At 34.9% G+C, this 60698-nt stretch overlaps 6 protein-coding genes across 12 annotated transcripts; 3 read left to right on the top strand and 3 right to left on the bottom strand.

The window, feature by feature from the left end:
• Positions 1-315: 315 nt before the first annotated feature.
• On the top strand, positions 316-3881 carry LOC105802946 (ATP-dependent Clp protease proteolytic subunit 5, chloroplastic). 2 transcript variants are annotated; one of them, XM_012634861.2, is made up of 9 exons: positions 316-666; positions 949-1068; positions 1177-1291; positions 1385-1477; positions 1593-1638; positions 1736-1808; positions 3046-3080; positions 3185-3273; positions 3422-3569. In XM_012634861.2, the coding sequence occupies exons 1-9, from the start codon at positions 539-541 to the stop codon at positions 3461-3463; spliced, it is 741 nt and encodes a 246-aa protein (XP_012490315.1). In that variant the 5' UTR covers positions 316-538; the 3' UTR covers positions 3464-3569. The 2 variants fall into 2 exon arrangements, with proteins under 2 accessions (XP_012490315.1, XP_012490314.1); XM_012634860.2 differs by having other exon boundaries at positions 318-666; positions 3485-3881.
• A 1967-nt stretch (positions 3882-5848) lies between these two features.
• Positions 5849-7452, bottom strand: LOC105802947 (WRKY transcription factor 22). Of its 6 annotated transcripts, none has more exons than XM_012634863.2 (4): positions 7260-7452; positions 7078-7173; positions 6813-6990; positions 5849-6547 (listed from the first exon to the last, which is right to left on the bottom strand). In XM_012634863.2, exons 2-4 carry the CDS (start codon positions 7121-7123, stop codon positions 5962-5964), a joined length of 810 nt encoding a protein of 269 aa, XP_012490317.1. In that variant the 5' UTR covers positions 7124-7173; positions 7260-7452; the 3' UTR covers positions 5849-5961. The 6 variants fall into 6 exon arrangements, with proteins under 6 accessions (XP_012490317.1, XP_012490320.1, XP_012490323.1 ...); XM_012634866.2 differs by having other exon boundaries at positions 6813-6953; positions 7260-7451; XM_012634869.2 differs by having other exon boundaries at positions 6813-6950; positions 7260-7447.
• Positions 7453-22165: 14713 nt separating this feature from the next.
• LOC128034836 (uncharacterized) lies at positions 22166-22764 on the top strand. The gene is made up of 2 exons (XM_052623691.1): positions 22166-22228; positions 22378-22764. Exons 1-2 carry the CDS (start codon positions 22166-22168, stop codon positions 22762-22764), a joined length of 450 nt encoding a protein of 149 aa, XP_052479651.1.
• A 14210-nt stretch (positions 22765-36974) lies between these two features.
• Positions 36975-38237, top strand: LOC105802949 (uncharacterized). The gene has a single exon (XM_012634871.2). The coding sequence runs from the start codon at positions 37229-37231 to the stop codon at positions 38114-38116; it is 888 nt and encodes a 295-aa protein (XP_012490325.1). The 5' UTR covers positions 36975-37228; the 3' UTR covers positions 38117-38237.
• Positions 38238-40996: 2759 nt separating this feature from the next.
• On the bottom strand, positions 40997-42830 carry LOC105802951 (uncharacterized). Its single transcript, XM_012634873.2, has 2 exons — positions 42320-42830; positions 40997-41671 (listed from the first exon to the last, which is right to left on the bottom strand). Exons 1-2 carry the CDS (start codon positions 42753-42755, stop codon positions 41127-41129), a joined length of 981 nt encoding a protein of 326 aa, XP_012490327.1. The 5' UTR covers positions 42756-42830; the 3' UTR covers positions 40997-41126.
• A 1063-nt stretch (positions 42831-43893) lies between these two features.
• On the bottom strand, positions 43894-45682 carry LOC105802950 (uncharacterized). Its single transcript, XM_012634872.2, has 2 exons — positions 45119-45682; positions 43894-44525 (listed from the first exon to the last, which is right to left on the bottom strand). The coding sequence occupies exons 1-2, from the start codon at positions 45669-45671 to the stop codon at positions 43981-43983; spliced, it is 1098 nt and encodes a 365-aa protein (XP_012490326.1). The 5' UTR covers positions 45672-45682; the 3' UTR covers positions 43894-43980.
• Between the last annotated feature and the right edge of the window lie 15016 nt (positions 45683-60698).

Here is a 60698-nt window from a genome sequence, read left to right as displayed (position 1 = left end):
TATTATTATTTATTTTATGTGTGAATCTTATGGTTACACTATGTGCAATTTTCATATGTAGGTTTAACTTGGTTAATTCAGTTTGTTGAGTTTTATTTGGACTATACAAATTCTTAAACAACCGTATTAATTTAATTTTATTTTTGTGATTCCTTAAAAAATTAGTGTTATACTAATTTTATACTTATAATTATACACACATATATTTGTATTTTTCCTTTGATTCTATTTTGTCAAACTTAAAAAATAAAAACTAAATGGGTTGAAATCAGTACCCGTCCGTAATTAAAAATCGGGTCAAACAACAAGATTTGTTGCTGTCACTCGTCTCTGCCCGGGAAAAGATATTGAGGAAGTCGCTGTTCCAAGAAAAAACTAGTTCCTTGGTCTACTACACTTCCACGGAGAGCTACACACTACGCTACCCTTATCGTTCCCTCGCCATTGCCAAAAACCCAGAAGAACAGGCCTCCAAAATTGGCTGAAACAAGTTCTCCCATCTTGGTTGTTCTGACAGACAGGTTAGTTAAAGATAAGAATGGCGCACACGTGCATTTCGACATCGGCATCGTCTCTTCGGTTGACTAGCCTGCCCTTCTCTTCAAAATCAAGCACCAATCTTGACTCTCATAACTTATCTCTTCCTTTCCATCCCCTTCCTCCCAGGTATTTTCGTTTCTTTCTCTTTCTCTTATCCAAACTAGGAAAATGTAATGAAGTTTTAGATTTCAATTAAACGTTTGATTCGAGGTTCTAGAATCAAGGAGGTAGATTTTCTGTTCTTCCAACGTTAATTAAAACCCATGTCTTGAATTAATGTTTGTTTCTTTAGAAAGGGTGCAAGCCGGATTGTAATCCTGATGTGTGTTTTTTTTTCCTTTTTCCTTTTTACCTAATTGGCTAAAGTTTGAAAAGTACTCTTCTTTTTGTTGTTCTTTTTACTTTCAGGAAACTGAAGAAGCTATTTAGTAATCAAAAGAATGCGAGGGGTTCTCAGCCAAAGGCTGTCTACACAGGTGAGTTTTGGGCTCCAGAGAAAAGCTCTCGACATGGAATTTGGTCAATAAGGTACAAAAAGAACTGGAATGAAATTACAACCCTATGTTGTCTAACTTTTTTTTTTCTAATAAAAAAAATGTGATAAAACATCAGAGATGTTATTTTGTAAATATGCAGGGATGATTTGCAAATCCCGTCGTCACCTTATTTCCCTGCATATGCACAAGGGCAGGGGGCCCCTCCAATGGTGCAAGAGCGATTTCAGAGTGTTATTACCCAGCTATTCCAATATGTACAGATTTGTTTTGGTTGTGAATTTGGCTTCACTAGACTTAGTTTTCTCTCTTATTATTTTCTTGTATTGGTTGTTTCTTTGATTGTTAAGAGAATAATTCGCTGTGGTGGAGCTGTTGATGATGATATGGCAAACATTATTGTAGCTCAGCTTCTTTATCTTGATGCTGTTGATCCTGAGAAGGTCTGTTTGGTTCTGTGCTTACCGTCTCTTTGGTTTTCATTAACGAAATAAGGAAGCTTGAATTCCAGTGTGAAAGTTAATACTTGAGATTCTTCTTTTTTTATCTCGTCAACAGGACATTGTCATGTATGTGAATTCCCCTGGAGGGTCAGTTACAGCTGGTAATGTACCTATCAAATGTATTTGTGATCGTATTGGTTTGTTTCAAATAGCAAGCAATAGGCATTTTCTTTACCTGCCTGTTCTGAATTTTCTTAGGTATGGCCATATTTGACACTATGAGGCATATCCGGCCTGATGTCTCGACTGTGTGTGTCGGACTTGCTGCTAGGTATAAATTCTTTGATGCAACTGTTTCTATTTATGATGCAATTATTTTTACATCTCAGTATGGAACATTAGAAAGCAGTAGTTTTGCAACTATAGCTGCTTTTTCTATTATTTATGGACTATTTATTGGTCTTAACTTTGTAACTTAAACCACGTTGTTTGGTTCATTTTGACATTCTATTCTTGCTGAGAATATTTCTTAATGCGTGTAAAATATATTTTTGGCCAAATTGGTTGTAATACTCCAATTTGTTTGAGATAGAAGGGGCATGGTGATAGAGATTGTTTTATTTTTAATGTCTCCCCCACTTGATACCTGAGCTTTGCATTTCAAAGCCACATTTAGTTTACTCACTGCTTTTGGAAAAGGTTATATGCATTTGGTTGGTGTCCCAGGTGCCGGAATGTTATAGAGTAAGGCCTAATTCTGGCATTTATATCTTCATAGTAGCTTGTACGGCTGCATCTTGCCAGATGACTTGCACTCAGTTTCGATTGTACATCATTATGCATGATAACAGATTTTATGAGCACTAGGGGCTGGGTTGGAAACTGATTCTTTGGCACAAGATGGGTAAAGGGAAAAGCAGTAGCAATTGGTATGAGGGTGGTAAGGATGGGTGAAGGATTGGAGGATGGGCCGGTTCTTAACTGTGTGCTCTTTTTGCAGAAAAGAACCCTACCCTGCATGTTGTGGATTGACATTCCTCAAATAAGCTGATACTCAATTCTATGTGAATGAAATGCTTAAAGCATTTTTATTAATATTGAAATGACTTTCCTTTTTGTGATGGAATGCTCTAATTGTAATTATTGGTTACTTGCTGTCAATTTGAGATGGATGATATAAGGCAGTTTCAAGACTTTTATAAATCTCTTAGTTGCTTCTGTTAATCTAAATTCTGGCATAGGCACACAGACAACATTCTGACGAAATAGTCTTATATTTTTTATGTAATCCTTCCTAAATGCTTAGAAGTAAGGATCGGGATGTAGCTTGACTTCTGTTAGTTATATGAGAAAGTAATGTGTTTAGTGCAAGAGCCTAATGATGAATGTTAGAAATCGCAAATCCTTTGATATGAAATATATTTCTAGAGTAAGATGTCTGCGGATGTTCTTGGGAGCAATATTTTCTATGTGCATGTGGATGCAGTTGTTTGCTATGATTAATGAGATGTATTTTGTTGTTTGTTTGTTTTTTTGATAAAAGATGTATTTTGTTCTTAAATGAGCAGCATGGGAGCTTTTCTTCTTAGTGCTGGAACTAAAGGTATCTAACGTTGGTGATTTGTACATTCATAGCTCTGTTGTTTGGTATGGTTCCCTCCAGTCTACAAAGTGTAGTTTACCCTTTGTTTTTCTTGAAACCCCTAGGAAAACGATACAGTTTACCTAATTCGAGGATAATGATACATCAGCCTCTTGGTGGAGCTCAAGGAGGTCAAACTGATATTGATATCCAGGTACGCATTTGTCTTGGCAAACCTCATGTTTTTTATACTTTGTTTTTAAGGGGAGAAAAGAGTAGAAAAGATTAAAACAATGCAGCAGTGGTATGCTGTATGCCTTCATGGCTAGATATCAACAGTTTTGATTTGTTGAACTGTTTAGCATGTAGCTTCAATCTTGTTCAGTTGTTGTACAACACCCTGACTGTTACACACGAGTTGTCAGGCGAATGAAATGCTGCACCATAAGGCAAATTTAAACGGATATCTTGCTTACCACACTGGTCAAAGTTTGGAGAAGATTAACCAGGATACAGACCGTGATTTTTTCATGAGCGCAAAAGAAGCAAAGGAATATGGACTTATTGATGGTGTTATCATGAATCCTTTGAAAGCACTTCAGCCACTAGCTTCTACAGCTGATAGTAATGAATAGCCATTGCGTGTTTGGTATCAATGACATGGCCTTACTCTTTAGAGATAACTGGAAATAATTGTCCACATATCTGAGTGCCTCTTTCAGTGTTGAATAATGATGATATTATGGTAAAGAAATATGAATTTTGATGTTAATTATTATATAAACAATATTAAACAGTTAATATGAAGGGTTTTCTTTTTTTTTTTTTTTTCTTTTTTTGCTGCAAAAAGTACTGAAATTTCTCTACAGCTATAAAGCTCATGCAACATGGTACAGATTGCCACGCAGGCAGTGATGAACCGAAGTTGATGGGCCTTCCTTATACAGCCTTGACATGGCAACCATCCACCCATACTTTAGAGATATTTTTGGGTTCTCCACCATACCGGTGTGACAGGTTCATAGAAACAGTAGGACTGAAAACATCATCCAATAAAATTAACGTAAATGACTAAAATTTACTCAACACTAAAAGGTCTTCAAATTCTGTCACCACCAGGGCTGACGTGATATACTTTTAGTTTGGCATTTTGTACAAGGAATCTGTTAACTACTGACTAACTAAATTATCCGAATCTCTCAGCCCCTGAGGTTAGTAACAAGGATCGGCTTAGTAAAAAAAAATGACGTGGCATTTGGACTTTGTAGACCAATTTATATTCTTTCTTTGTTATTTTACTCGCTTTTTCCAATGGAATCCAACCTACTGATGTTACGAATAAGTGTTAAAAGTACCATGTTTTAATTTTATTTTTAATATGTTTTTGGTTGATTATTCAATGTTAATTGTGAATTTTATAATTCTAATTTTTTAAATTTGTGTTTTAATGCTTAACAGAACATTTGGGAACAAAAGGGACGAAAACCGGAGTGTCAGAGCAAGCTACATGAGTCACACGAACTATTCCACACAGCTGTGTGACCCACACAGGCATGTGATAGGCTGTGTTGATTTCACGAGATTTCATACTGAACAACGAAAATCTCGATTTTTAGGTTTTTTGAGCATTTTAACACGTATATATGAAAAAAACAAGAAGATCAAAGTTAGCCGTAAAAAAAAACTCAAGAAAACAACTCGAAAAACACTATTAAAGCAGACTTTGAAGTAAATTTCCATCAAGATTGAAGATTCTCATTTGATTGCTTAGGAAGTTATCATGATTTTTTTTATTTCTTTCGGTTATACGTGTCTTGGATTTTTTATTTTCAAGTATGAATTAATTTTTTAAATACCTAAAAGAGATTAACCCTATGATGGATTTTGTCGTTTGATTTTTATTTTCGGTTATATGTGTGCTTAATTCTTGATTTGATATTTCTAGATTATTGATTCATTTTTATGTGCTTAAATCGATGGTTAAATAGACCCTGTTCAAGATTAAATCTTGAGTAATTGACTGGAGTTGCATCTAATCCTAGAAATATGACAACATAAATTTACCAAATTAGAGTCAAATTTAATAGGGCTTTAATTAAAAAATTAATTAATCAACCTCGAAAGAGATATTAATATAATTTAGGAATTTTTACGAATCAATATGCTAAGTAAAGAAATTGCGTAATTTAGATGGGTAGTGACAGTTGAAATCTAGGCGGATTCTTTTCTAGTATTTGTTTCTTGGTTATTAATCGATTATTTTCCTATTTTGTTATTTGTGGTGTTCGTTAGTTAATTAATTTAATTAATTTTAATTTTTAATTAATCATTTAAATTATTTGATTAAAAAATAAAAAGACGATAATTATTAATATTTGTAATTTTTATGGGAATAATATTTTTATTCACCATAACTATATTATTAATTAATAAATACATTTAGTTTGATTAAATTTTTAGTTAATTTGACGAGGCATTATAAACCAAAGAAAAACAAAGATAAAAGAGGATCTTAAGCAAAGCATCCTCGCGTGAACCTCGTGCCTTCATTAATTCACACCTACTACCACCCAACAAAAGTAGCCACACCTTCTCTCTCTCTTGGGGCGTGCGTGTGTGGTTGTCTCTATCCATTAGACTTTATGGTTTTCCCTGTTTGCTAAAAAAGATTTGTTTTTTTTTTTTTTATAGCAACCACGGACCTTTTGGTTGCCAAAGTGATCCAACTTTCACTTTTTGTGTGAACCCTCAAACAAGAAAAAAAAAAGCAAAAAAAAAAAGAGAGAAGATAAAAATAGAAGATGCTAAACTAGAACCATTAGTAGTGGAAGGCATAATCACTTCATTATGAACATTTTAACTACTTTTATTTTTTTTTCCTGAGACCCATAAACACTACTGATCAAGAAGGGACAACAGGAATTCCTTCATCCCAAAACTTGCTTCTCATCATCAAACTTGTGAAAGCTGAAGATATGGGTAGTTCTTCAAGCTCATCAAAGAAATCATTTTCTTCTGATTTTGGTATTGAAGATGTTGTTATATGAAGGCAAGACAGTGGCTCTTCATCCAACAGAAACCCCAGTGTGTCATGGGTTTTCTCTAGATTCCCGTTGAAGGGATCTTCAGGGCTAATGATGTTATTCTGGGGAAAACTTAATGGGGATTGTAAATAGTGAAAATGCTGCTCTTCACTTGCATCTTCATCTGTACTGCTCGTTTTGTTTTGCTCCTTTTTTACTTCTTCTGGCTCTTTTTCTGAAACCTCCGGGAGCTGCTTCAGCGTAGTAGTTGGGGGCTTATCATCATCACTATGGGTGGTTTCGGGTTCTTTAGGGGACTGTTTTAGGTCGGCGCAGTGGAGATTAGGACCTGGATGGTTATGACTAGAGGTGTAAGTGATGATAAGCATCGAGGCATCTGTTTTGCATCTTTCCACTTGCTTTTTGGCTGAACAACCTTTTGATGTGCTACACCTGTAATAGCCTCTGCATGATGAAACATGAAACCTTGTGAGATTTCTTAATGGGGAAAGGAGGAATGGGACAAAGTGAAGGGGCGGAAAAAACCCTTATTGGCTAAATTTTAAGGTGTGGGAGGAAAAATGTAGTTCTAACTCAAACTTCAACAAAAACATGCACAGAACTGAAGAAACATGATGTAAGTTTTGGATGTATTGACAAAGTATAAAGTTTATGAGTTCATCTTAAGGACGATATAAAGCAAGAAATCGCGACGCAGAAGAAAGCACACCTGGGATAAGGAGATCCTTTGATAGGTTTCTGCCCATATTTTCTCCAGGACCATAAATCAGAAGGTGGCCCCTCGCTCTTTAGCTTTCCACCATTTTCTTCTACCTTCACTGTAACAACAATCTTCTCAACCACCTTCCTGCTAAATACAACATATCTAAGACTTAGAAATGTTATCCCTGAAATAAACCATTGCTAAAGATGTCAAAACAGCCATGTACTAGCCAAAGACTAGAAAATTTGAGTATATATTAAATACCACTAACCTTCTTTTGGATGCCTGAGTACCAGTTGGGTTGAGTTCGGAATCATCTGAAGCCAATTTTGGAGAGACAGAATCGTCCATCACCACTTCCTGTATCCTGTTGCAATGTTATTACTTACTGCCAAAATGATTAAAAGAGACAAGCGGAGCTGTTTGGAGAGTTAATGAACCTACAGTACTTACTAGTCATGGGAACAGATAAAAATCAAAAGGATTAAAGATCTCCAACCAATTGATTGTGAGAAAGATAAAAGGAGTTAGGCAACAAGACATAAACCCCCGCAACTTGCATCTTCCCTTTCTTGTCACTCATTTAATATTAAAGTTATTTTGCAACAATGCTATGCATAAATCACCAATCACTCGCCCTCCCTCCACATCCACCTTTGCAATAAAATAAAATAAAACCATCCAGACAGCTACAGCATATAAATGTGTTAGATATTTCGTGGGGCGGGGCCCATCCTCCACTCCATCGGCTTGAGCCAAGTTTTGTTCCCACACACAATCAATTTTCCACTTGCAAGCTGACAATCCTCAAATCTTATCTTAAACCAAAAATCCTGAACACGGACACGTTTTATGACTCTCCCCAAACAAAAGCAAACCAGTTTGCTGTTGGATTTGGTGGAAAGAACATGTGTTAGAATTTCGTAAATCTCAGCAGAATCTAACTCTACACATAGAGCTTATGAACATAGCTTCCCGGGAAATGCAACAGGCGCGTATTTCAAAAGGCGGCGGGTATATCCTCTTAACTGATTGATCAATCATTAACGCTGACAAATGAGGTTTAATCTTAAATGTTTGGGATGAAACTTGATAACTCCTTTTGATTTACAAAAACATTCAAGGCAGATACATACGATTATCTGATATTGTATAGTTTATTTATCGAAGGACTTGATTTTTTTTTTCTTGAAGCAGAACTGTAATACATAACCAACGTTGGTTACTTGTGGTAAAAACTCCATATCATCAATTTGGGTTTAAAATTAACTGATGCAGCTTTGAGTAAACTTCAGAAGACATTAACCAGAGTTGAGTAGGGATACAATGCGCTTTTCGTCTCAAAGTCAAAATGTAAGCAATTTTCAATCAAATACGATTCATGTACATGAATGATTTGAAGAATATTGTTTGGTGGACGTCATGGAACCGACTAATATATCAAATTAACAACTTTCTATATATATTCATATATTTCTAAGAAAAAAATGTCTGAATAGATAGATAAACCCCAGTGGAGCTTTTAAACTTTTTTTTAATATATAAGTAACTTGATATTTCTTAGCGTTGAAGAAGGGATAAATTTTGTTACTCAGCTTGTGCTAGTGTCACGGGGCTAGACCTTTCGTCTCACAATCCGTGCGGCCTTAGGCGATCCGTTTGCTCCAAACTCGCCTAAGTCAGCCGTTACACCCAAAAGTGAGGATTCTTTAGAACTCCTCCAAGGCACCCATTTGTAAAGCTGAAGCGATTGTGCCAAAAGAAGAACAACAGAAAGAATGCTCGCAAAGTGTTTGAGTAAATGCTCACAATTCTCTTATTCACAAAGAATAATGAAACAATGAATGGAGTGAGTACAACTGAGGGGGAAGATCTCTATTTATAGTTGAGCTCTCCCAAAATCGACGGTTAAGATACATTTACATCGACGGATGAGATTTAACCATATCCCTTAATTTTAGGGATTTACAAGATAAGCCTTATCAAATCTAATCTAATCTTTACAAGATATGATTCCCTCTATCTTCTAAGATTAGTTACCATATTAGCCCATTTCTTGCTTATCGGACCAACCAGGCTTCAATCTGACAGGCTTCTCCAATAGCTATTTGAATCGAGCCAGTTCTCGTAGGCCAAATGATCCCCATCTGAGCAATAGGCCTCCATTGGATGCATTTGGTGCGATGGTCACGGGCTTTAAACTGCGGCCCGTGACATTCTCCCCATCCATTCTCGCAACGTCCTCGTTGTGACTTCCGAATGGCACTGACTTGATTCGCCTTGGTCTTGTCTCGACTCTTTAGCTTTTCCCTTCCTTCGGGACTTTTGCTTCGGCTTACGTCGCTTCTTCACTCGAACCGTCCTACTCGTTTGTACATCTCGATGACAAGAAGTTATGTCACTCTCTTGTCCACATTCTAACTTTGCTCGAATAGAATCCTCGTGATTCACCACCCTTGGCTTCACTTTGCCCACAGTCTCTCGGCCTCTTTGCTCAAGAACTTCAAAAGGGCCCCTACGTTCTTGCCAAGTCAACGAGTTAGAATGCAAAACACTATCACAGTGTTCTGAATGTACCTTCGCATTTACTCTGGTCAACTGTCCCACATGCATCACTTCTTTTTCCTTGAAGTCTGATGCACCACCCACCTCTCCCATAGGTGGAAGCCTTGTCGATGACTCGGCCAACTCCGACACTTCACTCAACTTGAGCCTCATTGGTCCCAGCTTCACTGTTTTCATCGCAACTCTTTCCTCTAAGTCTAATGGCAAACTCACCTCTTCCTTGGGTGGAAGCCCCTCCGATGACTCACAAAGCTCAAACGTTGCCTTTCTTTTGACTCCGGCTTGCTTTGGACAGTTCCGCAACTCATGCGGACCACGGCACAAGAAGCACTTTACTCGCTTCTTTTTGCTCCTCTTCGTCATCTTGGCTTCGACTTTTCCCTTGCTCGAACCAAGCTTCTTAGGCTCCTTGTCTGCTCCATCGTTCCCTTCGATGACAGGCTTCCTCGGACATTTCCGCAACCTATGCGGACCATGACACAAGAAGCACTCCACTGGCTTCTTCTCGCTTTCGACCTTCTTGGCTTTGACACCCCTTGCGCTCGAACCAAGTACCAAGGCTAGAACAGCCTGATTTTGGGTCTAGATGGAACAGTGGTTTTTGGACGACAAATCCGACAAGGAAAAAAAATGTAATAGCCTGAATTTTCAGAGGTGTCGGAACGGTGATTCGAGATCACTAAATTCGACAAATGAGTAGAAGATATTATTAATTTAGTGAGTATCAGTTAAATGTGAAGTTAGGAAAATTTTTGAAATAGTGAATAGTGCACTAGAAATAAATATTAAAATAATTAGAACAAAAAAATAGGGTATCGAGACCTCAGAGATTTTAAATCGAGCCATAAATATTTTTATAAATATTTATGGAGTGTTAAAAATTTAGTATTAAATTTTCGTTAAGAAATTTTAAAGTTCCGATAATTAATTGAATAAAAATGACTAAATTGTAACAAATGCAAAATTATGAGAAATGATTAAATAGCTTAAATGATAAAAGGAAGAGGGATTCAAAGGTAAATAGACCCAAGGTCTATTTGGGTTGGACGGCAAAGGCATGAAATCAGCAACAAAGTAAGGAGAAATAAGGGCAAAATTGAAATATTGCAAAATTTACTTAATAAAGTTAGGACCAAAGTGGAATTATCTAGATTTCTCTTTATTTTTCTGCATTCTCATCAGCAAAGACACCATAGAAGGGTTTCCTTAAGCTGGTTCTTCCTATTTTTACTGTAGGTAAGTTCAATTCTTGATTATTTCTTGAAATTTTGGTGTTTTTGTGACTTTTACAACTAGGCCCACTTGTTGTATTCATTAGTTTTTGATTCTATAAAAGAAGTTGAAAGTTTCTATGAATATGTGCTGGAAGTATATGATGATTTAGAATGGAATTAGATCTTTAAATTGTTTATATGCTGATTTTATTGAAAGAATTGAATAGAAAGTGAATGTTTGGGACCTAATAGTAAAAGAGTTTGAAGATAGAGTTATATGTGGAAATTCTGAATTTCAATAGTTGTGAAACAACTTATAATGTCTAGATAAAGTATTAATTGAGAAAATTAGATTAATTGAGGGGTTAATTGAGAGAGAACCGAATTGTATAAACTGTAAAATTTAGGGCAAAATGGAAATCAACATTTTGCACTAAAGCAGTTTTGGACAGCAGCAATAGTATAACTTTGAAAAATCACCAAAAATTGTGGGAATTGAATTAGAGGGTGAATAAAATATGAAATTAAAGCTTATTGAGTCTAGTTTCTCATAGAAAAACTGATGTAAGAAATGAAATTGTAAATCATGAGATATAATAAATTTTGTGAGACAATTTCAGAATGATTTCGGGTTCCCCTGTTCTGACTTTGGAAAATCATAAAAATTTGAAGAAAAATAATTATGAGTTATAATTTATATGCTTAGAATACTTAATGAGTCTATTTTCAAAGGAAATAAATGGAAACATCATCCAAATTCTGTAAAATTATATAATTCATTTTTAGTGAAGAGTGGTCGGAACTGTCAGACAGCGTAACAAGGGAAACTTTAAAGAATAAACTATACTATTTGGCTGAACCAAAAATTCTAAAAATTTTATGGTAAGAAGGTATGTGAGTCTAGTTTCATGGAAAATTAATTGATCTTAATTTTGAGCTCTATAACTCCGGATAAAAATAATTTAGTGACTCTGACTCGGATAAACAGTTTTAAATATACATGTGAGTGAATAGTGAAATTATAGCTAATGTTGTTTAAGTGTGTTATACACATTAAGGATGTCGAATGGAGAGGAGGAGGAGGAAAATTGGGAAATATATGAATGATTTGTGTATAATTGGTCATATGCTTGATTTTAATTGATAAACGATGAAATAGAAATGATGCTTATATTTGTGCATTATTGGTCATGGTTTAAGCTCATGTGTGAAAATAAAGTTTCATAGTATGTGTGTATGGTATATTCGGTATATGATTTGGCATGAAACAATGTCATGAATGGTTTATGAATTAACACATGTTGGTAAGCCTGATACATGAATAAATGTTGTGCTCATCCATGCTTATAATGCTTATGCTATATGTGTATTTGGCTAACATATTTGGTGTATATGCTTAGGCTTTGGCCAAGTAGTGGCTAGATTATGCCACGTTAAATTTATAAGTTATGCATTGAAATGGTTTATCGTGTGGTTAGTTCCAAAAAGAGTTATGTTTAAATACACTAGCTTGCAACTATGGTTGAATGATATGCTTATATCTTGTGTGATGTGCATAGAAACAAGTGTGGAAAGATAATGAAATAGTAAGTTCATATGGCTGAAATTTAATGGCTAAATGTTAATTTCATGAATTATATAATATATGATGAAATGTATTTAGTGTTGAAATGAGAGTAAAATTAAAATGCGAAAATCGAACAAATGATCAAATTAAGCGGAACGCCGGATTTGAGTACTTCTGATCAAGAGATAAAGTGATAAGTGCTACACTTATCTGATCAAGTGACAAAGTGATAAGTGTTAGCTTTAGCTACACTTATCTGATCAAGTGACAAAGTGATAAGTGTTAGCTTTAGCTACACTTATCTGATCAAGTGACAAAGTGATAAGTGGTAGCCTTATCTACATTTATGTAACACCCCTTACCCATATCCGACACTGGAATAGGGTATGAGGCAGTACTAGAACACATACACTTGCAAACGTATTTAACCGAGTTATAAAATTTCATCTAAATTAAAACTTTCAAAATTATTAACATGCTTTTATAACTCTTCACAATATATCCTCAAAACATTATAATCATAATAAAATTGGGCCTACGAGACCCGATACATACTCATGCAATTCAATGCTTCGTTTCCATTTCATTCAATTCGCAATTTCTCATGCTCACAATTTAAATCATATCACTAGCAATTTCCATTTAATTCACATACAATTCAATGTCACTAAGTTTAACACTAATACGTATTTACCATTTAACTCAACGTTTATCGATTATACCATTCATTAACACATTTATGAAATTCTCAATTTTGCAATGAAAAGATCACTTTAGCTTAAATAACAACATCATCCTGGTATAAATACACAACCACTTATCCATTTGCTTTAATTCTTTTGGGCCCATTTGTCACTTACCATCCTTGATCAAAATTAAGGAACAGTTACGGAAAATTGAGTACTTCACTTTCACTTTGCCATAGTATAACTATGGTCTTACGTATGATCACTTATCACTTGTCCTTGATCAGATAAGTGTAGCTAGGCTACCACTTATCACTTTTCACTTGATCGGATAAGTGTAGCTAAGGCTACCACTTATCACTTTTCACTTGATCGATAAGTGTAGTGAGGCTACCACTTATCACTTTTCACTTGATCGATAAGTGTAGTGAGGCTACCACTTATCACTTTTCACTTGATCGGATAAGTGTAGTGAGGCTACCACTTATCACTTTGTCACTTGATCAGATAAGTGTAGCTAAAGCTACCACTTATCACTTTGTCACTTGATCAGATAAGTATAGCACTTATCACTTTTTCACTTGATCAGATAAGTGTAGCTAAAGCTACCACTTATCACTTTATCTCTTGATCAGAAGTACTCAAATTCGCCGTTCCGCTTAATTTGATCATTTATTCGATTTTCGCATTTTTATTTTACTCTCATTTCAACACTAAATACATTTCATCATACATTATATATTTCATGAAATTAACACTTAATCATTAAATTTCAGCCATATGAACTTATTATTTCATCATCTTTCCACACTCGTTTTCTATGCACATCACATAAGATATAAACATATCATTCAACCATAGTCGCAAGCTAGTGTATTTAAATATAACTCTTTTTGGGGCTAACCACATGATAAACCATTTCAATGCATAACTTATAAATTTAACATAGCATAATCTAGCCACTACTTGGCCAAAGCCTAAGTATATACACCAAATATGTCAGCCAAATACACATATAGCATAAGCATTATAAGCATGGATGAGCACAACACTTATTCATGTATCAGGCTTACCAACATGTGTTAATTCATAAACCATTCATGACATTATTTCATGCCAATCATATACCGAATATACCATACACACATACTATGAAACTTTATTTTCACACATGAGCTTAAACCATGACCAATAATGCACAAATATAAGCATCATTTCTATTTCATCGTTTATCAATTATAATCAAGCATATGACCAATTATACACAAATCATTCATATATTTCTCAATTTTCCTCCTCCTCCTCTCCATTCCACATCCTTAATGTGTATAACACACTTAAACAACATTATTCATACTTTCACTATTTTCTTGTATGTAAAATTCAAGCTGTCTGTCTGAGTCAGATTTACTAAATTATTTTTATCTAGAGTTACAGAGCTCCAAATTAAGATCCGTAAATTTTCCCTGAAACTAGACTCACATATCTTCTTACCATAAAATTTTCAGAATTTTTGTTTAGCAAAATAGTACAGTTTATTCTTTAAATTTCCCTATTTCATTGTCTGACAGTTTCAACCACTCTTCACTAAAATTAATCATCTCATTTTACAAAACTTGGATGATGTTTTCATTTGCTTCTTATGAAAATAGACTCATTAAGGATTCTAAACATATAAGTTATAACTCATAATCATTTTTGTACAATTTTTAATGATTTTACAAAATCAAAACAGGGGAACCTGAATTCATTCTGACCTTGTCTCACAAAATCTATTATATCTCATGATTTATAATTCTATTGCTTACACCGTTTCTTTTATAAGAAACTAGACTCAATAAGCTTTAATTTCATATTTTATTCACCCTCTAATTCAATTCCCACAATTTTTGGTGATTTTTCAAAGTTATACTACTGCTGCTGTCCAAAACTACTTTAGTGCAAAATGCTGATTTCTATTTTGCCCCAAATTTCACAGTTTATACAATTTGGTCCTTTCTCAATTAACCCCTCAATTAATCTAATTTTCTCAACTAATACTTTACCTAGACATTATAAGTTGTATCAAAACTATTGAAATTCAGAATTTCCACATATAACTCTATCTTCAAACTCTTTTACTATTAGGTCCCAAACATTCACTTTCTATTCAATTCTTTCAATAAAATCAGCATATGAACAATTTAAAGCTCTAATTCCATGCTAAATCATCATATAATTCCAGCATGTATTTATAGAAACTTTCAAATTCTTTCATAGAATCAAAAACTAATGAATTCAACAACTGGGCCTAGTTGTAAAAGTCCCAAAAACACAAAAATTTCAAGAAATAATCAAGAATTGAACTTACCTGCAGTAAAAATATGAAGAACCAGCTTGAAGAAACCCTTCTATGGTGTTTTAGCTGATGATAATGCAGAAAAATGAAGAGAAATCTAGATAATTCCACTTTGGTCCTAACTTTATTAAGCAAATTTTGCAATATTCCAATTTTACCCTTAATTCTCCTGACTTTCTTGCTGATTTCATGCCTTTGCCGTCCAGCCCAAATAGACCTTGGGTCTATTTTCCTTTTAAGTCCTCTTCCTTTTATCATTTAAGCTATTTAATCATTTCCTATAATTTTGCATTTGTTACAATTTAGTCCTTTTTGTTCAATTAATTATCGGAACTTTAAAATTTCTTGACGAAACTTTAATACTAACTTTTTAACACTCCATAAATATTTATAAAAATATTTATGGCTCGGTTTAAAATCTCCGATGTCTCAATACCTCGTTTTCAATTCTAATTATTTTAATATTTATTTCTAGTGTACTATTCACTATTTAAAAAATTTTCCTAACTTCACATTTAACTTATACTCACTAAATTAATAATATTTTCTACTCATTTTTCAAATTTAGTGATCTCGAATCACCGTTCTGACACCTTTGAAAATTCAGGCCATTACATTTTTCCTCGTCAGATTTGTGGTCCCGAAACCACTATTCCGACTAGAACCAAAATCGGGCTGTTACAACTTATCTGATCAAGTGACAAAATGATAAGTGGTAGCCTTAGCTACACTTATCTGATCAAGTGACAAAGTGATAAGTGGTAGCCTTAGCTACACTTATCTGATCAGGGACAAGTGATAAGTGATCATACGTAAGACCATAGTTATACTATGGCAAAGTCAAAGTGAAGTACTTAATTTTCCGTAACCGTTCCCTAATTTGATTAAGGATGGTAAGTGACAAATGGGCCCAAATGAATTAAAGTAAATGGATAAGTGGTAGTGTATTTATACCAGGATGATGTTGTTATTTAAGCTAAAGTGATATTTTCATTGCAAAATTGAGAATTTCATAAATGTGTTATTGAATGGTATAATCGATAAACGTTAAGTTAAATGGTAAATACGTATTAGTGTTGAACTTAATGTCATTCAATTGTACGTGAATTAAATGGAAATTGTGATAACACTCTAGAATAACGTATTTTTATGTATTAATTATGTATTTATTCTGAGTATTATCCTGCTAATTTGAGCTATTTATGATTTTTTATCTCATAGGGACTAAATTTGAGGCAAAAGTGAAATTAAGGGCCAAAAGCGTGAATTTAGAGATAAAATGGGCCAATGTGTGACACAAGGAAAAGTTGGTGCCAAAAGTGCAAGCATGGAGGACACAAGGGTTGAAATGCAAAAAAAAAAAGAGATTTTATTCTATTAAACTCTATTTTAATTATATTAGGATTGTCGAAACCGTTTTTTTGAAAAACAAAAATCTAGTTGTCGACTTTAAAAATAAAAATGGGAGTCGCCACCGATCCTTTATTAAGGTGTGACCGGCCCACCTTAAAAATTATTTTGGTCTACGAATTTTGAGAAAACGAGTCCGGGAGTCAGTTACGCACGAGGAAGGTTAGCACCCTCGTAACGCCCAAAATCGGTACCAAATTGATTCTGTAATGTCTTGGTGTCGAAAATTTGAAAAGATTTTAAAAGAGAACATTTAACTTGTGAATGAATTAAAACGATAAGACATTCTTATTTCAAAGAAATAAAACACCACACCCAGTGAGTTAGGGCACAATATTTTTAAATCTTCAAAATACCGAATATTGCCTTTTGTTTTTGAAATACTTATTTGGAGATAATAAAATGTCATGACCAGTAAGTTAGGACCCAACATTTTTGAATTCCCGAGAATAAGCTTTTATTTGAAATTTGTGGATTTATTGCAAAACAAATACTTAGCGTTCTAAATTCATCGAAGAATAATCGCAATCCAGTAAGTTAGGATACGGTCTTTCTTGAGAATAATGAACGCCAAATACTTTGAAAATTTATAAAATATGATGATTTCAATGTTTTGACAAAACCAAAATATGTCTTCTTTAAAAGCAAGATAAAATGTTAATAAACAACATGGAACACGTACTTTAATTTAAATTATAAATATGCATGTATTTACAAAATATATATACAAGTACAATACACAAGTAAATTTGAAAATATGTGCATGCGTATGTTTAACACACATATACAAGTATACATATAAAAAACATGTATAGCGAACTTATAATAATCTCCTAAAATATGTACGTATATTTCATAAAGCATGTATATGTACAACAAATAGGAAAAATGCATATGTATTGTAAAATATGAGTGTACATACATATATATATATATTTATTTATTTATAAAAACTATGAAAACAAAAAAACAAATATATAAATTATGCACGTATTAAAATATGTATATGTATGTGTACATATATGAATGCAAACAACTAGAAGAACAAACTAATATATGAAAAAAAGATAGGTATAAAAGTATGTGGATATGTATGCATTTTAAAAAATAAAAGAAATGTATAAGTATATATATAATGTAAAAAATATGAGTAAAAAATAAAAAAATAAAAGACGTATGTAAAATGCATGCATTTTAAGAATATATATATATATATTATATAAAGAATTATGCATATATGTACTATATATAAAAAAATTGTATATGAATATAGAAATAGTAATAAATGATAATAAATAATATAGTAATAATTTTAAAAATAAAAATTTAAAAAAACGAATTGCAACAAAAACAAAATAGCCAAAAAAATGAAATTAAAATAGAACAGGGACCAATTTGCAACACACGCATTATATGAGGGGGCCCAAATGGAAATAATCCGCCTCCTTAAAACGCTGCACCGCAATGGGGACCGATTTGAAACGAGGAAAAAACATTCGGGCCAAATTAAAAAGAGATAACTGGCTTAATAAAACATGGCGCAAAGGGGAAGGACTTATTGCGCAATTATCCCATTTAAGGTTGATATCGTAAACCCCAAATAAAAAGCGCCATCCTTGCTCGCTCTGTTTTAAGTTTTAAAAAAAACAAATTTAGGGAAATATTTTGCCTTTCCTTTGAAGCGTAAACCGCTTCTTTTAGGGTTTCCTTAACCCTTTGGGTTGATTTCACCACGGCCTCCGTCGACGGAGAAGACGCTGACCCGTCGACTCGGTGACAGTGTAAGTTTCTTCCTCCTTTCTTTTTATTTTCAATGAAAAATAAAACAATAAAAAGGCTAAAAGAAAAAAAACAAAACGAAACTCAAAATCTTTGAGAAAATGAAAAACACCTTTTGTATTCGGAAAGAAAATTTGTTTGTTGATATTGAATCTTTTTTATTGATTCTTCCCAAAATCTCTCATTTTAAAGATTTAAATCACCCTTATATAGTTGAAAATCGAAAGGAAAATAATCAAAAATCGAATCTATATATTTTCTATTATTCCCGTATTTTCCTATTATTTTCTTGTTTCGTGGTCATTTATTGTTTGTTGCAGAGCCAACCGGAGGAGAACATGTGGGGAAGGCGCATAAAGGCGGTGTTAACGTGGGTCTTTGTTGAGGGTGGCGGTGGTGGTTTTTTCTGCTTAGGGCTTCTGTTATTTTTGTTTTTGGGCTAGGTTTAGTTTATTGGGTTTGTTTATTGGTTTGGGCCCGGGCATTATTGGGCTTGTACAAGGATAATTAATATTGAGATAATTATTAAGGATTATTTTTAGGATTTTATTTTATCTTTATTTATCTTCAATTAAATGTATTTATCTTTTAGGAATTTAAGTAGGATTAGAATATCTCCCCTAGCACTATAAATAGGGGGTGAAGTGACTCAAAAGGGGATATCATCTTTCTTTTTCTGTAAACACTCTCTCCCCAAAAGTCTAGGCTTTTGTTCTTTTCATATTTCCTTTCAATAAAATCTTTATTTTTATTTTATTTATTTTCTTTTCTACCACAACCATGAGCCACTAAACCCATCTAGCCGAAAGTTGTCAAAAATCCCCAAAAGGGTTCATGAGGCTTAGAATCCGTACTTAGCCTCCTCGTTGAGTATTCATCGTTTCTCCGCACTACGGGGCTGACGCTTCCATCCAAGTCCCTTAAGAAGTAAGTTTTTCAACGTATGCAAAGACGGCCACTTTGTATGTTTTGGAAAGGTTGCACAGTCGGTTCGTTAGCTTATTGCGTCATAGGTTGGCGAGCCCAAGAGACAAAATGGCGTGGGATTTGCCATTGAGAAGCGTTGATCTAGCATAAGACGATCCCACAGAAGCGATTGTTGGCTAGAGTCAGGTTCCACTAAATTGTAAGTCTAAATCCTTGGAGCTGGTGGTCGTAGGCGTCCTCTTTCACTATAACTGGCTTATTCGGTTTGGGAAGGATCATCTAAAAAACGAGGATTGAACCCAAGGCGGAACGAGACAACTGGAGGCTGGAATCTCCCATAAGAATTTTCTTTCTCTTAACTCTATTTTTAATTTCTCGAATTTTCAATTCAATATTCTTAATTCTGTTTTTATTTTATTTTTTTTGTTTTTAGATCCAACAATTTAATTCTGCTATTGTTTTTATTTTTTTCAGGAACGCAGGTTGTCTTGGGCAAGACTCTACTTGGGATTTCACGGAACAAGATATTTTGCAAGTCCAGTGCCTGAGGATTTGACCCTACTTCCCTTTTACTATTCTTTTTCATTATTTATTAGGGATAGGATATTTTTGGTGCTTTCAACGACCGCATCAAATTTTGGCGCCATTGCCGGGGATTGGCAACGTACTAATCTTGTTTTTTTGTTTCTTATGACCAGATCTGCTCCAGGTACTCTTGCGTTCGATTCAGAAATTGAGAAGACTGCTAGAGCCAATCGCAAAGAGACAAAGTTACGGAAAAAGCAGTCAGCGGTGGTTGGAACTCAAAGTAACCCACCGCCAGAAATCGAAGTCGACGACGAAGCTGAGTCTAGGGTTAACGAAAACCCTACTCGAACACTTGAAAGCGAAAAAGTAGAAGTCGACTCACCAGAAGAAGTGTTTAACGCTAGGGTTAACGAAAACCCGAATCTAGCACACCAACCAATGGCTCAAACGATTAACAATCGGTCAAGCTCAAACGAACAATCGCCATTGTGCATCGCATTTCTTAGTATTGATACTGATTTTGAGTTGAAGTCAGGTTTAATCCAATTACTGCCAACTTATCGTGGGTTACAAAATGAAAATCCCCACAAGCATCTGAAAGAATTTCATATGGTTTGTCTTAGCATGAAACCTCGGGGTGGCGAGGATCGATTAAATTGCGTGCTTTCCCTTTCTCCCTAGCAGATTCTGCTAAGGAATGGTTATTTTATTTACCCCCTGGATCTATTACAACTTGAGCTGATCTATCTCGTTTGTTTCTGAATAGGTTTTTCCAAGATCTCGGCAAATTGAGCTAAGAAGAGATCGTTGGAATAAGACAAAAGAAGTCGAGTCCCTTTACGATTATTAGGAGCGATTTAAAAAGTTGTGTGCAAGCTGTCCACAACATGGTATAACAGAGCAATCTCTCCTCCAATACTTTTACGAAGGTTTGAAGCCTATGGAGATGAATATGGTAGACGCTGCTAGTGGAGGAGCATTGGTCAACATGACTCCCCAACAAGCGAAAGACTTGATTTCCACGATGGCTGCAAATTCTCAGCAGTTTCGAGCCAATACTAAACTCCCTAGAAGGGTTCACCAGCTAAGTAATTCAACCTTAGAAGATAAAGTTGATAGACTTACTAATATGATAAATTCCCTTATTGCAGAAAAAGCGAAGATAGCTCGATTATGCGGAATATGTGCTACACCTGATCACGCAACTGATGCATGTCCCAGTTTGTATGATGATACCACGGCCCATCTGGATGCTGTTGGAAATTTCCTTGGGCCACCACAAAGGCAGTACGACCCCTACGCTAATACCTACAACCCAGGATGGAGGGACCATCCTAACTTAAGCTATGGGGCCAATCCACGAAATAACCAGCCATACCAAAATCAGTTTCATAGCAATGTACCGCAAGGTTCGTAATTTTCTAGAAACCATGGTCAATAAGTTAGCGACTAATGTTCTTGATTTTTAGCAGCAAAATCTTAATTTCCAAAAAGAGATGAAGGATTTCCAACAGAAAACCGAGGCGTCCATCAGAGAGTTGACCACATCGATCGAGAAATTAACCTCTCAAGGGAAGCTGTCGTCACAAACAGAGCCAAACCCTAGACAAAATGCAAATGCAATGACGTTACGAAGCAGAAAGGTACTGGAATCGATTCCTGACAGGAATCTTGTCCAAGAAATCGCCCAGGAAAAACCCGAAAAAGACGAACAGGTCCGACCGAAGCCTCCATTGCCTAAAATTCAACCTCCATTTCCGGAACGATTCATCCAATGTCAAAGAGGTAAAGAGGACAAGGAAATTCTTGAAACATTTAGAAATGTCGAGATCAACATTCTGTTGTTGGATGCCATTAAGCAAATACCGTGGTATGCTAAATTTATTAAAGAGCTTTGCACCAACAAGCAAAAATTAACAGGTAATGAAAGGGTGAATGTTGGTGAGAATGTATCCGCAGTGTTACAGCGGAAAATGCCGGCAAAATGCAAGGATAGGGGCATGTTTGCAATACCATGCAAAATAGGCCATCTGGGAATTAAAAAGGCTATGTGTGATCTAGGGGCTTCTATAAATGTAATGCCATATTCTGTTTATGAATCACTTAACGCAGGTTTTTTGACAAAAACATGTGTTATCATTCAATTGGCGGACAGGTCTGTTGTGCATCCAGAAGGAGTCCTTGAGGATGTTCTGGTAAAAGTTAACGAGCTTATTTTCCCTGCAGATTTTTATGTGATCAAAATGGAGGAGGATAGCACTCCTGGATCTTCAGATCTCCTGCTGGGTTGACCGTTCCTTAGTACAACAAATACTAAAATTGATGTTCGAAGTGGAACTCTCACGATGGAGTTTGATGGGGAGATCGTAAAGTTTAATGTCTACAACGCCATTAGCCATCCAAGCGAAGTATTGAGCGTAAATCGTATCGACATAATTGACTCTTTGGTGGAAGAGAATTTTGAGCCAATTTATGGAGATAATTCTGAACTTAATGAAATTGAATTTGTTAATGGGTTATTATCTCCAAATACTAATTGTTATCTTTTGTTATACAGGCACCAGAGTTGGAGTTAGAACCCGTAGAACAGGCAAGGAAATTAGACATCCAAGAGTTAGAAGAAATTCGCAATGATGCCTACGAGAATGTTCACATTTATAAAGACAAAACAGAGTTGTTTCACGATAAGAGAATAGCTTACAAGCGTTTTTCGGTAGGACAAAAAGTTTTACTTCATAACTCCGTGTTAAAGTTATTTCCAGGTAAGCTTCGATCACGATGGCAAGAACCTTTTATTGTTACTAAAGTGTTCACACATGGAGCGGTTAAAATAGAGAGTGAAGAATCTGGAAGGCGATTCGTAGTCAATGGCCAGCAGTTGAAGCCGTTTTATAAGAATTTTCAAGCCCACACGGTTAAGAAAATCCATTTGGAACCACCATAAAACCAATAACAGTGTCGAGCTAACGACGTTAAACAAGCGCTTGTTGGGAGGCAACCCAATTTTTATTTTTATTTTTATTTTACTTTATTTGTTACTTTATTTTATTATACTATTTATTACTTATTTGGATATTAATAAATTTTTCGTCTTTTGCTTAGATAAAACAGAGCGAAAATTTAGAACGCATTGAGGCCTGACTTGAAACCTTTGGCCAACAACTGACTGAGCTCATTGCCATCATATGCGATCGACAGTAACAACACGGAGAGTTTTTCTAAACTTTTCTACTTATTTATTTCTTTTCGTCCACATTGAGGACAATGTGCTTTCAGTAGGGGGAGGTACTCTTCGTTATTACTATAATTTCTGTTGTGATTTTGGTTATTGTTGCTGGTGTTGCTACTTGAGACTTTATTTTGTCCATATTTATTGTTTTTGGAATCTCTTGCCTCTTTTCATGCCCAAGATTTTTACCAAGAATTGCCTACTGTTTGACCTACAAGCATGATTCTTATTTTCTAAGAAAATTACGAATTTTTTCATAATTGATGCCATCTCCACTGTTTTATTCTTATTAGACTAAAAATAATTGTGATTCATTAAGTTAACTTTATCTTGCTTTTCATAAAATTGATCAAGTTTAAATACAAAGTGGACACTTAATATGTTGCATGCTAAAATATGTTGATGACTATTAAGGTAATTATGAAACTTATTTTTGACACTTGATTAATTTTTTTTCCTCTAAAGTCCTCAAAAAAAAAAGAAAAAAAAAAAGGTTATTATTAAAATATAGTTTAATGTTTCCGTGGTTATGAGTGCAGCTTAAAAACATGACTGACTGAGTAACCGGGGTAGGGTGCTTGGGTTGTCATCCTATTTCGCGTCAAAAGGTTGTGTGACGTGTTAGGTAAAACTCCGCTATGGAATTAATTTTAAGAACATGTTAATGAGTAACCATGTGGGGTGCTTATTGTCATCTCTCTTCGCGTCAAAAGGTTTGATGTGTTCTTAAGAAAAATTATAATAAAGTAGGAGTTTGCTGGGCTGAGTAACCGGGGTGGGGTGCTTGGTTGTCATCTCTCTTCGCGTCAAAAGGTTTAGTATATTCCTAAAGCATAATAAAAAAAAGAAAAAAATAATGATTTGGGGATTAAAGGAGGAAACAAATAGGGTGTCTTGGTAGGTTTGGTAATTTACCTAATTTTCATTAAATAATTTAAGTTGATTCTAATTTTTGTGTGTATTAATTGGAAAACTTTTTCTGTTTTACTTAAAGCAAGCTTAGGGTTCTCTTTATTTTTCATATGCATTTTTGACTGATTTTTATAAAACTTTGGAGTTGTATTTCTTTTATGGCAGAATCTAACTTTCACAGTAGATAGGAACCATACTTGAGGGCAAGCATGGGCTAAGTAGGGGGGATTTGATAACACTCCAGAATAACGTATTTTTATGTATTTATTCTGAGTATTATCCTGCTAATTTGAGCTATTTATGATCTTTTATCTAATAGGGACTAAATTTGAGGCAAAAGTGAAATTAAGGGCCAAAAGCATGAATTTAGAGATAAAATGGGCCAATGTGCGACACAAGGAAAAGTTTGTGCCAAAAGTGCAAGCATGGAGGACACAAGGGTTGAAATGCAAAAAGAAGAGATTTTATTCTATTAAACTCTATTTTAATTATATTAGGATAATTAATATTGAGATAATTATTAAGGATTATTTTTAGGATTTTATTTTATCTTTATTTATCTTCAATTAAATGTATTTATCTTTTAGGAATTTAAGTAGGATTAGAATATCTCCCCTAGCACTATAAATAGGGGGTGAAGTGACTCAAAAGGGGATATCATCTTTCTTTTTCTGTAAACACTCTCTCCCCAAAAGTCTAGGCTTTTGTTCTTTTCATATTTCCTTTCAATAAAATCTTTATTTTTATTTTATTTATTTTCTTTTCTACCATAACCATGAGCCACTAAACTCATCTAGCCGAAAGTTGTCAAAAATCCCCAAAAGGGTTCATGAGGCTTAGAATCCGTACTTAGCCTCCTCGTTGAGTATTCATCGTTTCTCCGCACTACGGGGCTGATGCTTCCGTCCAAGTCCCTTAAGAAGTAAGTTTTTCAACGTATGCAAAGACGGCCGCTTTGTATGTTTTGGGAAGGTTGCACAGTCTGTTCGTTAGCTTATTGTGTCAGAGGTTGGAAAGCCCAAGAGACAAAATGGCGTGGGATTCGCCATTGAGAAGCGTTGATCTAGCATAAGACGATCCCACAGAAGCGATTGTTGGCTAGAGTCAGGTTCCACTAAATTGTAAGTCTAAATCTTTGGAGCTGGTGGTCGTAGGCGTCCTCTTCCACTATAACTGGCTTATTCGGTTTGGGAATGATCATCTAAAAGCCGAGGATTGAACCCCAAGGCGGAACAAGACAACTGGAGGCTGGAATCTCCCATAAGAATTTTCTTTCTCTTAACTCTATTTTTAATTTCTCGAATTTTCAATTCAATATTCTTAATTCTGTTTTTATTTTATTTTTTCGTTTTTAGATCCAACAATTTAATTCTGCTATTGTTTTTATTTTTTTCAGGAACGCAGGTTGTCTTGGGCAAGACTCTGCTTGGGGTTTCACGGAACAAGATATTTTGCAAGTCCAGTCCCTGAGGATTTGACCCTACTTCCCTTTTACTATTCTTTTTCATTATTTATTAGGGATAGAATATGTTTGGTGCTTTCAATGACCGCATCAAATTGCTAGTGAATTGATTTAAATTGTGAGCATGAGAAGTTGCGAATTGAATGAAATGGAAATGAAACATTGAATTGCATGAGTATGTATCAGGTCTTGTAGGCCCTAATTATTATGATTATAATATTATGAGGATATATTGTGAAAAGTTATAGAAGCATGTTAATTATTTTGAAAGTTTTAATTTAGATGAAATTTTATAACTCGGTTAAATACGTTTACAAGTGTATGTGTTTTGGTAATGCCTCGTACCCTATTCCGGTGTTGGATACGGGTAAAAGGTGTTACAAAGGCCTTACCCACCGGCTTCTCTTTAAGCGCGGATTTCTTCGGACATTTCTTTAACATGTGTGGACCGTCGCAAAGAAAGCATTTCAGCTTGTCCCTTTTTCTCTTGGGTTTCTTCTTCCCAACTCGTGGTTTCCGTTACCACCATTGTCACCGTTGCCATTGCCATCAACAATATCTTCCTTGTGATCCATTTCACATACGCTCCTTTCCTCGGACTTGGAAGACTCAAGCTTGTATTTCCCTAGACCAAGCTTGACCACTGACTCAACTACCGTCATGGCTTCTGACAGCTTTTGGACACCTCTTTGTTCCACCTCATGTCTGACCCACGACTTCAATCCATTCTGAAAAGCAAGCAATGCTTCTTCCTCGATCACATCTGAAACTTGGAGCATGAGTTCCTTGAACTCTTGAACATACTCCCCCACTGTGCCCCGTTGCGATATACCTTGCAACTTTGCCCGAGCTTTTTCCCCGGTAAACTCTGAGTAAAACTGTCCCTTCAACTCGCATTGAAACTCTTGCCACGTCCCAATCTCACCTTGTCTTTTATCTGTGGTCCTGCCTCGCCACCATAAAAGCGCAATGTCGGTAAGAAACATTGAAGCAGTGTTTACCTTAGCCGCATCATCCACAATGCCTTTGGCACGGAAGTAGTGTTCCATCCTTCATAAAAAATTGTCCACATCGCATGCAGACCTTGTCCCCGCAAACTCTTTCGGCTTCGGGACATCCTCGTTACTGAGTGCTGCACTTGACACTCCCTTCCCACGATCGCTTAAGACAAGGCCGCTCTCCTCGAGCTCCTCTATTCTTGTGCTCAAAGCCCTTGTCGTGGCCATTGTTTCATCCTTCAAAGCCATCATCATGGCCTCGAGAGCATCGTTTCTCTCCATCAGATTCTTCCTTTGGGAATCTAGCAACTCTCACACGTTATCACTTTGGGAAGTGAGACACGTGGTAACAAATTCCCTGGACTGCTCCCTCAAGTCATCAATGCTTTTACCCAAGCGCATTGTCTGACTCTTTTGCATCTTTCATGGACTCCTCAAGTTTACCCACGCATTCCTCAACAGCCGACAACATCTCCCTCAAAGACTTCCTCGTCCACCTTTGTTTGAACTCTTCTTTCGACATCCCAATGGTGCCTTCGAACCAACTCGAATATCACTTGGTTCAAAACCTGGCTCGGATACCACTTGTCACGGGGCTAGACCTTTCGTCTCACAATCCGTACGGCCTTAGGTGATCTGTTTGCTCCAAACTCGCCTAAGTCAGCCTTTACACCCAAAAGTGAGGATTCTTTAGAACTCCTCCAAGGCACCCATTTGTAAAGCGGAAGCGATTGTGCCAAAAGAAGAACAACAGAAAGACGCTCGCAAAGTGTTTGAGTAAATGCTCTCAATTCTCATATTCACAAAGAATAATGGAACACTGAATGGAGTGAGTACAACTAAGGGGGAGGATCTCTATTTATAGTTGAACTCCCCCAAAACCGACGGTCAATATACATTTACATCGACGGATGAGATTTAACCATATCCCTTAATTTTAGGGATTTACAAGATAAGCCTTATCAAATCTAATCTAATCTTTACAAGATATGATTCCCTCTATCTTCTAAGATTAGTTACCATATTAGCCAATTTCTTGCTTATCGGACCAACCAGTCTTCAATCTAACAGGCTTCTCCAATAGCTCTTTGAATCGGGCCAGTTCTCGTAGGCCAAATGATCCCCATCTGAGCAATAGACCTCCATTGGATGCATTTGGGTAATATGAAAGAAATGTTTCTTAAGCATGGAAGGGGTTTGAAAAGGTAGAACCATGGACACGTTTGGACTAAATAAAATCCAAATCTATTTGGGTAATATTGATGAGAATCACTCTTCACGCTTAGAATATGACAAGTTTGAAAAATATTATTGATACATAAAGAGAAGTAGCATAGGTGGAAGAATCACTTATAGAAGATTATGATTATGATAAAATGATAATGAAATTTTAAACATTCAATTAATTAGTCATTTCCAAGAGGCTTTAGCACTTAATTGTGGTGGCATTCAATTCCCTGTTAGAGTTTCAAAATGCAGAGATGCATTGGCTTCCATTGATTGTTTTTGTCCAGAAAATAGTTCTAACCAATTCATCTCCAATGCCATCGACCTTTAAATTTCATATTTGAATAAATAAGTTCAAGTCAAAGATGGAGAGAAAATGGGTGTATCTAGTGATCTAACTTTACGAATTTATTCGTGGAACATAATAATGAAGAAAGTGAGTTATGAAGAATAGTCAAGCCATTTCTTCTTGATTCTAAATGAGATGGGATGAAAAAAAAATGTTTCTTAAATAAGGATAGGATTGGATATCGAATTTGTTTGAAGAGATGGAACCATTGACATGTTTGGATTATATGGATCGAAATTCAAGTTTACTTGGATAATTGTAATGGGAGCCCCTTTTCTCACCTAAAATATGACAACTTTTTAAAATATTGTTGTTCCATAAACAAAAGTAGTATCAGTGGAAAATCACTCATAAAAGGTCATCATTATAGATATTTTAACTAATTAATTAAGTTATTATTTCAAGGAGGGTGCGACACCCGAGTACCATGGTGATTAGTTACCAATTAAAGTTTTAGAATGCATAAATGTGTTGCCATATATTCACTTTAAAAAATAAAAGATTTTAGCAAATCCATATCCACAGTGCTATTGGTGCTAAATCAAATGGCTTTATTAATAAGAGAAACAAAATGAGAAAGGGTAAGGAACAAGTTCATGTTTGAGACAAAGATAACAAAAGAGAAAACGGACACATTTAATGAGATGGCTAGTGGATTTTATACATGAAAAACATAATAATGAAGAAAAGGAACATAATATCAAGCATGATCAACAAATGTTCAAGATCCATCTAGATAGCCTATGTGTCTACATAATGTGAGATTGGAGAGCAGAATAATTATCAAATGAGATATTAGAGCTTAAAATCTTATTGCAAGAGTACTAGTGATGGCCAATGTGTATGCATTGTATGATACTGATAAGTAGAAAAATTCTGTCACTTTATTAATAAAATAGAGAATATTGTTTCTTATTGCACTAATCATCTCATTGGAGCAAGGAAATCGTGAAATCTATTTAAAAATAGATTTGTTGAGGTATGAACTATGAAGTTGGTGATATATGTTTCTTTATTTTGTTTTAGGAGGTGGAGATTATGGTAGAGAAAATGAGAGCATTTTGTTTAACCAGACCATTTTTTTCGAATCGATTTAACCGACTTTAACTTAAGAAAACTAATCCGATCAACTTTAGTTGAGAAAACTGATCAAACCGAACCGACTTTGATTTAGTCAGTTCGGTCAGTTTTTTTGGTTAATTGACCTTGAGTTATTGGATTGGATCTATATGGTTATATATCTATTATACATTATAAACTATAAATATATTGTAAATAATTTTAAAAATAAAATAAATTGCGTCAAGTTTTCTGGTCGGTTCAATTTCGAAATTCAAAAATCGATAATCAACTGAACTAACAGATTAAACCAAGGTCAAAGCCGACCAACTCATCCTACCTGACTAAATCGAAACCAAATAATTGAATGGGTCGATTTTTTCAGGTAAAACCAAAAATTGCTCTTCCCTATGGTAGATTTGTAATAGTAATTATAACACATCATAATTATATTTAGGGATAAATCTTAAAATTATATATGAACTGATGCGATCCCGGCTCCATCGAATGATCCGAGTCGTTTATGTGTACGATCGTTAAACAAGAAGTAGCGTTCGTTAAAATAACTTGATTTGGAAAGTTGAATGAATATGGAAAAAGATAACAATATTGGGTTCAAATGGTAAGTTCAGAATGTTTAAAGCTTGGTGATCAAAAGGAAGTAAGAAATAAAAATGGTTCGGGATGGAATGGAGTGAATTGGCTTAAGGTCAAACTGAACCAACACTATATTGAATGTTGACCCGAGATTTATAAGACACTTAAGATGGAATTTGTGAAGGAATTGGGACCTTGACCCGTTACCTAGGGAGGTAAGAACCAGAGGTATAGTTTTTGGGTGAACGCCACACTCGACTCGAGTGATAAGTTCAGAAACAGACTAGTTTGACGCCACTAACAATAGATAAGCCAAACTAAGTCCTTGAATGAAATTTGAGAGAAGAAATCTCACCAAATAACTCAATATCAATTAAAAGTATCAAAAGTCTCCAATACAACTTATGAGCTTCATATTTATAGCTCAAACACATTGCCAGCCGAATAGACAATTAAGTACATGAATAGTCAAATGTATTTAGCTTTGATGAGCTGAAACTTCCTTGAAATTTCCAGGTAGCATCCTTATGCATGTAGAACGTGAATGGTCAGCTTCTAGAGGCCTTGGATTCAGCTAATAATACCAAAAAATGTTAAATAAGCTGAATGGAGTTTGCAAGGTTCAGCTAATGTGCGTATGGAGCTGAATTAAAACATAAACGTGTTTAAGGAGCTGAATGGGGGCATGCATGTATTTTGGGACCTGAATGGGGATGCTAGATTCGACCAATGTATTTAGATGAAATAAAAAGCTGTTTTGATCAGCTGAATAAACTTGGAATTTTAATGTCCAGCTTGGGAAATCTTGAAGGCAGCTAACTTTTGGCCGAATAGTCACTTAGAAGAACTCAATCATCAGCAATCTTGATTAAATCATCATTCATGCATGAGAGCCGTCCATTGTATGTACCTAGAACAAATTAAAAACAACTAATTAAATGAGTTTAAAACATATTAAACTTCAGCAGCAGCTGAACTCATTCAATTTAGCTCATAAATTCAGCTAAAGTTAAGATGAATTAAATGAAAGTAACAATCTGTACACATTTATAATATGTACTAGCTAACACGCATTAAACATAAAATGTGACACTTTTAACACAAATAATTGAGATGTCCAGATTTTGACAAATTAAATACTCAACATTTATTTAAGCTGAATTAACTAATTAAACTAACTTAATTAATTTATTCCAGCAACTATGTAAAAGCATAAATTAAAATAAATCGAAGTTCAAGCTCAATGAGCTAGAATCAACTCGAATAAAGCTCCATTGAGCTGGAACAAACAAGACCAGCTTGTGAAAGTTTGCGAATGACGCCTGATGAGATGAACCAAATACGTATCCGGGGCGTGCTTGTATCATCCCCCTTCTTCGAAGCGACTTGTCCTCAAGTCAAGCCTCTTGTCCCTCATAAAAAGTTTGTCCTTATACAGCCCTTTACGGTAGCATGGAATGAATAGGCTCACAAAATCATGGAAAATATTATCACTTGACAAGGAGAGACGTTATCAACGTCATAAGAAAAAGATCTAACAAAATGATGAGTTAGGAATATTAAAACCCATTTCAACCGTTTATTACATGCTTGAGCGAATGAACAATGGCCGAGTTCAAAGTAGTCGACAAATCTTACCTTTTCAAATGGAGTCTCCTTGTTCTGCAATAATGAATGTTTAGGAGTTAGTTCAAAAACCATAAGGAAATTAATCAAATAAGCACTTACTCCACATCTTTCTCGATCCAATTGATTCAATCGTATAAAATTCTTACAACCGAACTCGAATATTTTCCAAATTTCTTGGTTCAAGCAAAGTAAGCTTTCACAGCAATTCAACGACCACACATTTTCAACATTATCAGGTAAATAAAAAAACCATTGGATTCATGCTCTTGTTCGATTGAAACTTGTAGTGGGCGTTTACCTATTGATTCACCAACAGATTTATCAACAAGAATAATCTTACCAAAAAATTCCAAAAGAAATGTAGACACCATCAACTTAATCATTTCATCACAAACAAATGAACGGAAATCTCGCACAATAGACCATTGCAATGGAAATTGAACGATTGGTTCTTCCAAAATCGCATTATCAGCATCAATCAAAGCAGATAAATCACTTTTAAATAAAGCTGAACAGTTAAACACATCACGATTTAAATACTTTGCAAAAACCAATTCTTCAACAAGATGTTTATTTCCAACCAAATAGGGCAGAGGGATTTTAAAGTTCTCATGAGTCATACCTTGTTTACCTCGAAGAATGGAAAAACAAGGATCATTTTTACCTTCGTCGATCATCACAAATCTTCTCTCCTTGGACGTGTAATGTAATCGAAGCTCCTTGGTGGAATTAACCTGAAATAATGGAAAAATACAAAGACAACGAGCTCGTTGGTTAGTCAAAACACCTTTCTTTTTCTCACTCATTTGTCTTTCACTTTCTTTTTCCTTGCTCTTTTTTTCTCACAATCTCGATTATTTTCTCTCAATCTCTCTTCTTTCTTTTCTTTTGAATAATTGTTCTTTTCTTTTTCACTCTCTTTCAATTCCTTTTTCTTTCTTTCAAACTCTCCATGGATTGTTTTATTCTTTGTTGATCTTTCCACACTTGTTGTGGAGGCAATAGGGCTAAAGTGATGTTTTTGCCTTTCTACTTGAACGAATATTGGTTAGAGAACCCATCGTGTTTGACTCGCCAATCAAACTGCCACGGCCTCCCAAGTAGTAAATGGCCCGCATGCATGGGTACAATGTCGCACAAAATCTAGTCTTGGTAATTTCCAATTGAAAATGGAATCAACGCTTGTTTGGTCACCTTAAGTTCGACTCCTTCGTTGAGCTATTGCAACTTGTAAGGACTTGGATGCTTGAAAGTTGGCAAAGACAACTTCTCGATCATAAGTGTGCTTGCCATATTTGTGCAACTCCCGCCATCAATTACAACGCTGCACACTTTTCCTAATACATAACAACGAGTATGAAACAAGTTTTCTCGTTGAGGCACACTTATCGAGTTTTGTGAATTGAGGCTTCGTTTGACAACGAGCATCTCGCCCTCAACAGCAAACTCTACTTCTTCTTCATTTTCAGATGGATGTTCAACTTCACCTTTATTTTTGTCTACTTCATCCTCCGATTCAATTTCACCATTAGGAAGCATGATCATTATGTTACGATTTGGACATTGGCTTGCTATGTGCCCTCTCCGTTGGCACTTAAAACACTTAATATCACGAGATCGATTTTGAACATTTTCAATGGCCTTACCTTTACTAGATTCAGCCAAAGGCTTGGTAGACTTCACAGGCACCAAGGATTCTTTCACTTGATTTTCGAAGAAACTCTTGCTTAAACCTTGGTTCCACTTAGGTGCACTCGAAGTTGAATAGCCACGAACAACACATTTCTTTATGAGTTGCTTCTCGACTTTGATCGCCATATGTACCATGTCGACGATTTCTACGTAATGTTGCAACTCTACGATGTTGGCTATTTCGCGGTTAAGTCCGGCCAAGAATCAAGCCATGGTTTCTTCTCGATCTTCCTCCACATCCACTCGAATCACGGCAACTTCCATTTCCTTGAAGTAATCCTCCACGCTTCTCGTCCCTTGTGTAAGATTTTAGAGTTTTTGGTACAACTCCCGGTTGTAGTACGAAGGGATGAATCGTCGTCGCATTACAGCCTTCATCTCGGACCATGTTTGGATAGGACGCTCACCATTTCGTCTTTGGCTAGTCATAAGTTGGTCCCACCAAATCATCGCGTAGTCGGAGAACTCGATAGCGGCCAACTTAACTTTCTTGGCCTCAGAATAATTATGACATTCAAATATGAGCTCGATCTTTTTCTCCCACTCGAGATAAGCTTCGGGATCCGATCAGCCTTGGAATGAAGGCATTGACAACTTAATACTTTTAAGGTCATCATCGAACCTCTCTCGGGCTTGTTGGCCTTGATTGCGTGGAGCTCTCCTTCGGACACTCGCAATTGACCCTTAATCACTTTCATGATCACTTGGTTCAGAAGGCTCGTCGTCTTGTTCGGGTTGCCGTCCTCAGTTTCTCGGAGGGCTTAGGGGAGTTCTTCTTCGTTGGGCTCTTCCTTCCATAAAATCAAGTCTTTCTTGAATCGGCTCCAACTTTTGATCAAACAAGCGTTCCACCTCTCGTAGTAATGCTTGCAAATTTAAGTCCGGCACATTCCGAACAGGTTGCCTTTCCGCCATGTTTCTTGCAGGGCTTCTAGACATATGAAATTATAACCTCACAGCAAAACCTCACAATTCACTCAAAAAGAAAATAATTCGGCACTCCACTCGTGTTTACATTCTTTAATGGCTTTTTCTTCTCTCTATTGCTCTCGCAACACTTGTGCCTTTTTCCACTCAAACTCCTCTTGTGATTTCGTAGAAATACTTGTTTAGGCTTAATCGAAGTCTAGGGGTCGGCTTCAAAAGGGTTTCAAGGGAATTAATGTTGTGCTGAAAGGTTGGCTAAAAGGAAATATATGGGTCTTCGGAATGTGGCGTAAAGGTAGAGGAATGATAACAATGAGAAATGTTGAATTGGAAACTTAAATGCTAAATACAAACTTCTTTTTCTTTTTTTATACTTCAAATACAATTTGGATTAATACAAAAGAGCTTTGAAATTCACGAATTTTTTTTATTTTTTTACAAACCTATTTCGGAGGTGCTAAAAAAGTCTGTACTCCTCGTTTTTGCTAGCTCTGATACCAAATGATGTGATCCCGGCTCCGTCAAATGATCCGACTCGTTTATGCGTGCGATCGTTAAATAAGAAGTAGCGTTCGTTAAAATAACTTGATTTGGAAAGTTGAATGAATATGGAAAAAGATAACAATATTGGGTTCAAATGGTAAGTTCAGAATGTTTAAAGCTTGGTGATCGAAAGGAAGTAAGAAATAAAAATGGTTCATGATGGAATGGAGTGAATTGGCTTAAGGTCAAACTGAACCAACACTATATTGAATGTTGACCCGAGGTTTATAAGACACTTAAGATGGAATTTGTGAAGGAATTGGGACCTTGGCCCGTTGCCTAGGGAGGTAAGAACCAGAGGTATAGTTTTTGGGTGAACGCCACACTCGACTCAAGCGATAAGTTCAGAAACAGACTAGTTTGATGCCACTAACAATAGATAAGCCAAGCTAAGTCCTTGAACAAAATTTGAGAGAAGAAATCTCACCAAATAACTCAATATCAATTAAAAGTATCAAAAGTCTCCAATACAACTTATGAGCTTCATATTTATAGCTCAAACACATTGCCAGCCGAATAGACAATTAAGTACATGAATAGTCAAATGTATTCAGCTTTAATGAGCTGAAACTTCCTTGAAATTTCCAGGTAGCATCCTTGTGCATGTAGAACGTGAATGGTCAGCTTCTAGAGGCCTTGGATTCAGCTAATAATACCAAAAAATGTTAAATAAGTGAATGGAGTTTGCAAGGTTCAAACTAATGTGCGTATGGAGTGAATTAAAACATAAATGTGTTTAAGGAGTGAATGGGGCATGCATGTATTTTGGGACCGAATGGGGATGCTAGATTCGACCAATGTATTTAGATGAAATAAAAAGATGTTTTGATTAGCTGAATAAACTTGGAATTTTAATGTCCAGCTTGGGAAATCTTGAAGGCAGCTAACTTTTGGCCGAATAGTCACTTAGAAGAACTCAATCATCAGCAATCTTGATTAAATCATCATTCATGCATGAGAGCCGTCCATTGTATGTACCTGGAACAAATTAAAAACAACTAATTAAATGAGTTTAAAACATATTAAACTTCAGCAGCAGCTGAACTCATTCAATTTAGCTCATAAATTCAGCTAAAGTTAAGACGAATTAAATGAAAGTAACAATCTGTACACATTTATAATATGTACTAACTAACACGCATTAAACATAAAATGTGACACTTTTAACACAAATAATTGAGATGTCCGGATTTTGACAAATTAAATACTCAACATTTATTTAAGCTGAATTAACTAATTAAACTAACTTAATTAATTTATTCCAGCAACTATGTAAAAGCATAAATTAAAATAAATCGAAGTTCAAGCTCAATGAGCTAAAATCAGCTCGAATAAAGCTCCATTAAGCTGAACAAACAAGACCAGCTTGTGAAAGTTTGCGAATGACGCCTGATGAGCTGAACCAAATACGTTTCTGGGGCATAGTCGTGTCATGAACTTTACTCTAATGTGCAATGTGATATATAAACTATTATCATGCATAATTTATACATCAAATTTTAATTTGATTCAATGTTCACAAATCAACATCATAATTGTCGATATGACATTTTTTTATGCCAAAATATTTATATCTATTTAATATAAAATAAAGTGGAGTGGTTTTTTTTTTTTAACAAAAGGAGAGCACTAAAGGAACTAGTGCCAATCTAAAAGCTGTTGCATGACACCCGGAATAGTATTTGGATACAAAACCAACCCAAAGCCATTTTCGCTACCTTATTTGCTTGACGTGGAACATAAAATACGCTAACAGTCCATTGACGCCCGCACAAGCGTGTATTTCCCTTACAAGAGCAGAGAAAGAATCAGCAGTCTGCCCATTGTTTATCAGTTCCACCGCCTCCTTGACTGTCGCTTTCAACAATCACCTCCATCCAGCCACGATCCCAAGCGAGAGAAATTCCATCAAAAAGGGCCTAAAGCGAGAAAAACCCAGCATCCACTCACCCTTATCATTACGAAAGACGCCACCTGCTGAGGCCAATCCTCTCATTTTACTCAGAGCTCCATCTATATTAATTTTCATCACCCCAAAAGGGGGTTTCAACCATGTTTCAGCCTGTTGGGACGGACAGTAAGAACACCCAGGCCTCTTGATTGAATATATAGAATTGAATCATAATTAAAATTTTGTGTGTATAATTAAATCAAATTAAAAAATATATTAAATCAATTTTTTTAAATTAAATCAAAATTTATGTGTTGTTTTTATAATCTTATATATCATAAGGCCAATTAACTATTATATTTACATATATCATAAAATTTTAATCAATTAATTATTTAAATATATTATGTATAAAAAGTTGTTTAAATATGTTATGGTTTAATCTTTGAAATGATGTAATATTTTTGCATTTGAAAATAAAGATAGAATTATTCTTAAATGAAAACGTAAATTTATAAATTAAATTAATTATTTCATTATATTAAATATTATCAATATATTTTTAATATTTTTATGCTGATAAAACTAGAATATATATATAATAGGCGCAACAGACGTGAGATAAAACTAGTGTATATAAATTAGTTTTTTTTTCTTCCCCAGACTAGATAATTAAATACAAATCTTCGGAGATTGAAGTAATAGCGTTTCCGATGGGCAGATTAGAGAATTAAATACAAATACTAATTTGCATGATGAATTTTTTTTAAAAAAAATGTGAAGGCTGCCTGGAATAAGATTCCATGTCTTGGTATAAACTAATTCAAACCATGGACGTGGCAACCACTCTAACCTTCTTTCTTTGCCAACTACAAATTAAACCAGACACATAAATGGATCTCTACCTGTGTTCCTTTGTGACACAAAGAGGAGAGCTTTACAGATCCCTTCAGTTTGGAATCGGGAAAATGTGGAACTGCAAGAATTTATATCAGACGCTGACCCTGAAAGAATCCTTTCACCTCCTCACACTCAACCTTCTCAGCCTCTTGCTTCCCCTCTCCTTTCTTCTCCTTGCCAGGCTTTCCTGCGTTAACTATATCTTAACAACCACCGCTTCAAATCCTTCACATTCTTCCCCACCATTTCTCTCGTCTTTCTACTTGTACACCAGCCCAGCTGTTGTTGTTTCAGTCGTTAGCATCGCCGCCCTTTTCCATGGCTTGACAGGGAAAATCACCTTGGCGAGTAACTCACCAGATGCCGTTTACCGGCCCCGTTTGTTGGTCGCCTGGATCGTTCTATGTATAATGCAAGTTTCGGTTGGATTGGGGATTGAAGGAAGCATAGCATGGGGAATCGAGGGTGGGGGTTTCGGCGTAGAGAGGAGCCTGTTGAGTAGAATAATATTCTTCTTGGGTTTGCATGAAATCACGTTTCTTTGGTTTAGAACGGTGGTGAAACCCGTGGTGGATGACACTATCTTCGGGGCTGCTACGCCAGAGAAGTGGATTCAGAGGGCCGCCATTGCTCTCAGCGTCGGGACCTTGTGGTGGTGGAAGCTGAGAGATGAAGTGGAGTCGTTGGTGGTTGTGGCGGAAGCTAAAAAGCAGCTATTGATGGAGATTGAGATGGCTGACTTTGTTGGGTGGTGGTTGTATTACTTGACCGCCACGATTGGGATGGTTAGAGTTGTTAAAGCTCTTCTGTGGCTAGGAATTCTCTTGCTTACAAAAAGCACGACTGCTGAAACCAGCCAGGGTGATCAAGACAAGGTCTAAACTTGGTCCTTTTTTCTTTCTTTTTGATTAATTATGTAAAGACTAAAGAGCATTCCTCAAGTAAATTAAATAATTACTCGGCCTTTATTTTTTTACTACAATCAAATTAAAATTTTAAACACTTATTTTCATCAAATAATTTTTTAAAATTCAATGGATGCCTCAGATATAAATGTTTGAAAAGTTCAATTAATTGAGCAAAATGATATGATTTTTTATAATTATTCCATTTTTAATTCATTTCTTTTATATATTTAAATTTAATATTTTATTTCTCAATACCCATCCACCCTTTATCATGTGTGACCTGATTTTGCATTTCCTAATATTTAATACCAATCCCCACGCTACTACATCAAAAATATGTACGTAGGAGTTCCTTTTCAGGTTCCTATAATGATTTTTTAATTTTTAATTTTAAAAAAATTATTTTAATCTTTTCTTTAATTCTTCATTTTAAAATTTTAAATCACCTTAAAATCGACGAAAAAATTAGTAAATATTAACTTTGCTTCCATGAATTGTAATGGGACACCACGTCAATAATTAATTATCTTTTAAAAAATATAAAAATTATTAAAATTATTTAAAATTAATTAATTATTGATGTGACATTTACGTCGATAAAGTTAATATTGTTTCTTAATTTTTTATCCATTAAGGTGATTTGATAAAAGATCAAGTCTAATGATTAAAATAGACGCAGAATTAAATAAGGAGCTAAAATGATTTTTTTATAAAGTTAAATAGTTAAATAAAACATCTTTTCTAACTAACTTCTAATTCCTAAACAGCTATAATCTAAGGAATTCTCAAACCATTAAAGTGCATCTTTAATTTTAAATTTAATAAATTTATAGGTAAACTACACTATTGATCAATCGAAAAAAGTATTGTACTTATTTTGATCATTTTACATTTTTTTGTCAATTTAATCATTCTAATTAAGATAATTGCTCGAATTGGTCACTACTGCTAAAAATTGTGTTAATCCACTAACGGATTCCAGACGTGACATTTTTTTTACTTTTGACTAAAGTTGAAGACATCTTTATAATTAGTCCCAAAAAAATTTTTTTTGATTTATTTGGAATATAAGAACCACCAATTCTCTGCTCTCCATCTCTATTATTCCTCGCTCCACCACCACCTTACATGATTGCTTCTCCAACGTGGCCAAGGTGCTACTGTCAATTATTACGATTGCTGATCAAATCGTGAGTGAACTTTTTCTTCTTTTAATAGTTGACATGCGGTAAAATTCTAATTTTTGATTTTTTTTTTATCTAAACATGTAGAGTTTTAAGGCAATATCTATATTAATATGGGAGTTGAAAATTTGTGTAAGTTTCAAAGTGGCTTAATCTGATAAGATTGAATGCCAGAAAAGAAGAAGAATAGAGGAATTTGGAAGACGAGAGAGAAAAGAAAAGAAGAGAAGTTTTGTTTCATTCAATAACATACTCAATCGCCCTTCCTTCACCTTTCCTCTACTGTTAAGCATGAGAAAGAGAGGTTCAGCTGGGTTGAAATTCGGTTGAAAACGGTTATGTCCAGCGGTAGGTATGAAACGCATCGTTTCATTAAACGATGATACCTCCCCCAACCCAATACGACCCGTTTCACCTCCTTACACCTAAAACACATTGTTTCATTAACTATGCCCTTAAGCGGTGCATTTAATCAACTGACAATAACAGAAACAAAAAATAAACAACAGTATAACAGAATTTTAAACATCATTTCAGCAACCAATTTATATCGCTTAACAAGTACCCCTGTTCGAAGACATCCTTGACCTCAAGGATCAAAAGTTGTATACTATTGTTGCAGTTCTTGCAAGACCTCCCATGTGGCATCTTCAGGAAAAGAAGCAACCCATTCAACCAGCACCTCAGTAGCATCTCGGTTACCCTTCTTCACCATTCAATGATCAAGGATGCGAATGGGCTCCTTGAGCAACATGCCATCATAGCCTGTAGGAGGCAGGGTGGATTGGACTGGTTGTTATTACCCACATGGCGCTTGAGTTGGGATACATGAAAGGTAGGATGTACCCTGGAGTTAGATGACAGTTGGAGTTGTTTATTCGTATGTGTGCCATATCGGTAAAGTTAAAAAATATTTAATTTTTTTATTTATTTTGAGATGTTTTAATAAAAAAAGTAAATTTAAGGGTTAAAAAATGTAAAAATTAAATAAAAGGCTAAAATGACATTTTCTATAAAGTTGAATGGAAAAAAATTCATTATGCCAAAAAATATCATAATAACAAATCGTTCTTTGTTTTCTATAAAATTAAAATATGGATAAAAAATTTCATTATGTATAAATTGTTATTGGGCATAATTTTGAATACTTCAAAAGAAATTCCTTAGGCCTAATAAAAGACAAGACCGGGCAGGGCAGGGGCCCGTGTAGACGGACTAAAAGGCTGATCTCCATTCTCCACAGTAGAAGCCAGCCCACATCAGTGATACTCTTCACGTGTTGGTCCTTTGCAAGGCCTTTTTTCCTTTCCCTTCACATTAATGGATGCAGATTTGCGTAGTTCTTCACTGTTTTCATTAAACATTAAAGTTGATAGCAATAGTGTTCAAATTCAACGAATTACAGTTCTCCAAAATGGTCACTTGGTTTCTAGTTGTTGGGGGAAGCATTCACTGCGTGTTTGGGTGCAAGTTGACTCAACAAACTCTCATTAATCCTAAATCTCATTGATGAGTTGAATATTGATTTATTTTAGCATGTGCTTTTTTTTTTTCCTCTTCATATTGCTGTATAGCAGTTGGTTTCGATTCTAACTATTTTGGCTAAAAGTCAGATTAGTTGAATTAATTCAAAGTTGTTGACTGTAGTTTTGTATGGCATTAGAAAAGGTTTCCTAGAAATCCTTCAAATAGTATTTAGTTTTAATTTTGTGATACAACAAAATGTGAAAAACTCAAAAGAAAAGCAACAATTTGGAACATTATATCGTGTCCATATCTATATACACCAATTAGATTGTTCAGAGAACAAACTCAACAAGGGCATGCGTCTTCTTGGGGTACCCCATGCCCACCATATGGTTGAGATAAACCTTCCCATCTTTCACAGTTGCTGCCGTGGCAAAACGATGCATAGGACCCTTAAACTTTGCCACCACAGAAGCCGTCTCCCACCCATCGGTGCTCTCCACCAATCTCCCAGAGGGGTTTCCGGCGGCAACTACAAGCTTGGTAGGAGAAATCAGTTCTAAACCATCACCAAATGATAGCGGACCACCCGCAAGTTCAATCAACTTCACTTCATCTCCCTTGGCTAGATCAATCTTAAGCAAATAGCCACCCAGAGTATGAATTACGATCAAGTAGCCATCGGGGTGGTAAACGATTCCGCTCAATCCAGCCAAGCTTTTGTACCACTCTTTGGGAGTGAAGAGTGGGTTTGTGAGGGTAGACAAGATCTCACCATCCACACCTACCTTCCAAAGTTTACTGCCTTTCACATCGGTAACGTACGCATTACCATCTGCATCTACTGCAACATCATCCGCCAAGGATTTCTCGTCACCTGAGAATCAAGCAACTAAGGTATGAAAAATGTTTTTATATAACGACATAGCATTGAGCATGTGAAAAGGGAAGCAATTAAAGGTGTGTATGGTAGCATGTCACCGGGTTAGTTGGACCCTGATTTTAAGGGGCATAATTGCTTTTGTTCGTTGTTTATTGTACGTAAATGCCCACTTTGATATTATCAACAGCACAGAGAAGGCCATCATCCAAGTGACCCAACTGCTCATTTACAACTTCATACTTCATACAGGCAATTTTGACCATAACCCATTAGGTAGGTTATCAACCCTAAAATGACAAGCTCAGGCTGTTAAAAAAAATTTTAATGAAAAATTTGATTACTAATATTTATATAGTTTGTCAAAATGGTTCTAATTATATTTTTGAGTTATTAATCTTTGTTAAATTTTTCAAACTATTTTATTTAATGAAAATAACATTAAAAAAATTAATAGGAATGATATAAAATTTCATAAATAGAATATTTTTATGGAATATTTTTAATAAAATATAATTTATTAAAAGGAAATATTTTGAGAGTTTAGAAAGAGCCTTCGGACAGGCTGTTATTTCTTAGTACTTTAAATACTGTTAATTGAATTTGATTATTATTACAGTAGGCAAAAAGGGTAAGAATCGTTACCAGAGCCACTGAGCTTGGTTAGAAAGAGTCGTTTCCACGTGGACAAATCATAAGCCGCGAGTGCACTATATCGGTTGCCGAACATGTCGGCAACGGCGACAAGCAGCCGGTTTCGAGGACGGTCAAGGGCGAGGCCGAGGGAAGCATTCCCGGTCAAGTCAGAGTCTTTGACAACTGTGACTTCCTTTAATACGACGTCGCGGGTGTAATTTTGGGGGACGTGGATTTCTCCGACGCCACCTTCCAAGAAAGTGACAAGGAAACTACGGCTCTGATCGTCCCACTTGGCGGACTCGCGGAAAAAGCCGGAGCTGTGGTAGTGGAAAACGTGGTGATCAGTCTCGGCGCGTTCTTGGTAGATGATGTAAGCGATGGGAAGTGCGGATACGATGAAGAGGAAAATAAACAACCTTGCAGAGCAGAACCAAAGCGCCATGTTTTTCCAAAGAGAGAGAGGTAGGCGTAGCCTGCTGGTGTTTCAATTTCATACTTTGATTTCTTCTTTGGACTGTTCTTCTTTTAAATAATGTTATGGATGCCTTAATATCATAAAAATCAATAGAAACTATTAAAAATCACTTTATAAAATTATGCGCTCTTTTTTGACTTTTCATGTTATTTTTATATTAAAAATTATTTAATTCAAGATGATCCAACTCTCATGTTGAAGGCTATTTCGTCATCTTATAATATAAATATTTAATCTATAAATAAATAAAAAGTATTATACTGATATGTTGAAATATTTCCACTTTGGTGTTCAAGACTAATGCCTTCCAAGTGTTCAACTAATGTGATTCATGAATGTGGTATATTGTTTTGTTATATTATATTTGTACCGGCAAATTCGTGGGACCTTTGCAAATTCTCATGAATGAGTTGACACTAAAGATGAGTTCATGCGGGATCTTTTGATTAACACAGTAATTAACCACCTGGTGATGCAAAAAAGGCAGATATTCAAACTGTCGACATACAAGACAAAAAAGCTAAACACCAAAAGAGAAGACTAATGGATATCTAGATGAAAGAGAAAATGAGACTAGTTCCAAGATGGATGGGGCGAATGTGAGTGGAAACACGATATTTCTTCCCTAATTTCTTATTCTTAGACCAGGCTTGTTTAAGTTTAATTTTTAGCTTTAAGTAGTAATTTAGTATTTCTTTTTTGTATTTTTGTTTAAGTAGTTACTGTTTATGCATTTATTGTTTGAGATTAAAATATTAAATTTTGGGTGCTTTGTGGTAATGTACTTTCTTAAATAGCTTTGGTAAAACTTTGAGAAGGGACTTGGAAATAAGATGAAAAGGAAGGGGAAAACCCCAAAAAAGGAGAACAAAATTAAAGAGAAACCCAGTGATTCCACTCCCAGGGAACAAAGAGAAAGCATAGTGGAAATGCTAATGAATTATTCCTATATTAGTAAATTGTGGTTAGAGAGGACTTATAGCTCGTGCATATGAAATTGCACTGTGGTTTAGTGCATAAAATCATTAATAATTACCTAACAATTGTCTTCTTTTTGTGATACAATAAAAAAGTGAACACCACAAAAGAAAAGGAATAGTTTGGATTCTTGGAAGTTGAAATTTTGATAAATTATATCGTGTAAGTGCAAGTCCAGATCCATATACACCAATTAGATTGTTCAACTTCAAGTTTACAGAACAAACTCAACAAGGGCATGTGTCTTCCTGGGGTACCCCATTCCAAACATATGGTTGAGATAAACCTTCCCATCTTTCACAGTCGCCGCCGTGGCTAAACGATGCATAGGACCCTTAAACTTTGCCACGACGGAAGCCGTCTCCCATCCATCGGTGCTCTCCACCAATCTCCCAGAAGGGTTTCCGGCGGCAACTACAAGCTTAGTAGGAGAAATCAGCTCTAAACCATCGCCAAATGCTAGTGGACCACCGGCAACTTCAATCAACTTCACTTCATCTCCCTTGGCTAGATCAATCTTAAACAAATTTCCGCTGAGAGTATGAATTACAATTAAGTAGCCATCTGGGTGGTAGACAATTCCGTTTAATCCAAGCAAGCTTTTGTACCACTCTTTTGGAGTGAAGAGTGGGTTTGTGAGGGTAGACAATAACTCACCATCCACACCTACCTTCCAAATCTTACTGCCTTTCACATCGGTCACGTACGCATTACCATCTGCATCTACTGCAACATCATCTGCCATGGATTTCTCATCTCCTAAACATCAAGAAATTTAGGTTAGAAAAACGTTTCTTTATAGTTTTATTTAGAGCATAGGGAGATAACGACATAGCCATAATGTCAACGGGTGAGTTGGACAATGATTTAAACGGGCCTTGAATTTTGACCATAGCCCATTAGGCAACAACACAAGCCCAGGCTGCTGAGTACTGGCCTGGCCTCCGAAATGTATATGATGATTCAAAACGATAACATCGATGCTTCTTTTTTATCAAGTCAAAAACTATACAACCATACATACATACAAAAAACTATACCTCCTCCAATGGAAGTAAAATATCCATACATACAGACAAGTTCAGATTCCAAGATAAAGTTCCACCAATTAAATACTAACATCTATGCTTTTTTTTTTATCAAGTCAAAAACTATACCACCATCATCTGCCGGCCAACTTAAATCACCGAAAGAAACAAAAACATTTCTACGGTACCCTTAGGAGTTGGGATATGCTGTTATCAGCCTAACGAGAACTTAGACCAACCCAATTCAAACTTTAAATTTCAGGTAATATTGAATTGAATTTGATTATTGTTACAGTAGAACATAGATTGGTTTAGAATACTTACCAGGGCCACTCAGCTTGGTTAGAAAGAGCCGTTTCCACGTGGACAAGTCATAAGCCGCAAGTCCACTATATCGGTTTCCTAGCACGTCGGCTACGGCCAGAAGCAGCCGGTTTCTGGGCCGGTCAAGGGCGATGCCGTTGGAAGCATTCCCGGTCAAGTCAGAGTCTTTGACGACTGTGACCTCTTGTAATACGACGTCAGGGGTGTAATTTTGGGGGACGTGGATTTCTCCGACGCCGCCTTCCAAGAAACTGACAAGGAATCGACGGCCCTGATCGTCCCACTTGGCGCACTCGCGGAAAAAGCCTGAGCTGTGGTAGTGGAAAACGTGGTGGTCAGTCTTGGCGCGTTCTTGGGAGATTATGTAAGCGATTGGAAGTGCGGATACGATGAAGAGGAAAACAAGAAACCTTGCTGAGCAAAACCAAAGCGCCATGCCTTTTTCTTTCACTGTGATGTGTGTTATTATGGGAGTTGTGGAATCAAAATAACTAAAAAAAGAAAGGTTTAAGTAAAGCCCAAACGGAGGGGGAGCGGGTTGTTTTTTCTGCATTTCATTTTAAAGGTTAAACTATGCTATAGGTACTTATACTTTTCCATAAATTTATATTTAGTTCAAGGCATTTAGTTCCTCTTCTTTTTCATATTTTAAATTTTAGTTCCAATAATTAGTAAAACCGTCAAAATTTTCCGTGTGGCATTTCAAAATAGAAAAAATACTCATTTTGCAGCAATATAACTAAAAATCGGTGTTGTAATGAACCTAAATTTAACAAAATAATGTTAACAGTTGAATTTAAATTTTGAAATCTGAAAAATAAATAAACTAAAATTTTAAAAATAAAAGTATAAGGAGTAAATTCTAAATTTACAAATAGTACAAGAAATTATGGCATATTTTAATCTAATTTACATGAGTTTGAGTCTTATTTGAAGTATCTTATCCTCTTATTTATAAATTAAGAAAAGTCTATAAATAATTTTAGATATTATGTTAAAAAATAAAGATTATTTAAAAATAAAAAAGAATAATAATTTTCTAGCAATCAAACAATATGATATTTTAAAAGTCTTGACAGCTGCTGGTGAATAATAATAAAAGTACAATTCTATATCTATATATAAAATGGGACTATAAATAGAAATTAATTAAGAAGAAAAGCATGATAATTGGATTAGGTTGGGTAGGTGGAAATATGAAGACTGTGGTTGAATTATAGGTGATGTGATTAATCATATTTATTACAAACTTCACACAAAGTCAAACCATGTTAATCTCTTCTTCTATACTTTTTTAAGGAATAAATAAAACAACTACAATTACGTCATTTTATAAAAAGAAAAAGCATTAATAAGCTATTACTATTTTTATTGTTTTTATTTTACGTCATTTTTTAAATTAACATCATTTTCAAAACATACAAATGATCCAGTATTTTTCTAATTTTAATTTTAATTAAATTACATAAAATTATTAAAATTTTAGGAAAAAACCAAATATGTTGAAACTACAGCTTGAAAAAACAACCCATAAAGAAATTGAAAACCTCAAATAAATAATTAAAAATTAAAAGAAGAGATAAAAGAAAAAATGAAACCAGCAATTAAAAATCGAAAAAGGTTTGGAGGAAATTGAAAATTTATAGTCACCACTAATTGTATTATCAAACTATATTATTTGATTAAAACTTAAAATGGAAAAAAGTTCACAGTCTAGAAATTATTTTTTTAAGAAAATTGGTTGCACAAACATAAAAAGTATTAACTTTCGAGGAAAAAATTTGTAAAAGAAGAAAATACGTATGTTTATTATTTAAAAATTAATTATTTTAAGTAATTTAATTAAAGTTAATTTAAGTTAGAGAAGATAGTAGATATAAATAAGTGTATAATAATATTTTGTTATCTTTAAAAATGAGTGATGTGATAATATTTTAATAACGCTTAAAAATTATAATATTTAATATCATCCTAATATAAGTTAAATGTGAATTGCTGATATTATTTTACTAATAAAGAAATAACAAATACTAATGTTTAAAAGATGTTGGGTAGCTACAGGTGCTCATGGGCCGGACGGCCTGAAATATGGGAGGGTTCGGGTAAAAATATAGGTCTGAAATATGGGTTTGGGCAAAAAACCGAGGCCCGTTTAGAAAATGGGCCAAGCCTCGGGCACCACTTTTTCCCCCCGAGCCCGGCCTGGCCCGAATATATAATAAATATTTATTTTTTATTTTTTATTTTTAAAATACTTTTTTATTTTTAAAATAAATTTTTGGTGTTTATTAAAAAAATGGGCGGGCCGAGCTCGGGCTTAGGAATTTTTTCCCGGGCTAGGCCTGAACAAAATTTCAAGACGGGCCGGGCCTAGGACGCGGACCGAAATTTTTTTCTGGGCCCGACCCATGAGCAACTCTATGGGTAGCCCATCCACCCATTAAAAGACCTGATGTTTTGTTTGCCCAAATCATACCTCTCAAGTCTCCGCCGAAGAGGAAATCCTTGGATGGAAATTAATGATGTCTTTGGTCTAACAGAAAAAATGTTTATTTAATATATAATTAGATATAAAATAAAAAATAATTAGTACACATTTAAATTTAAAATTAGAACGATAAATAAAAACTTTTATAGAAAATAAAACCTCCTCAAAATAAGTGAAATCTTTTCTCCTTTTTCTAAAAACAAGTCATTGGAGTGGTTAAATATTACCGATTGAAATTACTTTATTACTAACTTGTATACTAAAACATGATGAAAAATAATACTCCTACTAAACATAGCAAGTATGAATGTAAAATAGTATAATTTGTAGAGGAAGAATGTTTTAGGTTTTTTGCAAAAAATTAACAAGTATACGTTTTAGAATTGTTGTTATTGCTTTTAAGATAACTTCGACACTCATGGGTGAGTAGGTCAATTAAATTTATCATTTTCGCTTTAAATAATCAGTTTTCAAAGTATTGAGTTTTGTTTAAATATTATTCACAACCATTAGAAATTAAAGTATATCGTTACAATTTAAAATTCAAATATTTTAAAAGAACACGACACTTGTGGGTGTTAAGGTGCTATAGTGATTCCCTGTAACACCCCTTACCCGTATCCAACACCGAAATAGGGTACGAGACATTACCAAAACACATACACTTGTAAACGTATTTAACCGAATTATAAAATTTCATCTAAATTAAAACTTTCAAAATAATTAACATGCTTCTATAACTTTTTACAATATATCATCAAAATATTATAACCATAATAATTAGAGCCTACGAGACCTGATACATACTCATGCAATTCAATGTTTCATTTTCATTTCATTCAATTTGCAACTTCTCAAGCTCACAATTTAAATCAATTCACTAGCAATTTCCATTTAATTCACGTACAATTCAATGACATTAAGTTCAACACTAATACGTATTTACTATTTAACTCAACGTTTATCGATTATACCGTTCAATAACACATTTATGAAATTCTCAATTTTGCAATGAAAATATCACTTTAGCTTAAATAACAACATCATCCTGGTATAAATACACTACCACTTATCCATTTACTTTAATTCGTTTGGGCCCATTTGTCACTTACCATCCTTAATCAAATTAGGGAACGGTTACAGAAAATTGAGTACTTCACTTTGACTTTGCCATAGTATAACTATGGTCTTACGTATGATCACTTATCACTTGTCCCTGATCAGATAAGTATAGCTAAGGCTACCACTTATCACTTTGTCACTTGATCAGGTAAGTGTAGCTAAGGCTACCACTTATCACTTTGTCACTTGATCAGATAAGTGTAGCTAAAGCTACCACTTATCACTTTGTCACTTGATCAGATAAGTGTAGCTAAAGCTACCACTTATCACTTTGTCACTTGATCAGATAAGTGTAGCTAAAGCTACCACTTATCACTTTGTCACTTGATCAGATAAGTGTAGCTAACGCTAACACTTATCACTTTGTCACTTGATCAGATAAGTGTAGCTGAAGCTAACACTTATCACTTTGTCACTTGATCAGATAAGTGTAGTTAAAGCTAACACTTATCACTTTGTCATTTGATCAGATAAGTGTAGCTAACGCTAACACTTATCACTTTGTCACTTGATCAGATAAGTATAACACTTATCACTTTTTCACTTGATCAGATAAGTATAGCACTTATCACTTTTTCACTTGATCAGATAAGTGTAGCTAAAGCTACCACTTATCATTTTGTCTCTTGATCAGATAAGTGTAGCACTTATCACTTTTTCACTTGATCAGATAAGTGTAGCTAAAGCTACCACTTATCACTTTATCTCTTGATCAGAAGTACTCAAATCCGGCGTTCCGATTAATTTGATCATTTATTCGATTTTCGCATTTTTGTTTTATTCTCATTTCAAAAATACATATATTTCATCACACATTATATTATTCGTGAAATTAACATTTAATCATTAAATTTCAGCCATATGAACTTATTATTTCATTATATTTCCACACTTGTTTCTATGCACATCACACAAGATATAAGCATATCATTCAACCATAGTTGCAAGCTAGTGTATTTAAACATAACTCTTTTTGGAACTAACCACACGATAAACCATTTCAATGCATAACTTATAAATTTAACGTGGCATAATCTAGCCACTACTTGGCCAAAGCCTAAGCATATACACCAAATATGTTAGCCAAATACACATATAGCATAAAGCATTATAAGCATGGATGAGCACAACATTTATCCATGTATCAGGCTTACCAACATGTGTTAATTCATAAACCATTCATGGCATTATTTCATGCCAAATCATATACCGAATATACCATACACACATACTATGAAACTTTATTTTCACACATGAGCTTAAACCATGACCAATAATGCACAAATATAAGCATCATTTCTATTTCATCGTTTATCAATTAAAATCAAGCATATGACCAATTATACACAAATCATTCATATATTTCCCAATTTTCCTCCTTCTCCTCTCCATTCAACATCCTTAATGCGTATAACACACTTAAACAACATTAGCTATAATTTCACTATTCACTCACATGTATATTTAAAACTGTTTATCCGAGTCAGAGTCACTAAATTATTTTTATCCGGAGCTACAGAACTCCAAATTAAGATCCGTTAATTTTCCCTGAAACTAGACTCACATACCTTCTTACCATAAAATTTTCAGAATTTTTGGTTTAGCCAAATAGTATATTTTATCCTTTAAAGTTTCCCCTATTACGCTGTCTGACAGTTCCGACCACTCTTCACTAAAAATGAATGATATAATTTTACAGAATTTGGATGATGTTTCCATTTATTTCCTTTGAAAATAGACTCATTAATTATTCTAATCATATAAATTATAACTCATAATTATTTTTATTCAAATTTTTATGATTTTCCAAAGTCAGAACAGGGGAACCCGAAATCATTCTGAAATTGTCTCACAAAATTTATTATATCTCATGATTTACAATTTCATTTCTTACATCATTTTTTCTATGAGAAACTAGACTCAATAAGCTTTAATTTCATATTTTATTCACCCTCTAATTCAATTCCCAAAATTTTTGGTGATTTTTCAAAGTTATACTATTGCTGCTGTCCAAAACTGCTTTAGTGCAAAATGTTGATTTCCATTTTGCCCCAAATTTTACAGTTTATACAATTCGGTTCTCTCTCAATTAACCCCTCAATTAATCTAATTTTCTCAATTAATACTTTACCTAGACATTATAAGTTGTTTCATAACTATTGAAATTTAGAATTTCCACATATAACTCTATCTTCAAACTCTTTTACTATTAGGTCCCAAACATTCACTTTCTATTCAATTCTTTCAATAAAATCAGCATATGAACAATTTAAAGCTCTAATTCCATGCTAAATCATCATATATTTCCAACATGTATTCATAGCAACTTTCAACTTCTTTCATAGAATCAAAAACTAATGAATACCATAAGTGGGCCTAGTTGTAAAAGTCACAAAAACACAAAATTTTCAAGAAATAATCAAGAATTGAACTTACCTGCAGTAAAAATAGGAAGAAACAGCTTAAGGAAACCCTTCTATGGTGTTTTTGCTGATGAGAATGCAGAAAAATAAAGAGAAATCTAGATAATTCCACTTTGGTCCTAACTTTATTAAGTAAATTTTGTAATATTCCAATTTTGCCCTTATTTCTCCTTACTTTGTTGCTGATTTCATGCCTTTGCCGTCCAGCCCAAATAGACCGTGGGTCTATTTGCCTTTGAAGCCCTCTTCCTTTTATCATTTACGCTATTTAATCATTTCCCATAATTTTGCATTTGTTACAATTTAGTCATTTTTGTTCAAGTAATTATTGGAACTTTAAAATTTCTTAACGAAACTTTAATACTAACTTTTTAACACTCCATAAATGTTTATAAAAATATTTATGGCTCGATTTAAAATCTTCGAGGTCTCGATACCCTATTTTTTTATTCTAATTATTTTAATATTTATTTCTAGTGCACTATTCACTATTTCAAAAAATTTCTTAACTTCACATTTAACTTATACTCACTAAATTAATAATATTTTCTACTCATTTGTCGAATTTAGTGATCTCGAATCACCGTTCTGACACATCTGAAAATTCAGGCCATTATATTTTTTTTTCTCGTCGGATTTGTGGTCCAAAAACCACTGTTCCGTCTAGACCCAAAATCGGGTTGTTACATTCCCAAATAATTATCCTAATTCTTTTAAGGTGTTAAGGTACTCATGGGTACCGAAGTACCTCTTAAAATGTATTCTTAGAAATATTTTTTACGAAACCCTATTATAATAAAAAATTTAAAAGAGTTACAATAATCAAGCAAAAATTTGCAAGTATACTATTAGACTTGTTCATAGACCAACTTACTTGTCCAAACTTGAAGACTCATCCAAAATATAGAAGGGTTTGAATAAAAATACATTACCCAAAAAATTGACCTATGCAAAAATATAAACTCATTTAAAAAATAAGTCGAGCTTAAACTTTAACATTCAATATTAAAACTCAACTTGAACATTTTTATACATTTGTAATTCACTTTTTCTAAGGCAAACTACTTATCATTAAAACCAAAACCAAATTCAAAGGGATCTACACTAACCCCAAACCAATAGGTTTGTCTCGTACACCATGCCCTAAACATCTCTTTCAATTGTTGAGCTATTCATACACTGTTCAAAACTTAATATATCAAAAAGACAAAGAAGAAGAGAAACAAAAAAAAACAATCTGTGTAAGATAAAGACACCCTAACCAATCGGTGAGCCGCCTTATTAGCGGTTGAAAATGTCCAATGAAGGACAAACTTTGAAATTGTTATTTCAACCGTTAACAGTCACGTAAAATAAAACTATATTCATAAATACCCAAAGATTGGCCATTCAGGGAAATGATGGCATCTTTGCAATCCAACTTCACTTGAACATTGTCCCATCCTTCCAACTTGAGCCAAGAGAGCCTCACGAATAGACATGGTTTCTGCCATAAGCGAATCATGCAACACCAAGAAGAAACCTGTCAAGCTAGTAATGAAACGCCCCTCTGCATCTCAAAGAAACGCATCGAATGTAATCACTAACTCCGCAACAATGCACAATGCATCTATATTGCATTTCAACGGTCTAGGCTCTGGTTTGGTCACCAAACATTACCCCAAGTAATAGAACTGGTTGGACACGCTCATAGATGGACTTCGCAGTGTCCCAATATTGCAAGAAATCGTCAGCAAACTGAACAACAGTGCTTGCCAGAACAGCTTTATTTTGCCATACCAGTAGATTTCGAAAATGCCAAATTCTCTACAGGATCGTAAACCATTTACTTTTCACACTATAAGAACTTGCACTTACCATAGCATCAATCGTTGCTACGACAGTGGGAAAATCACAGATAAACCAGCAAGGTCACACATCAATCACATAGTTGCACATTAAAAATACATGGTTCATATACTCCAGCAACGAGTAGCGAGCGCACAAAGGATCAATGCTGCAACCTTCTCAATCAAACAAGTGCAACATGGAACGAAAATTTTCAAGCAAAGCCAAACAAAATTTTTAACTTTGGGAGGCCATTTCGAATTCCAAATGCGACACCAAGGGCCATTGTACTCCAAGTATGAATATTGGAATAAAGATAAAGTGCGAAAGTATACCCCTTTTTAACCGTGTAAGTTACTTAAAAGTTTCATACTAGTGAATCGAGCAGATTATGAGTAGCTATCGACACCCTAAGAACTTTGGTCGCGTCACTAGGAGCTAGCAACCCCTCAACAAAATCACGACCCCCCATCCATCGTCATAAGCTCACTCATTGTCATAGTTTCGAATCCAGGCAGAGGCTCTGACCTGACAAAAAAATTTTCATCATCAATGAGCCACAGGGGACGATAAACTTTGATATTTGTACCTGTGCCCGCCCGTAATTTAAGCCCAACGGCTAACATACCCTTCGTTGTATATAAATTATGCCAAACGAATGAAGGATTGTTTCCCTCTGAGGCCTTAAGGAACTCCGTATCAGGAAAATAATAGGATTTGAGTATTTGGCGAATGAGAGAATCCAACCGGGAAATAAGCTGACATCCCTACTTACCCAACATGGCTATGTTAAAACAATGAAGGTCTCGAAAACCTAATTCTTTGGTGCACATAGATTTTCCCATGAACTCTAATGGATTTGACGTTAGGGACTGTCATTTGAACCCCACCAATACGCATCCACGAGATTTTAGAGAGAGGCACAAACACCTGTAGGAAGAAGGAAAACACTCATGTAGTAGATTCGTAAAGCTTATACAACAATCTTAGGGACAACTTCTTTGCCTGTTTGAGAGAGAAATTTGTTCTTTCATAGACGAATCCTCTTACTAAGCAGTTTCCTGTTAGAGTATGTGAATGTTAGGTTGTTAGTCTGTTAACAAAGTCTGGTATATTGTTAGTAGATTAGTTAGCAGCAGTTAGTCATACTTTGTCATTATATAAGTTCTATATTTACACTGTTACAAGCACACAATGAATACAAAATAATCAGTATTTTATTTCAGTATTTCTCTCTTTTATTCAATTTTATAGATTTACTTACATGGTATCAGTCTCTTCGATTTTGGAGACCTGATTTTCGTCTGCTTACATAACTACCACTACTTCTGCTAGTTCTGCTTCTATCGAGCATGGTTGTCCGGTGTTCACTGGTGCTCGGATCGTCTAATTCTTCCATTGCCATGACATTGTTAAATTGGATGATGGCAGCTTTGTTCAGTGGCAGTAACATATTCGCCTGATTATTGAAGGTTACGAACTGACTGTGTAACACCCCTTACCCGAGACCGTCGCCGGAATCGAGTAAGAGATGTTATCCAATTTAACTTACCGATTCGGAGCATAAAAATTTGCCTTTAAAATTAAATTCACTGTTCACAACAAAACTGTCTACCTGCGTGACTTTCACTAATTTAATTATAACTCGAGTTACAGAACTCAAAATTTAAATCCGTAAATTTTCCCTGAAACTAGACTCATATTACTACTTACCATAAAATTTTCAGAATTTTTGACTTGGCCAATTAGTACAGTTTATTCATTAAAGTATCCCCTGTTTCACAGCTCGACAGATTTGACCTCTCGGCACTAAAAATCAATTATCTCTTTGTACAGAATACATATAAGGTTATCGTTTGTTTCTTTTGAAAATAGACTCACTAAGAAATCTACACATATAAATTATGACCCATAATTATTTCTGTACAATTTATAATGATTTTCTAAAGTCAGAACAGGGGACTTCAAAAACCATTCTGACCCTGTCTCACTAAAATTCAAATATCTCAAAATACAGAATTCCTTTTCCTACATCGTTTCTTTCATATAAAAATAGACTTGATAAGATTTAATTCCATATATAATTCACTCTCTAATTCCATTTCTACTATTTATGGTGAATTTTTACATTCACGTCACTGCTGCTGTCAAAGAAACTGCTTCTTTGAATTAGTTACCATTTACACATACATAATACCAAAACATAATCTTTACTAACCATTTCAATAGCTAATCTTAGCCATATCATTTGAACATGCTCAAAATGATTAAGACTCTATACATGCCATAGTTTAAACATTTTGAAAAGCACATAATACCGAGATGATTATGATAGTGTGATACGAGCTCCGACGATCCCCACTTCGATCAAGTTCAAATCACTATATAACAAAGGAAAAGAAGAAATGCGTAAGCTATAAATAGCTTAGTAAGTTACATGTAAACAATAATTACTCATTTAATAATTAACACTTTTAACATATAACTAATCAAAACATTTCTTAGCAATTTCAATCACTTACACATGCACAATCTTACCAATTCACTTGCATATACATTTTCACACTTAACATTTCATATTCACTTTAATTCATTATTAATCCCGTTGAACAGTTGGAATATACACGGATACGTAGAGATTTAGCACATAAGTGCCACACTGATATGTAGCCGAAGCTACCACTGATATGTAGCCGGTTACCACCGAAATGTAGCCAAGCTACCACCGATCAATAACACCGGAAATGTCCACGGGCTCGCTCACACAAGTCGTCAGTGTCTCGCAACACATGCTAGATCACCCAACACCGGACTCACTGTAACATCTTTGTAACAACTGTAACATCGGTCTCTAGTGACATGTCACTTGTATCCAATTCTATTCCTAAGTTCAACCGAATTTACACTTAACACTTTATTACTTGAATAATTCATGAACAATTTTCCTTCCACATTCAATATTAATTCACATATCAAATATAATTCACAATTTATACAAATATAACTATTATTTACATATAACTTACCTCGGATGCAAAACGACTATTTTTGTAATTTAGTCGATAACTTTCTCTTTTCCCGATCACTTCCACTATTTCTTCTTTCTTGATCTATATTAACACAATTTAATACATTTTATCAACATTTCATTCAAATACAATTCATACACAACATTTTGGCAAATTTACATTTTTCCCTAAACTTTTCAAAATTCCACTTTTGTCCCTAAGCTCGTAAAAATAAAATTCACTAAATTTTTAAATTTCAAACTTCACTAAATCATATTTCATGCTCATAACAGCCCTCAATTTCACAAAATCACAACTTTATGCACACTTTACCATCTTTCACAATTTAGCCCTTTTCAACATTTTCATCAAAATTCATCTAGTAAAACTTGTAATTAACACTTCAAACATTCATTATCTAACATCACTAATCAATTTACAATTATATCATGAATGGGTCAATTTTAAACTTTAATTTCATTTAAATTAAATGGTAGAAACATGAAATTCAAGCTTCAATAAGCATAAAATACGAAAATAATCAAAAGCGGGCAAGAAATCACTTACAATTGAGCTTAGGAAGTTCAAGAACCCTAGCTATGGTGACATGAATTTTTTGGCAGCAAACGTCTGATTTTAAGAAGATGAACACTTGTTTTCATCTTTATTTTGTCTTTATTCAATTTGGACAAAATGCCCTTGACCCATTACTTAGATATTTTCTAGAAATACCCTTTTGTGTCCATAACACTAATTCATGGTCTAATTGCCACATAAACACTTCCAATTTCATGCAATAATTCAATTAAGTCATTTAATCACTAATTAGACACACTTTGCATTTTTCTCAATTTAGTCCTAAAATTCAATTAAGCACTAAAGCATTAAAATTTTCTATCCATATTTTCACACAATATTTCAATCAATCAGTAACTAATAAAATTTATAAAATTAAACTATTTCACTTGGATTTGTGGTTACGAAACCACTATTCCGATTAGGCCCTATTTCGGCTATCACAATTCTCCCCTTAGGGATTTTCGTCCCGAAAATCTTACCGATGAATAAGTTGGGATCTGTTTCCTCATAGCCTCCTCGGTTTCCCATGTTGCCTCTTCCATCCCATGCCGTTGCCATAACACTTTCACTAAAGCAATTACTTTGTTTCTCAACTGTTTCACTTCTCGTGCCAAGATTGAATCGGCTCTTCTTCGTATGTCATATCCGATCAATTTCCACTTCATCGGTGAAATCACATGCGATGGGTCCGATCGATATCGCCTCAACATAGAAACATGAAACACATTATGAATTCTTTCCAATTCGGTGGTAAAGACAATCGGTAAGCCATTGGACCAATTCTTTCTATCACTTCATACGGGCCAATAAATCTTGGACTTAATTTACCTTACTACCAAATCTCAAAATTTTCTTCCATGGAGACACTTTCAAAATACTTTATCACCCACTTGAAACTCAATCTCTTTTCTTTTCAAACCGCATACGACTTACATCGATCCGATGCGACTTTCAAACAATCACGGATTATCTTCACTTTTCTTCGATTTCTTTTACCAAATCGACTCCATGTAACGATTTTCATTAAGTTCATCCAATATAATGGAGTCCGACACTTTCGTCCATACAACGCTTCATAAGGTGCCATTTTATGCTCGATTGATAACTATTATTATATGCAAACTCCACCAAAGGTAGATATCTTTCCCAATTACCTTCAAATTCCAATACACAACATCTCAACATATCTTGAGCACTTGAATTACTCTTTCGATCGTCCATCGGTTTGGGGATGAAATGCTGTACTAAAATTCAATTTAGTACCCAATGCCTCTTGTAATTTCTTCCAAAACCTTGAAGTAAACCGTGGATCTCTATCAGATATAATAGACACAGGCACACCATGTAATCGAACTATCTCAGCAATATACAATTCAGCTAACTTGTCAAGTGAAAAACTCATTCGCACAGGAATGAAATGAGCTGACTTAGTCAATCGATCAACTATTACCCAAATTGAGTCTTTCTTTTCGGTGACAATGGCAATCCGGAAACAAAATCCATAGTAATTCTATCCCACTTCCACTCGGGCACCATAATAGGTTGAAGTAACCCTGAAGGTACTTGGTGTTCAGCTTTTACTTGTTGGCACACAAAACACTTTGTCACATACTCAGAGATATCCCGTTTCATACCCGCCACCAATATAATTTCTTTAAATCATTGTACATTTTACACTAATGGGTGAATCGCTAAGCGACTATCATGTGCTTCCTGCAAAATTTTCGAATTAAATCAACATTTTTGAACACATATTCGTCATGAAACATTAAACATCCATCTGAATCAATCCGAAAATCGAATTATCGCCCCTTTGTATAATCGAGTCTTTTTCTTTGTAATTCATTATCCACTTTCTCGAGCCTCATAAATTTCTTGAAGAAACAATGGACTAGCTTTTAACTCGCAAGCAATGATCCATCTTCATCAATGTTAATCTTGTATTCAAAGCTCTCAAAGCAAGAGAGACTTTCGCTCAAAGCATCAAGAACTATATTGGCTTTTCCGGATGATAATCTATTACAAGTTCATAATCTTTCATCAATTCCAACCATCTTCGCCGCAAATTCAGATCTTTTGTGTCATAACATATTTCAAACTTTTATGATCTGTAAAAACATGACATTTCTCACCATATAAATAATGACGCCAAATCTTCAAAGCAAAGACAATAGCAGCCAACTCTAAATCATGGGTAGGATAATTTCGTTCATGCGGTTTCAATTGTCGAGAAGCATACGCTATCACTTTTCCTTCTTGCATTAATACACATCCAAGCCCATTTAACGACGCGTCACTATAAACAACAAATTCCTTTCCGACTCAAAGTTGCACTAACACCGGTGCCTCGCTTAAACACTTCTTTAATTTCTCAAAACTTTGTTGACACTCCTCATCCATTCGAACTTAACATCTTTTTGCAACAATTTTGTCATCGGTGAAGCTATCATCGAAAAACCTTCTACGAATCGACGGTAATATCCGCTAAGCCCGTAAAACTCCTAACTTCGGATACATTTCTTGGAGGCTTCCATTCAACTATTGCCGATATCTTATTCGGATCCACTCGAATGCCATCTCCGAGACAACATGTCCCAAAATCCAACTTCACCGAGCCAAAATTCACTTTTACTAAATTTAGCAAATAATTTCTTTCTCGCAGAATCAGAGCACAATTCTTAAATGTTAGGCGTGCTCACTTCACTTCGAGAATAAATAAGAATATCATCTATAAACACCACCACAAATTTATCCAAATAGGTAGGAAAATCCGATTCATCAAATCCATAAAATAGTGGAGCATTAGTCGGACCAAAAGGCATTACAAGAAACTCATAGTGACCATACCGGGTTCTGAAAGCAGTCTTTGGCACATCTGACTCTTTAACCCTCAATTGGTAATATCCGGATCTCAAATCAATTTTGGAAAACATTGTGGCATCCTTTAACTGATCAAACAAGTCATCTATTCGGGGCAATGGATATTTATTCTTTACTGTCACTTTATTAAGTTGACGATAATCAATACACAATCTCAATGTCCCATCCTTTTTCTTCACAAATAGCACGGGAGCACCCCACGGAGAATAACTTGGTCTGACGAATCCTTTATCCATCAACTCTTGCAATTGCACTTTTAATTCTTTTAATTCAGTTGGTGCCATTCTGTAAGGAGCAATCGATATTGGAGCAAGACTGCATTACTTCAATACCAAACTCTACTTCTAATCGGAGGCAAACCCGCAACTCTTCCGGGAACACATCTAAATATTCACATACCACGGCATCGATTCGATCTTTGTTTGAGACACTTTTGTATTCAACACATAAGCAAGATATGCTTCACAACCATTTTTCAAACATTTCGAAAGCGGATATGGCGAAATCACAATTGGCATCACATTTGACTTATCTGTTTCAACCCAAGAACTGTACCACTACTACACTTCAACTCAAGAATTTTTCGACTACAATCTATCTTGGCCTTATGTAATGTCAACCAATTCATTCCCAAAATAACATCAAATTCATCAAATGGCAACAACATCAAGTTGGCGGGGAAACACTGACCTTGTATCATCAAAGGACAATTTTTGCATATTTTATCAACTATCACATGCTTGCCTAAAGGATTTGACACTTTAATCACATACTCAGTCAATTCAACACACAAATTCTTATCAGACACTAAATTCATACATACATACGAGTGAGTAGAACCAGGATCAATCAATGCAAGAACATTAGTGTCGTAAAGAGAAAATATACCAGTGATCACATCGGGGGAAGATGTTTCCTCTCTAGCTCGGATGGCATAAGCTCTTCTGGAGCTCCCACTTGAGATCTTCTGATCGTGTCTTTTGTTACACCTTTACCACTAGTTCCAGTCCCACATTTCTCGATGGTCTTCCTCTAGTAGTCACACCGCCGATCTCACATTTTGAAACTTTTCTATCTCTTCTCTTTCGGACAATCTTTCACAAAATGATCTTGAGATCCACATTTAAAACATGCTCGGTGATTAAATAACATTCCCTAAATGTCGTTTTCCACAATGTTGACATTCCAGTCTAGTAGGTTTAACACTACCTACACTTGCCATAGAAGTCGCTTTGAGCTTTGGAACCCGAATA

This window comes from Gossypium raimondii, chromosome 11 (assembly GCF_025698545.1).
Source record: "Gossypium raimondii isolate GPD5lz chromosome 11, ASM2569854v1, whole genome shotgun sequence".
In the NCBI taxonomy this organism is placed as follows: Eukaryota; Viridiplantae; Streptophyta; class Magnoliopsida; order Malvales; family Malvaceae; genus Gossypium; species Gossypium raimondii.
This window is presented reverse-complemented; position numbering and strand designations above follow the sequence as displayed.

Excerpts from the sequence above, each read along its gene's own strand:
- LOC105802951 (XM_012634873.2), bottom strand. The coding sequence starts at position 42,755 with ATGGCGCTTTGGTTCTGCTCTGCAAGGTTGTTTATTTTCCTCTTCATC. Across the intron at positions 41,672-42,319 it reads AACCAAGCTCAGTGGCTCTG|GTGACGAGAAATCCTTGGCG; the intron begins GTAACGATTCTT and ends CTTGATTCTCAG.
- LOC105802950 (XM_012634872.2), bottom strand. The coding sequence starts at position 45,671 with ATGCAGAAAAAACAACCCGCTCCCCCTCCGTTTGGGCTTTACTTAAAC. Across the intron at positions 44,526-45,118 it reads AACCAAGCTGAGTGGCCCTG|GAGATGAGAAATCCATGGCA; the intron begins GTAAGTATTCTA and ends CTTGATGTTTAG.
- LOC128034836 (XM_052623691.1), top strand. The coding sequence starts at position 22,166 with ATGGAGTTTGATGGGGAGATCGTAAAGTTTAATGTCTACAACGCCATT. Across the intron at positions 22,229-22,377 it reads CCATTAGCCATCCAAGCGAA|GCACCAGAGTTGGAGTTAGA; the intron begins GTATTGAGCGTA and ends TTTGTTATACAG.
- LOC105802949 (XM_012634871.2), top strand. The coding sequence starts at position 37,229 with ATGGATCTCTACCTGTGTTCCTTTGTGACACAAAGAGGAGAGCTTTAC.
- LOC105802946 (XM_012634860.2), top strand. The coding sequence starts at position 539 with ATGGCGCACACGTGCATTTCGACATCGGCATCGTCTCTTCGGTTGACT. Across the intron at positions 1,639-1,735 it reads TGGAGGGTCAGTTACAGCTG|GTATGGCCATATTTGACACT; the intron begins GTAATGTACCTA and ends GAATTTTCTTAG. Across the intron at positions 1,809-3,045 it reads TGTGTCGGACTTGCTGCTAG|CATGGGAGCTTTTCTTCTTA; the intron begins GTATAAATTCTT and ends TTAAATGAGCAG.
- LOC105802947 (XM_012634862.2), bottom strand. The coding sequence starts at position 7,123 with ATGATTCCGAACTCAACCCAACTGGTACTCAGGCATCCAAAAGAAG. Across the intron at positions 6,991-7,077 it reads ACTCAGGCATCCAAAAGAAG|GGATAACATTTCTAAGTCTT; the intron begins GTTAGTGGTATT and ends GGTTTATTTCAG. Across the intron at positions 6,548-6,812 it reads AAAGGATCTCCTTATCCCAG|AGGCTATTACAGGTGTAGCA; the intron begins GTGTGCTTTCTT and ends TTCATCATGCAG.